At 36.0% G+C, this 72089-nt stretch overlaps 3 protein-coding genes and 1 non-coding gene across 5 annotated transcripts; 2 read left to right on the top strand and 2 right to left on the bottom strand.

The window, feature by feature from the left end:
* Positions 1-16815: 16815 nt before the first annotated feature.
* On the top strand, positions 16816-25197 carry LOC127084972 (microtubule-associated protein TORTIFOLIA1). The gene is made up of 6 exons (XM_051025514.1): positions 16816-17707; positions 19347-19538; positions 20201-20303; positions 20389-21101; positions 21183-22049; positions 24638-25197. The coding sequence occupies exons 1-6, from the start codon at positions 17009-17011 to the stop codon at positions 24827-24829; spliced, it is 2766 nt and encodes a 921-aa protein (XP_050881471.1). The 5' UTR covers positions 16816-17008; the 3' UTR covers positions 24830-25197.
* A 14638-nt stretch (positions 25198-39835) lies between these two features.
* On the top strand, positions 39836-39908 carry TRNAA-UGC (transfer RNA alanine (anticodon UGC)). The gene has a single exon. It is a non-coding gene; the product is annotated as a tRNA-Ala (tRNA).
* A 1328-nt stretch (positions 39909-41236) lies between these two features.
* On the bottom strand, positions 41237-46965 carry LOC127084971 (DNA polymerase I A, chloroplastic/mitochondrial). 2 transcript variants are annotated; one of them, XM_051025511.1, is made up of 12 exons: positions 46527-46965; positions 44820-45687; positions 44536-44727; positions 43664-44340; positions 43101-43521; positions 42906-43001; positions 42716-42808; positions 42439-42633; positions 42274-42366; positions 41975-42187; positions 41786-41875; positions 41237-41699 (listed from the first exon to the last, which is right to left on the bottom strand). In XM_051025511.1, exons 1-12 carry the CDS (start codon positions 46673-46675, stop codon positions 41538-41540), a joined length of 3249 nt encoding a protein of 1082 aa, XP_050881468.1. In that variant the 5' UTR covers positions 46676-46965; the 3' UTR covers positions 41237-41537. The 2 variants fall into 2 exon arrangements, with proteins under 2 accessions (XP_050881468.1, XP_050881469.1); XM_051025512.1 differs by having other exon boundaries at positions 44820-45684; positions 46527-46964.
* A 14779-nt stretch (positions 46966-61744) lies between these two features.
* LOC127080891 (uncharacterized) lies at positions 61745-63606 on the bottom strand. The gene is made up of 3 exons (XM_051021182.1): positions 63110-63606; positions 62275-62459; positions 61745-62064 (listed from the first exon to the last, which is right to left on the bottom strand). The coding sequence occupies exons 1-3, from the start codon at positions 63604-63606 to the stop codon at positions 61745-61747; spliced, it is 1002 nt and encodes a 333-aa protein (XP_050877139.1).
* Between the last annotated feature and the right edge of the window lie 8483 nt (positions 63607-72089).

The raw sequence follows: 72089 nt of genomic DNA, 5'->3' as shown, positions 1-72089 counted from the left end.
CATGTTGCTTTTGCAATTCTGAGTTCATGGTAGCTAGCATGAGACAAGCAGTTTCATTGGCATCATCGACATGCTTCTTATAAGCATCTATTTCTGCCTTAGGTGCAGAACTAGGAGGTTCCTCTTCAGGAACAGGTTTCTCCAAGACATACAGCTTTTTATCATGTTTGAGGACAATCCTCAGGTTTCGGTGCCAAACCAGAAAATTTGTCCCAGACAATTTTTCCTTGTCAAGGATTGATCGCAAAATGTTGTTAGAGGTGTTTGTTGTCATGGTAATCTACATAAGGATTAATGAAAATATAAGTATCATTGACATATTTAATTAGGCCTTTAATTAAATATGCTCCCACTATTTTATTCAAAACAAATGACCCTCATCATTTGATTCGGAAAATCCCGTTGGAAGATTTTCTAGTGGGTCGAGATCCTTATTTCACTTCATTCTAAGTCCGCGTAGGTGGATTACACAAAACTAGGTTATTTAGGTAGGAACTCCTTCCAATTGTTTCTCATACAACTCTCGAAAATTTCATTTGGGTGAATAACTCCTTATTCCAATCCATCATATGGATCATTCCCAACTCTTGCTTCTAAACATATATATAATCTTATTATAATTTGTTTAGTTAAGTTTGACCCATTGTTTTAACAGTTGGATATTACAATTATCCCATCGCACCTTACTAATATATAGATCATGCACCTCGCGTAGGCGAAACCTACATTATCCATTACTAGTCTTGATGAGTGTTAAAACTTGGAAAGCTTAAACTTAATATTTAATTTGAGGGAATTGCAATTGTTCTGATCTCACCGGCTTATTTATCATATAAATCGTCTTTCACGTGCATCAACATATATTCACATGCATCAACATACATACACATGCATCAACATATATAATGAAACAGTTATGGCCCTTAGCGCAATTGTTCTCCCAAGCCAATGAGAGAACCTAAGTTAACCTAATAACGATCTAAGATTCTCCAAGCAAGATCTTCAAGGTTGTCCTCCTTTAATATTGAATTCTTCTCTAAGCTTCTCCAAGCAAGATCTTCAAGGTTCTCCTCCTTTGATATTGAATTCTTCTCTTTCTTCATAACATTGTCTTCTTCTCTTTCTTCATAACATTACATTACAGAAGAAACTCGTTTTACATACGAGGGATTGAGATGAGAAAAGAAGTTACACTAAGAGATTAAAAGGAGAGGCACGACACGCAGATCGTATTTTAAAAACCCAAAACAAAATAAAGGAAGACTAAGGCCATAATTGATCACAACAAGACAATAATAACAAACACATTATTTTTTTTATTTTTTTTAATTCCTTTAATTAATTAAAAACAAATTAAATTTCGGCGACCGATCATACTACGCAGAGTTAGCCGGGGGTTCCGCTGCCCGGTCAGCGGACAGTGGTTTTAATGAACAATTCATTTGAAATTGACTTTGTTTTGCATCAACACAACCCTTTCGCAGTCACAAAACAGAAACCCCGAGAATTCTGACTCTGTGAGTGTGACGACCGTCACAAGCATGTTACAACCGTCACAGGCCCATGACGAGCGTCACACGGCCAAAAAACAGAAACGCCTAGAATTTTGGATCTGTGAATGTGACGACCGTCACAAAGCACGTGACGACCGTCACGTCCAGCTTGTTACGATCGTCACAAGCTCGTGACGAACGTCACGCGGCCAAAATAACAGAACTTTGAAACAGTCAACAGACGTGTTCCAAAAAGCCCTAAATTCACAACTCCTTGACAGCACAACCCTTGCGTCGTCACTAACCCTAATGCACCAATTTCAGACCGTTAAACACACCTCGATTATGGATTCAGTATGATTGATCAATAGGTCATTGCTTCACCATACTAATGTTGGATTCCGAAGCAAATGACCATTGATCGCTCAAAGGAAAACAACCACTTAGTGTTTGAATGAACGAAATAGAAACAGTATATCACATATACCGTACTTTGCATTAGGATTACTTATATCATATATAAGTTGATCGGTCTCAATTGCGTAACCTATGGACGATCGATGTATCGCTGCTTCACCATACTAATGTCGGTTTCGAAGCATAGTCAACATCAATCATCCAACTCGTACACTCATGATGCCAAATTTAATTACCCGTTTAATTAATTGATTCATTTTGTCTTTTAATCATATTAATACAGAAAATAAATAGCTATCCGAGTCATGGTTTCGTAAGTGGCTCTGATACCACTTAAGGAGAATTGCGATCCAAAACACCGCGGAAATTAAAATTTTCTCCTTTAGAGATCCTTACGAATGGTCATGATCAGTGATAGAATATTTACCTCTTGTGACGATTGAAACCTTTGGTGCAGATCTCTTGTGACGATCAAAACCTTTGATGTAGATCCACGGAGCGATCACGAACGTTGAACGATGACAACGTCTCTACTCAGTCCACACGAACGGATTCCTTCAATCACAGTGCTAGCTGGTACGAATGAAGGCTTTGAGTGTGTGTGTGTGTGTGTGTGTGTGTGTGTGTGAGAGAGAGAGAGAGAGAATGAAAATAATGCAACAACCATGAATGCTTCTGCACAAGGGTTCTATTTATAGAACCACTTGTGTGGGCTTCAAGCTAAAAAGCCCACTTAAGTGTATTTTGGCCCATATCTTATAATATGCCCAAAATCACTTAAGCCCATGGTACCTTACCATATTTCGTATTCTACTCAAGTACATCGTACCTTACGATGTTCTATAATTCACTTAAGGGCACCATACCTTACGGTATTCCTTAGTTACTCTATCTCTCATCAATCCGTCCTTTGTGTGTGACCCTGTAGGTTTTCGTGACGTTGGCAATTATATTAAATCACGCATTTAACATAATAAACAGTGAGCGGTATCTAGCAACACATCACTGCTACCTAAGACACGAAAATGTCATGTGATCTGACAAAACCTTCTGTGATAATACTTATGTGTATAATTACCCTTTTGCCCTTATGTTTATATTGAACACAAGGCATAGACCGTGTCATCCTTGTCCAGTTCAATATTGGGCCCATAGACATTTATCCTGTTATGCAGGATGGACAAATTCCATCTAGGTCACTCATGTCCCTCAGCATGCTTCGTGGAGTACCCATCAACTGTCTTTATGGTTATCCAGTTATGGACAACGTTGGATCAGCAATAAAGCACTCGACTCCACATCTAGGGTCCATAGTGGTTTCAGGTCGAAGAGTGGTATATACCATTATCACCATGAGAATAACTTATGACACTTTGCATAACTTTCTATATAGTATTCTCATAGCGGGTCAATCCGGTATGAATATTACTCCTAATATTCATACCTATGTTTAAGACTTGATAACTCTTTATCCATGATCCATGAGATGTGATCATCAGTCTACAAACATAATAGTCTTAATGCTTTAATGTTATCCTACTTCACACTAAAGCTCGACTACGGATACTTTAAGAATAATGTCCTTATGTTTAATGTGTTCTCAAGTCACACTTAATACATTAAACGGACTATCTATTCCAGGGACTTTATTAATCAACCATAATAAAGAAAATGCCTTTTATTATTAATAAATAATTCGATACAAGTACCAAAAGTATTGGCCTCTAGGGCTTACACCAACAGTTCGGACTGTGTAACGCTCCCACAACATTCTAAAGATGCATGATGTCAATTTTCGTTGATCTTATAGATGACATCATGGAAGTCTTCATGGACGATTTCTCTGTATGCGGACAAAGCTTCGAAGGATGTTTATCGAATCTTGAAATGGTACTTAAAAGATGCGTAAAAGTGAACCTGGTGCTAAACTAGGAAAAATGCCATTTCATGGTCCGACAAGGGATCGTACTCGGACACATAGTATCTAATAAGGGGATTGAAGTCGACAAGGCTAAAATAGAAGTTATAGAAAACCTTCAGCCTCCGAAAACCGTAAGATAAATATGAAGCTTCTTAGGACACGCCGATTTCTACCGGCGATTCATTAAAGATTTCTCAAAAGTCATCAAACCACTGTCTGGCTTATTGATGAAAGACGTCGAATTCATCTTTAATGAAAAATGCCTAGCGGCATTTGAACAACTGAAAACAGCTTTTATCACCGCACCTATCATGCAACCGCCCGATTGGAGATTACCCTTTAAAATCATGTGTGACACTAGTGACTATGCTATAGGCGCAGTCTTAGGACAAAGAAGGGATAAGAAACTTCATGCAATATACTACGCAAGTAGAACCCTAGACCCTGCATAGATGAACTACGCCACCACAGAAAAAAAAACTTTTAGCCGTAGTGTTCGCTCTAGATAAATTCCGTTCCTACCTAGTAGGAGAAAAGATAATTATCTATACCGACCATGCTGCAATTAGGTACCCGTTAAATAAAAAGGACGCCAAACCAAGACTCCTAAGGTGTATCTTACTATTACCAGAGTTTGACCTAGAAATCAAGCATAAGAGGGGCATTGGAAACGTCGTGGCAGACCACTTGTCAAGAATGGAAGGCATTGAACCTGAATGAGTGCCTATATATGACGATTTCCCTTACGAAAGACTCATAGCCCAACTTGAAAGCAATACAGCTAAATGTGCATTAACCTATTAGGATACCAAAACAAACGAGGTAGTGGAAGCAATTTACACTACAACCACACTACCATGGTACGCTGACTTCGTCAACTACTTAGCAGTTGGGATGCTTCCACCAGACTTGACTTACCAACAAAATAAAAAATTCTTCCATGATCATAAACATTACTATTGGGACGAACCTCTGCTTTTCAAGAGAGGCGCCAATGACATTTTCCGTCGATGTGTCCCCGAAGATGAGGTAGAAAACATAATCTCCCACTGTCATTCTGCTCCCTATGGAGGACATGCAAGCACCTCAAAGACTTGCGCTAAGATCTTGCAAGCCGATCTATTTTGGCCCACTCTGTGGAAAGATGTCCACATCATGATCATCAATTGCAACCGGTGTCAACGTACTGACAACATATCTAGACGCGACGAAATGCCGCTTAAAGGCATTTTGGAAGTAGAAGTCTTTGATGTTTGGGGAATCGATTTTATTGGACCATTCCCATCTTCTTTTGGTAACAAGTATATCCTTGTTGCGGTCGATTACGTATCAAAATGGATCGAGGCCATATCCTCTCCAACGAATGACACGCGAGTGGTAATTAGACTCTTTAAGCGCATAATCTTCCCTAGATTCGGCATGTCGAAACTTGTCATCAATGATGATGGCTCCCATTTCATTTCAAAGATTTTTGAAAAGCTATTACTAAAATATGGAGTCCAACACCGCGTAGCAACACCCTATCACCCATAAACGAGTGGGCAAGTAGAGGTATCGAGCCGAGAAATCAAACAAATCTTAGAAAAGACGGTTGCCACCTTTAGGAAAGATTGGTCCTCAAAATTACACAAAGCCTTGTGGGCATATAGGACAGCTTATAAGACCCCAATAGGAACCACACCTTTTAAACTAGTCTATGGAAAATCATGTCATTTGCCGATAGAATTAGAACATAAAGCATATTGGGCCATTAAGACCCTTTATCTCAATTATACTGCCGCATGCGAAAAAAGAATATTAGATATCCATGAACAAGAAGAACTTAGACTAGATGCGTATGAGAATTCCTGGATCTATAAAGAAAGAACTCAAAAATGGCACGACAATCGCATATCAAGGAAAGAGTTTAAGGAAGGTGACAAAGTACTTCTGTTTAAATCCTGCCTTAGACTCTTTCCCGAAAAACTTTGTTCTAGGTGGTCAGGTCCCTTCGAAATTACCAAGGTCTTTCCAAATGGAGCGATAGAGATAAAGGGAAAAGCGAGCGAACCATTTACTATAAACGGGCAGCGTTTGAAACATTACCACAACATTAATAATAGTGATTTTATCGCAAATCTAAAGCTTGCAGAGTCGCCCGCTCATTTACCAGATTAACATCTATTCTATTTCTGTCGAGCTTACGACAATAAACAAAGCGCTTGATGGGAGACAACCCACACTCTATTTTTAACTATTAATTTAATTATCTAGATTTCTGATTATTATTATTATTGCTTATTTTTCATTTTTCTTTCTTTCTCAAAGTCAATCAATATTTTTATTTATTATTGACCATTACTAACTTAAGGATGTTATCTACTTAATTTTATCTAGCTACTGACCATCACAATGCAACAAGTAGATTACATGGATATGGTCTTCAGAGGCAGAGGTCAAAAGAGACGTTTTGAGGCTCTAGCTCAGAGAGAAATGGCACTAACCTTATACCCAGATGGACATAATGTGACCAAATTAGGTATAAGAGACAGTGTTATGTTCCTAATTAACCAACTAGGCTGGAACACCTTTGCTATCAAAATAAAATTTAGTTCCTACAGTAGGTTGACTTTAGAATTCCTAAGCTCCTTAGTGTACCTTCCAAACCATGGTATGGGATTTAACAAAGGCCTCATCACCATTAGGTTGTTCGATAATGTGTACCGCTACACCCATAGAGAAATAGTTGAACTCCTAGGATGCCCTAATGGTCCTGATACATTTACCATTACCCAGGAAGACAAGCTTTTAGACCTTGAATTATATTACTTTTGGGGTAGCATCACAGGAAACAACAATCCCGACCCGGATCTTATGCATTCCGAGAACATCCACAACCCTGCCATTCGTTACTTTCATAAGATCCTAGCTCACACCTTATTTGGAAAGGAACAGAACATAACCTCCGTGTCCAAAGACGAATTTTTTATAATGTATTGTGCATCACAAGCCCGACCTGTTAATGCCGCTACATTCATGATAGCTAATTTGGACCGTATAACACAGGATAACCATGGACCAATCTTAGTGGGAGGCTAGTGACCATGATAGCAAATGCCATCGAACTGAAACACTCACTCATCAGGGTTATACGGCCTATGAACATCCGATTTTGTTTCAACACCGATATCATTAGGAATATAGGCCCAGATGTGTTTGAATTTCTAATTAACCGCCAACACCTGTTTACCCTGCCAGACCATATGACAAGTGTACATGATAGGAACAATTGGCTCTATGATTTGGAGGGACTACCAGATGCACCACCTTCTCCTCCAGAGACACCCCAAATCTATGAACATTATGACATTTTTCTCTCTAACGCTGAATCGCACGTCCCAGCTATACCTGCTGCACCTCATACCGATCATGTTGCTGCCATTGAAGTTGTCCAGACAGACATCGCCAACCCGAGAGGCGAGCTGAGAACTTTGTGTATGGAATTCCACGACTTTATGGATGTAGCGACTGAGAACTTGGATCACATTTACCAGCACTTCTACTCATTTGCTCCTCCTACCAACAGTCGCCGTAATGGCTAATTTATTTGAATATTATCGATTTACTGATATTTATTTTATTTTCTGTTTTGATTTTCATTATTGTTTTTACACATTGGGAATTTATTTACTTCATTTCTTTTTATTCTAGTAGACGAATTATATCATCTTTTCCTGTCTACCTCATTTTTTTATTTTTCAATTTTGTGTTTTAATGTCATTCTACCATATCTTATTTCTCATTCATACCTATATATTATGTTGGTTTTCTTCTACCTAATTATACAACCATTATTTAATGGAGGTCAATCAAAATTCAAATGGAAAAAATTATGGTCAAACCATAAAGAGGTTCACACATGGGAACAAACAACACTGCATGTGGCGCCTGCCACACACAGGCTGTGGCGCCTATGTGAAGACTGTGGCACCCGTCACAAGTCCCTAGTGGCGCTCGCCACACACATAAAAAGTGGCGCCAACCACTACATTACCGTTCACATGCACTATGTTGTACTAATGTCACATGATCCCTTTTCAATGTCATGTCCCTTGCATGCTGGACACTCCATTAAAACTCTTCAACCACTCTCACATCCTTTGACCATGACATTGAAGACCATAAATAAAATTTATTTCATTCATCACTTCCCAACCACAACCATCTCTATATAAACCACCAACATAATCTCACAAAACCACACCTTTCATAAGCATAATTCTCCCCTCTCTTTCTATATTCTCACTATATTACATAAGAAGTGTAAAATTCATCATGGCACAGATGAGGGAATACAAAATAGTGTTCAGAAACGGCAAACCAGGTGAATTGCAGGAAGAGACGTACACGACTCTAAGTGCAAGAAAAATCGAACTAACAAATGAGGGAATAAGAAATAGTGTTCAGAAGATGGTTGTAACATACAAGGATTGGCATGAAATGCTCCGATTTACTTTGCATGGATACCGTATATCCATCTGCACTTCAACAGGGGCAACCCCTTTCTCTCTCGTTTATGGCATGGAAGTTGTGCTCCCCATGGAGGTTGAGATTCCACCATTGCGTGTCTTGATGGAAGTCAAGTTGACAGAAGTTGAATGGTGTTAGACCAGATATGACCAGTTGAATTTGATTGAAGAGAAGAGATTAACTGCCATGTGTCATGGTCAGTTATATTAACAGATAATGAAGAAAGCTTTTGATAAAAAGGTCAAGCCTCGTGTGTTCAGAGAAGGTTACCCCATGCTCAAGAAGATTCTATCTTTCAAACCTGATGCTATGGGAAAATGGACTCCTAATTATGAAGGACCATATATTGTGAAGAGAGCCTTTTCAGGCGATGCTTCGATTCTTACAACTATGGATGGTGAAGAGTTCACTCGTCCTGTGAATGCCGATGCAGTCAATAAATACTTCGCCTAAAAAATAATAAAAGAACAGCTTGCTAAGTTGAAAACCCGAAAGGGAGACTTAGGCAAAAATGAGCATCTCGGTGGATTGAAAAACCGAAAGGGCGATCTGGGCAAAAGTTAGAGAAATAAAATAAAAAATTTATCCTAGTAGATTAAGTACCCCACCTTGGGTCAATCTAGGCAAAAATTAGGGATTATGGCAAGTAATTGCATTTAGATGGTCTTGATCTTTGAAGCAGTTTTGAATAGTCATTTGGTTCTGATTCGTCATTCTCAACCAAAGACAAGAGCACAACGAATTTCGAAGTTGATAGGGAGAGTAGTGATCATTGTATTTAATGTAGCCATTTTCTATGTAAATTACCATTTCTTAAACTTTGTAAAGATCCATGGAGTCCCGCCATTCACGGACTACCATTCTATTAAGTAAAGTTGAGCTTTTATCCAATTTTCTATTCTTATTTACTTCTGTTAAATAAAATTGAATTTTTATGATGATAATTTTGAAATAAATCAATGAATAATTATTTTTCTTAAAATAATAAAAACGTGCACTTTAAGAATAATCGGTTTCAGTAAGGAATATCAACAACAATCTGAGAACAAATAAGTCTTAAAGTGTGAAGCATTATTGGTCTTCCCCAAGCAGTTGGTTTGTTAACTTTTTCCTCCCCAATAGTTCATCGTTCGTTCCTAGCATGGTTAAAGAAGTTGCTCCCCAAGCGATCTATTATCCCCGGTTGAGCTGATGATTGGCCCCTTTTGCAAATTCATCTTCCCCAGTTGAGGTGTCCATGTTTTGCATCCCCCAGTTTGTGATTTGATGATTGGACTCTGGATATCCCAGAACCTTTATTTGGTCTCCAGATCCCCATTTGCATTTGTTTGTGTTGCATAACCGCGATAGTTTCTCCCCTGTGTGAGTCAAATTCAGTTATCTTTGCCTTGGAATTGGTTTATTTCCCAATTTCCAAGAAGAATTTGATGATTATTGAGGAATTTGATGGTCCTTGGTGTGTTCCAACAAGTCACAATATCCCTAGCAATTTGCTCGATTCCCCATTCAAAGTTTTATCTCTTGTATTCCCTGATGGAGATTGTCTTTTGATAGAAGTTCCCTCATTCCCGGTAGTGTTTGGTTCTGAGCAATCTTGATTTTGTCCCCTGCAAGGTTGTCTCCCATTTGACATGGTGTTGACTTAAAATTCTCCGTAGTGTTGACTTATTTGGATCCTTAACAGATCCTTCTCTATCCTCGACATGTTTGATTAATTATCCTTCAGCAGTGCTCTCTTCCCCCCGTGGAGTTTGCCATGATTGATTGGAAGCATGTTCTCCATGTCTTTCCCTAGTTAGAGTTGATTTATTCAGAGCAAGATGATTTATTTTCATCCATAATATATTCTTAAGTTGGTGTTTCCATCTTGTTGAGATTAGCTGAGTGTTTTGCAACGATGATTCAAATCTTCGTTATTTGTATCCTTTATGCTGTTTTGCCAGCATAATCATAATCATATACATACATATTCATGCATAAATCACAACATTAGATATTTCATTGTGCATTTTATCGCATTGATTTTTCTTTTGATCCCCTGCTTTGGTGATATTATTTCCCCATGCAGATTTGGTGTGTCTGTCCTCCTTCAATTGTAGAGTGTCATCCTCTTAAGCAGAAAAACTTTATCCTTTCTCATTCCCCACTGAGTTATTTCCTTTTGGATGATGATTATTTCAGTTTCCGCCCGTGTTTATTATCTGGATGGAACCACTTCCCTTGAGTTATATCCTCATTGGGTTGAGTCTTTGATTGATCGTTCTTTCTAGTTCTTGCCTAGATAGATCTTTTGGTATCCAAAAGTCTATTACCTAGTAACTGATAATATTCTTCTTGATGTTGAGTATATTACCTTTGCCTAATACCCGGTAATATGTAATCTACTTTCTTTGTGTTTCCCCAGCGGATTCGTTTTCACGGTAAGTCTATCCTTGATATGTTCATCATAACCGGTGACATATATTCTTCCTTTTTGGTTTTCTACCTAGTAAAAAGGTAGTTGTAATCCCTGCTTTTATTCCCCAGAGAGTTAATCCTTGATATGTTCACTTTAATCGATGACAGATTTGCTCCTCTTTGCGGTCTTCTTCCCAGTAACCGGTAGTTGTAAATCCCATTTCCCCTGCTAAGTCTATCCTTGATATGTCCATCCTAACCGATGACAGACATTCTCTATCTTTGGTCTTATGTCCAATAGTCGGTAGTTGTAATTCCTCGTTTCCCCCCAAGCAGTTTATCCTTGATATGTTCATCTTAACCAATGATGAATATTCTTTCTTTGAGTTTATCCTTGACATGTTCACTTTAATTAGTGACAAATACTCTCTTTGGTCTTCTGCCCAGTAGCAGGTATTTCTAAATCCTATTTGGTTCCTTTCCCAAGTAGGTCATTCTTACCCAGTAACCGATAATGAATACGCCTCTTTTTCCTCAGCGAGCCATCCTTAATATGTTTACCCTAACCGGTAACAGATGTCTCTCTGTTCGAGTGTACTGATCTTCTTACCCAATAAACGGTAGTAGATGATACATCTCTTTTACTCATGCATTGAAGTTTATTCTTCCCCCAATTGAGTTTGAGTGCGTATTTCCTTAGTGAAGTCGCCAATCCCCTGTTGCGTTCGGGTATTTCAGCTTTGCTCTGATTTACACATTTCCCCAACAGGTGTTTCTTGTTGTATTGGTGTTATCCCAATGCATACAACTTTCCCTTCTCCCCAACCGAGTCTTTCCATTGATTTATTTTCGTGGAAAATCCCCTCGCATCTCCAATAATTTTTAAGTCGTAGTCAGGCCTACACATAAATGTTATCCCTAGAGTCTCTGTCCTTCTAGTGAGTTTTCCTTATGGAATGCATTGTGCTCATGCGGACCTTCGATTTCTCTGGATTCTTTTTCTTTGTGGCAATATACTCCCCATAAAGATTACTTTAACATTCATATCATATGCATCATGAGGTCTCTTAGGGACCAAAATTTGTTTCTAGGTGTTTTTGTTTAAGTCCATTCTACTGAGTTGATACGAAGATTTTAACGTTCACATCCTCAGTTAGAATGTCCTTAAATAGGGGCAGCTGTAAGACCCCAATTTTGACCCTAAGATCCCTCATGTTATCTCATCAGTTGCATTGGCTTTGGGATCACACCTTGGCATCCTCCTTACCCCTCATTCATTGGGTTTACATTGGGAGAGATCACCAAACACATTTGATTATATCATACTTTATTTTTCTTTGTTCACTAACCAAAATACCAAAAATATGTCCATGTATAACTTTGTTTCTTTTGTAGGTAGTGTGTGCATCCACTTGTGCCCTATCAAGCTCATACCTAGGGTTTAAGACCACCATTGAAAGAGATCAAGCAAGAAAAGATTAACAATGGTTCTAAACATCATATATGGATCCTCATGATCTTTATTTATCATTTTGCTCAAGAATTCATCAAGAGTTTGAAGCTCGTTTGCCTTGGAAGCCCTAATTCATATGGGTATCTTGTGTGACTTTCTCAGCAAGTTTCTTCAACAATTGGTCAAATATATCAAGGTATACTTCATTATACATCATATTATGCATATATAATCCTCCATGAGTCCCAAAGATCAAGATAACTTCAAGTTTGCAAGTTGGTTCAAAGAGGTTGTACATAGAAAGTCAATTGGTCAAAACTGGGGTTCCCTAGACCCTATCTCCTATAATTTTTGTCATATGAAAATGATTACAAGAGAAACTTTACTCTTTATGACATTAAAAACAACTTTCATGTTTACATCGAGAGCTATTTTTTCTTGGAAAGTCATTTTTTATGGTGAAACATTATATGTCATTTTGTCTGTGCCCTAGTTAGGAGGTCAACTTCTAAGGACCATAACTTGCTCAATTTTTATGATATGAAGTCCATCCAAGTTTCATAATCAAATTCAAGATATCCTCTTAAACTTTTATTCTTTGATAAATGTCAAATTCTACTTGCAATGGCATGTTCAAAGAGGAAACATTATAGGTCATTTTGAGCCATCATCATTGAACAAGCAATTTTCCTCAACTTCTACAATGCATAACTTCCTCATGAAAAATCCAAATGATGTCAAATTTGTGACCAAATTTAATATGATTTAAATAGATACAAATTTCTCATAGCAAAAGTTATTCAAGGTGGAAAAAATGGTCATTTGACTTGGGACTTAGAAAATTTTCAACCATGTTTGATTTCTCAAACTTTCACCTCAAAATTCATCATGATCCAAGATTAAAATGGAAAAGTGTTCAATATAAAAGGTGTTCTCCTTGATTCCACCTTTCCAGAAAGTCCAAGATCACTTCATTTGGACAAGATTTGAGGGACTTGCGCATGGTTCCTTTCATAGGTTTGTTTTGGCAAGTTTTGAATTCAAACAATCATTTCCTATTGCATGCTTACATGTTATTGCTTCAGTACTCATTATGCACTAATTGTAGTTTAATTGCATCATGAATTGGGCCCAAATCATTTCCCATGCATCCATGTACCAATGTTACTAATTTTGGCAAATTTTCAAACGGTGCAAAAATGAACCAAAGTTGATCATCAAAATCCTTAGCCACTAAGCCACTAATATGATTTGAAAAGTAATAAGTGATGGAGATATTGACACTGTCCTTCCAAAGTAACGTTATCCCTCCACCTCTATCTCTACCACTCCCATTACACTCCACCGAATGATATATCTCAAAACCACTATTCAGTTTAATAACCTGCATTTCTTCACTCTTTAAACGCGTTTCCATTAGAAACACGATGGTGGGATTTTCCAGACGAAGGATCCTTAACAAGGCTCGAACTGCACGGGGGTTCCCTAACCCCCTATAGTTCCAACTTACAATTTTCATTGGTGTAGGTAGTCTTAGTCCCCTAACACTACCTTTGGTCCTTTAATTGTCACAATCTTCTCAACCAAACTTTATTTTCTTTTCTCCACAATCTTCAGGGGCTCCATTATTTATCATCACATCAATGTGTTGCCTCTTCCCAATCTCACCATCTTTGATATTATGTTGGCTTTAATCCCCATTCTTAACTATTTTCCTTCTTGTCCATTTCCTCTTTTTAACCACTTTCTACTGAGTTTCTCCTTTGTCTTTTCCAGATTTGGATATATCCACCGCCCCTAAGGATTCAACCACTAATTCAATCTCCAAAGCATTGGCTTGATTGGAAACTTCTATATCTCTTACAGGGTCCTCAACATGCTTCTCACTTGTTATCCTCTTCTCAACTTCGACCTCCTTTTCCTTTTCTTTTCCTTTTTGATCCACATTTACTTTGACTCGAAGAGATATTGAAAAGACTTCTGCTACAGGTTCTGAAGCTGGAGTCATTTCTCTGTTGTTCCTCTATGACTCTTGGCAAAGAAGAGGCTCTGAGCCATAGACCAAAAGACATATCTTGTTCTTTAATATCTTCAAAACTTTCTATACTCAAATCACCTAAAGCATCACAATCCTTCAACTGATGGCCTACTCTCCCACACAAAAAGCAGAAGGTTAGGAGTCACTCATATTTGAAGTGTACTCGCAACATTTTCTCTTTAAATATAACCACTTTACTCTATTAAACGGTTGTTTAAAATCCATAGTCACCTTAATACGGAGGAAACACCCATTTCTGTGAGCCTCCTTTTGATCCATCCCTTCAAAAACTTCAATGATACCCTCAATCTTCTTTTCCATGGCCTCAGATATGAGCATAAGAGGTAGCTCATATATCTGAACCCAAAACACACCATAATGCATGTTTAACATTGAGGGTTGCTCTCCACTTGAGATACGAGCTAAGATTAACAAGTTCTACTGTTTCTCAACACGAACTCCAAATCTCTCTTCGATGCGAAGCAAAAGAGAAACAAATTTTTGCTTAGTTTCTGAATTTCGCCGAGTCTTTTAGCTTCCATGCACCGATCATAGTTCTAGTGAGAGCCCTCATATTGAAGCTATTATTTGTCCAAAGTTTGTCCGCAAGCTTTCTTTGAAAGATCTCCTCACCGCTAACTTCATATCCCGCTGTTACGACCCATTCTTCTTCCTCCTTGGACAGAGGGATATTTCCCCATTCGCCCATCACCGAAGCGAAGACAACCCCAAACTGAAACAAAGAGCTCTAAAACTTCCCAAAAGAAGAGAAAAAACACGAAAGTGGAGGAAAGTCAGACAAGACTGGAAAAGGACGCCGCCTTCTATTTTGATACTTAAATTGTCCTGGTTTGCATAAATATTATCCTACAACTTCTAGGGAATTGACTCGTCTTGATTCAATCACTAAAGCTCTAGTGATTCATCACTTTTCAAAGACCCTTTCCAGTGTTATGACAAAACGTAGCTTGAGAAAATATAATGCATTTTCTCAGGAAAATATTGACAGGGTGAATGCAAGTCTAAGAATGGATTTCCATAATAATGATATATATTCAACAAGATCTTGTCCTCTTTCAAGAAACCGTTAGAACCAATATTGATCCTCTCGGATTGTATTCAGAAGATGAAATTCTGAAGGTATATATAAATATATTTCATGTATGAAGGAATTTTAGTTAATAATTTTATCTTCTCATAACTAATAACTTAATGTTTATTTTGTTGTCGTAGAGTCTTAAGTGGTGCCAATTAAAAGAAGTGGTAACTGCAAAACATGAGGAGCTCGAGGCTTTAGGTGATCATATACACTCATTTTTAAATAGTTTAATGGAATATGATAAGAAAATATGAGCTGAAATATGTTAATATTTTGTTAGTGGTTGATGGCAGAGACAAGTTGGACAAAGGCAACTTTTGTGTTTGGGAAGAATCATGCTAAAGTGCAACAAAATCTTGTTCGTGGATGAAGCAACATCATCGATTGACTCACAAACAAATGTTGTAATACAAAAGATCATTAGGCAGGATTTTGTATATCGTACAACAATTAGCATTGCGCACAGAATATCAACATAATCAACTAATTATGAAGAGTTATGTTCTTTTACACATAATGAATTGCAGAGTTTTTAGCCTCCAAAAACAAACCCCCTACAATTTAAATTTGATTTTTAATACATATATTGAGTCAACAATTTACCTTAAACCTTGTTGTAAAACCACGTTAGCAAACTTAACGATTTTTGACAAAATTTGATAGAAAAAACCAAATCGACTAACGAAAGTGTTTTTAAAAAGCTAAAGTGTGTAACGTTTTTTAATTAATGGACCGAAATTTAATATTAAATTAAATTAAATAATTTAATAACTAACTATATCTAATAAAAACTTAAAAAAGATGAGAGGTTTATACGCCATATTACACATATCAGAAAGAAATGAATCCAAATAAGTAACATATGTATTACTTTAAATCACACCCATCACGAAGAAATGAATCATAATAATCAAGTAACATATGTATTACTTTAAATCAGTAATTCAATTTTTTCATATTTTTCTTTAAAAAAAAGAAGAAAAAACTAAAATCTTGTTATTTTTTAATATTTAATTTAAGGAAAATTCTTAGATATCCTTTAGGTTATGTTTGGATATCATAAAATAAACAATGCAAAATGAAGTGGAGCGGAGTGAGACATAGATGAATGGAGCGGAACGGAACGAATGTTTCATTCCATTTGTAAATTTTAGAACAGAATAAAATAAGTTGTTCATTCTATCCCAATTGGAGGGGAATAAATATGGTGATAAGTGATGGAATGGAATGAAATCCATACCACTTCATTCCGCTCCGCTCCATCAAATTTTAAAAGATCCAAACAATGAAATATCATTTCATTCTATCTCATTCTGCTTCGTTTAATCCGATTCCATAAATCCAAAATTTTATTTTATTTTATTTTAAAATAAAATAATATTAAAAAATATATGATATTAAATATTGGAGTACTCATTTAATTTCAAAGGTAAGAGAGTCTTCAATTTAATTTAATACCATAAGAAAAGAAACCAATGTAATTTTCCTTGTATTTTTCATTTTTGAAAACTTGAATCTCCTAGAATTTAATTTCCCACACTCCCGCAGATCTAGCATTTCTTTTCATCCTCTCCAAACTCAAATCAGTTCACATTTTCCTTTCTGACCCCCCAAATCCACCAACCTCACCTCTCTCCCACTATCTCTTCCTCCATTCACCTTTTCCACCCACAATTCCAAAATGAAGAACACAAAACCTCAAAACCAACCAACACCTTCAAGATCTTCATCAGTATCAACCCATTTACAAATGGTAGAACTCAAACACAAGATCTTAACCTCCCTCTCTAAACTCTCCGACAGAGACACCCACCAAATAGCCGTTGAAGATCTCGAAAAGACCATACTAACCCTCTCCCCCGACGCCATTCCCATGATCCTTAACTGTCTATACGACGCCGTTTCAGACCCCAAACCCTCTATAAAAAACGAATCCCTCCGTTTACTGTCATTCGTTTGTTCATCTCACCACCACTCCGCCGCACCTCACCTCACCAAAATCATCTCCCATATAGTCCGGCGGCTTAAGGATACTGATTCCGCTTCCCGCGACGCGTGCCGAGACTCGATTGGAGGGATTGCGGCGCTTTATTTGAGAGGAGAGAATAATGGTAGTGGGAGTGGGGGTTCGCTTGTTGGGTTGTTTGTTAAGCCGTTGTTTGAGGCAATGGGGGAACAGAATAAAGGTGTTCAGGCTGGGGCGGCTGTTTGTATGGCAAAGATAGTTGAATCTACCGCTGCTGTGAGTGATGGTGGTGATGTGGGGGTTGTGCCGGTGGGGGCTTTTCAGAAGATGTGCCCTAGGATCTGCAAGCTGATTAATAACCCTAATTTCTTGGCTAAGGCTGCGATTTTGCCTGTGGTTGCTGCATTGTCTCAGGTTTGATGTTGTTTGATGACTTTGTTCTTGTTTAGGGTTTAGATGAAATTGAATGATTGTTGATATGAATGATGAAATGGTTTAGTAAGGAGCTTAATGTAAACGTATTGGCGGCAACTTTACCATGTTGTTGTCCATTCATATCTCATCATGTAGATATTTTTTTGAAATATTAGGAAATATAATGTAGGATTTAGTTTGTATGCATAGTTAGTAACTTAGTATGAAATTATTTTACACATCCAATAAAATCTCATCACGGGGATATTTTAGGAACCGACATAACATAATGGCATCATTTTATGATTTGTTTGGATACCGGCACTATTACCGCTATAGCGGAGCAGAGTGGAGGCCGACTGCTATGGGAAGAGCCGTAGCGGTGCAGGAACACTATAGTGGCTGCTATAAGGTAAATAGCGGGTTAGCAAAGCAGAGCGGTTTCTGGTCCCCTATCATTTTCCCTCTATAAAACCGAAATTACCCCTTACATCTACAACGTTTTTAAGGGTAATTTTGGGGTTTTCAAACAAATTACCCCTTAACTTTCCTTCATAGTCGTTTATGCACTTCCAAGAGTCATGCGTGCTTTGATTTATGAATATTTTATGAGTTGAGTTATTTATTTAATTTTACATTAAATATATGTTTATACTATATGTAATTATTCCAAAAATGATCAAGTAGAACGGTCATCCCGCCATACGCTATCCCACTTTTGGAGTCGACTGCTCCACACCGCTATCAGGGAATAACTAATCTGGTTTTACGCACTGTCAATCAATGCATAGTAATTAATCCCAGCCCAGTGATGTAACAAATTGATGCAACAATGCTAAACTATGATTTCATGACAGTGTAAGACTTTTTAACACTTTGGGTGTATATCATTTAAATTTAAATAAAGTTTGGTGAGTTAAAATTGCATCAGATATTTATCTATGGCCAGACAGTATTTGAAATTTAGGCAGCCTTTGGTGAATGAAGAGAACAAGTACCAAAATGAAGTGGCTCAATTTTCTTTGTTCCTTCTGTTTTAGTAGAACCACAATGTATCATTTATAATTCCTGTTCTTTTCAATTAAAAAAAACCCACCATATATATGGCGGAACTTGTGTTTTATTCTGGATGTCCTGAATTTTAACATGATTGATAAAATGCTACCTCAGACTGATATCAAAACTGTTAATTCATATGAAGGCTAAAAGTTGTGGTTGAGTGGATTGATTGCTGGCTGAAAATTTAGCTGCTATTTACTGTAGTTAATTTACTGGGATTTTTACAAAGATTTTGATAGACATGTTGACATTAGAGCCCTGGCATTAAGAAAGTTCAATATGACATGGCCATGACTCATGTGCACCAAGGATGATGTTGGGATTCGGAGAGTGGTTCTGGTAACTGCAAATAATTATTCTAATAGTGTAGGTTATTTCTGTTGAAGATCTGTCCGACTCTATTAATTTTCTTCTTGACTACATGGTGGTAAAGACAAGAGAGATCCATATTAATTTATTTCAGTTCTGTTAACCTCATAATGTGTTAGTAGTTATTGTCTTTCATAGATTACCAAATTATCATTTTGTGATAGAAGACAAATATTGAAAAAAGATTGAGTTAATTGAGTATCAATTGCAGGCTGGAGCAATTGCACCACAAAGCTTGGAAAATTTGCTATCTAGCATTCATGACTGCCTCTCCAGTAGTGATTGGGCAACGCGCAAAGCAGCAGCAGAGGCATTGAGTTCTTTGGCTTTGCATTCAAGCAGTTTGATTACTGATAAAACGGCATCTACAGTGGCACTGCTTGAGGCTTGTCGGTGTGACAAGGTAGTTTTTGCAATGAAATTTTCTTTTCATTTCTTGGCACACCATATTTGTTTGTCGAGTCGCTTGTTTTAAATGCCATATTATCTTTCAACTTCTTACTAATCTTACCCGTCTCTGAAAATGAATTAATTCAATAGTGCAAGGACATCATGTTCCCAAGACATTAGGAGGTGACCACATAATGTGTTTTATTCTTGGACTTCGTTGCGTGCATTATAGTGTATGATGTACCTCTTTTAAATAGCACTAAAAGAATTATGTTCCTGCAGAAATTTGATAGCATACTCTCGTGACTAGTCTAGTCGATATCTATGGACAAAAGTATCACATCGAGTCAGGGCTGAGAATTAGTTGTCCTAAAATGGTAGATTTGTAATTGTTGAAGCTTCATTACTCGAGAATTGTTTTTGTTTCCTTTTAGCAGTATTGATAAATGGCATCTAGAGCTGCACTATATCGATATAGCGTAGCAGAATTTGGACAAACTGCTATTGTTCAATGATTCGCTTTAGTACAAGATGTTGGCAAATAGCAGCTAAAGTGGCACTATATCACCATCGTGTAGTGAAATTTTAACTATCTGCTATTTTCTGCTATCCATGATTAACAACATTGCTTTTTAGTGATCTAATTATTTTCAGAAAAAAATTTATTGATTGCAGATAAGACCTGTGAGGGATAGCATGACAGAGGCATTGCAGTTGTGGACAAAAATTGCTGGGAAAGAAGATGGATCTTCTCATGATTCAAAGCCCTTGTCGTCTGGTAAGCACATTTAATTTGTCTGTGGTAATCCAATCACCAACCACTTTGTCCCGGTTTATCTTTGTAATGATTTTTTATGCTTTAGATGTCGGGAATCCTGAGCCAGCTGTTTCGTCAGAAACAAGTGACCTGAAAAAGGTAAATACTGATGAGAGGAGGTCTGATCCATCAGTAAAAGATTTACTAACCAGTTCTTCTAACACGGATTCAAATTCTAAAACCAAAGCGGCTAGTGTCTCTGAGAAGGCAGTTGTAATATTAAAAAAGAAACCACCTGTCTTAAATGACAAAGTACTAAACCCAGAATTTTTTCAAAACCTTGAGAAAAGGAGCTCTGATGATTTACCAGTGGAAGTGGTTGTTCCTCGCAGATGCCTCAATTCTTCATCCTCAAACAACGAGGAAGAGTCAGAGGCAAGTGCTAAAGATTTAAACGAAAGAACGAATCCTGTTGGAAATGTCCCTAATGATGGCTTTCATCGATCTGTTAATAATAAATATCTTGGTTTAGAAAGAGGAAATGATGGGAATTCAAGACAAAGAAATTATGACGACTTTGCCCACGACAGATACTCTGAGAGGAGAATGAATGCGAAAGAACTTAGGACAAAACCAAACGATACAAATGACAGGACTGAAAATGATCAGAGAGAGAGTTCCTCCAATATTGCAGGTTTTTCTAGAGCTGATGGTCAATCAGAAGTACCCTTCTCCAATAATAGAGGAAACTTGTTGGCCATCCAGAGACAGTTAACACAGCTTGAAAGACAACAGGTTCATCTGATGAACATGCTGCAGGTATGTTTTGTATGGCCCAAATCAGTTCTAGTATATATTCTTCATAAGTAATAAGTAATAGATATTTTAACAATTTTGCAGGATTTCATGGGTGGATCTCATGATAGCATGGTGACTCTAGAGAACAGAGTACGAGGTCTTGAGAGAATTGTTGAAGATATGTTACAAGATTTATCTATATCATCAGGCCGGAGATTCGAGGGATCATCCACTCGGCCTTCTAGCAAATATAATGGTTTTAACGATTACTCCAATGGTAAGTTTGGAAGAGGTGGTGATGGACGCATCCCATATAATGAAAGGTATACCCAAACTGATGGGAATGCTTTGGGGATGAGGGGAAGAGGCCCATCTTGGAGATCTGACATGCCCGAGGGTTGGGATTTTCCTGGGTATGGTGCTTCTAGAAATGGCCAGATTTCCTCAAGGAGGGCTTTTGGTGGTAGTTCTGTTGATGGAAGATCACCTAACTCATTGCATGAGAGTGATCAAGGGGGCAGCAGGAGAGCTTGGGATAAAGCAGCAATGCCCATCCGGCTTGGTGAGGGGCCCTCTGCAAGAAGTGTTTGGCAAGCTTCTAAAGATGAAGCTACCTTGGAAGCAATTCGGGTTGCTGGTGAAGACAATGGACCATCTAGAGCAACAAGAGTAGCAATCCCCGAAATGACTGCAGAAGCTCTGGCTGATGACAGTGTTGGACAAGAGAGGGATGCAATCTGGACTTCCTGGAGTAATGCAAACGACGCCCTTCAAGCAGGTGACATAGATTCAGCATTTGCAGAGGTGTTGACTACTGGAGATGATCGTTTGCTTGTAAAACTAATGGATAGAACAGGCCCTGTAATTAATGAACTTTCAAATGACATTGCATGTGAGATCTTGTATGCCATCGGACAATTCTTACTGGAGCAGGACCTCTTTAACATCTGTTTGTCTTGGATTCAACAGGTATGGCTTCTCTTCTATTTAAATTTTGTTTTTATTAGTCATAATATAGAATCTAATCATATGAATTTTCTCATTCAAAATAAACCCCCCCCCCCCCCCCCCCCCCCCATTTACCAAATATAGATAAATGGATGATATTTCTATTTGTTTGGATATTTTATAAAAGTCAAAACTAGTTTGAATTTGCCGGAATAAATCATCTATAAAATTGACAAAACATTATTGATGGGTTTCAACGACTAATTAATTTCAAAACTAGGCATTCCTATGTCTCAAGATTTGATGTCTAAATCTCCTGACTGTGTATGCAAACTCGCGAGTTTACTCGTAGAGTCAGACGATCTTATGATTCAAACGCAGCCTTCTGTGCTCTGATGCCAGTGAAATCGGATGGAATGGGATTGGGTAAACTCGGTATAATAGTTGGGGTGAATCCTTAAGTTATTTGATGAATTGGGGCAGATTTTTTGGACCCTATTTTAAAAAAAATGAATCTGGGTCGGGTTATTATGATAATACATATGGGCAGCATCAGATTGTGCATCGGTGAGGCGGCGCCATACAGCCACAAGTGTGTCGTTTTATAAGGTGTGACTGAAACAGAGGATGTCACTGCTCAGTTTTGCGGTGGACTTTGCATACGTAAAGCAGCATCAATGAAGCGGCATAGACACAATAGAAATTGAAGATGAAGTCGGGGAGGCATTATTAATTAGAGAAATATTTAACCAATAAATAATGAGAGAAATAGAGGGTTGAAAAGTCAAACAATTTGAAAAATATGAAAAGTATAAAATCCTATACATTGGGAAGTGAAGAAGTGATTAGGGAAAGGCATTTTGCAAAACCCAGTGTCAGAGCTGTATAACATACCACCTGTGGCTATTGAAAATATAATATGATTTTTTGATAAAAAACAAATAATAACAACAATAAAAATAATAATAATAATAATAATAATAATAATAATAATAATAATAATAATAATAATAATAATAAATCCTCTAAAGAAATAGAAAATAATACATAATATTACTAGAAAATAACTGGGCATTTTAGGCCCTCCACATAAAAAAATACATAGAAAGGCAATAAATTAAGCTTTTTACCCCTAAATTTGTCATTAACTAATAGTTTTGTAGTTAGTTTAATTTTATGATTTAAATGTTATTTTCCTTATCTATGATGATTTTTGTGTATATGTAATAGGCTCTAGATTGGTAGTATAAAATGGTACATTTTATCGACCCCGTTTCAATGATAGTGAATAGGAATATAATGGCTGGAGCAACAACTCCTTGCAGTAATGACAATTACAAGAAAGGTGTCAACTATTTTTCCATAATGAGCATCATTACTGGTGTGAGAAAGGTTCCCACTCCCAGTCCCTGAATTTACTCCAATCCCAAGATGCCCCTCCGTCATGTGTGACCTCCCCCTTTAAACATCACTCCTTCCCTCACTTCCACCCTTCCCTCCACTCCTTGACTGCCTCGTGTGAAGTTAGTTAGTCCCTTTGTCCCCACCAGCTCCTAATTCCTTCATCATTAATTCTTTCCAACATTCCCACTGGTTTCATGTGGACCCCTCTGCCCTCTTCCTTATTCCCTTTTTTACCCATCCTCCTCCCCCCATACACTCCATAGGCTTATCAATATGTATATATAAGTATATACTTTTTATATTAGTTGGATCTTCCGATTTGGCTTACGATCCTCAAGTTACGATCTCTCAATCCTCTCTCGAACCTATGAAGACTCTCGTTTGTTACAACATTGCTCCTGATGATTTTAAATGATAGATCTCAGGCTGTTCAATCTATTAATAATTAATGTTTCGTTGGAGGACTGGGATGCATTTTGTTTCTTCTGCATGGTCACCAGCTAGACAAAATGATTACTTAGTAAAATGACATGGATCCCCCCTTCAATGAAGATCACCCTGTTACTCAAGGCCGTAATTTATTGTCCTATTTAAGCAGTCATTGTGTTATAAATTATGATTACAAGACCTTTTTTTGAAAATTTACTTTTGGGGATTTTCGTATCCTTGTCTGGATTAGCAATTTAGCATATGATACAACATAGTTGTGGTCAATCTGTTAGTAACTTGCAGGTTCTTCTTATTTATTTTTGTTTATGGACGTGGTTTTAAAGCAATCTTTTTCTGTTGGAATAAATTTCCTCTGAAGTGATTTTATCTCTAAAGTTAGCTGGAATAATCATTGACCATTATTTAATTTAAATTACACATGTATTCTTAACCCATTAAAATTCAAAGAACAATATGACCTTATTGCTTTAATTTAGAACCATGTTATTTGGAATGGCTTCTCAAGATTAATAGAATCTTACCTTTTCATCTTCAAGATACATTTGAACAATGAGGGTCAGAAAATGATTGATTATAGTCTAAGATAACACATTAAAAAACATGTTCATTTCTTGGACTTTTAACAATTCTTCACCTGTTTAGCATTTGGTGATTCCACTGCACTGTACACAATGCTGCATTTGTTTTCCTTTTTTGCAAGCTTTATATTTTTCATATGAGGCTTACGTTACTAAATTTGTGACCATAATACTCAGTTGGTGGAGGTATTATTCGAAAACGGCCCAGATACTTTTGGCGTTCCCATGGAAGTGAAGGAAGAGCTCTTGCGGAATTTACACGATGCTTCAACAGATACCGCCGAGGGCTGGGAAGGTGTTCCTCCAGATCAACTTTTATTGCAGTTGGCATCAGGCTGGGAAATTGATCTACAACAACCTGACAAATAAGCTCATAAAGAACAAACTACGCCGATACATAGATTCTGTCCCATTTTAACTTTTGAGTTGGGGACGATAACCTTGATGGTTTCTTTGAGTGTACAATTTGAAATATATGTTATTCAGGTTTTAGGCCTGCAAGTAAAAATTACAATGGCACAAATTCATGCTTTTTTTTCTGCATCTTGGTGACTGGTCAGAGCAATGTTTGATGCTTGAATATCATTCATTTACTAAGTTAGTGCATGTCTTGTTATCAGTGCCTAATTGTGGTGCTTAAAATTAAAATCATTGTGTAAATTGAGACAAATGAACAAATCTTCCATGTAATTACATTTGCTGAAGTATGAAATGTTGAAGATGATCATGCACTGCCAGATACTGGGTATGGAAACACTATTATTGATATTCAGAAGCATACTCTAATATTTATTCCAATTCCTAGTTTGAATTTGAAATACGTAGAATACTTTAAGACTTGTTTGATTTGAAGAAAATGTTTTTATTGGTAATATAATAATATCAATGTTATCATTTTGATGCCTGTTTCAGAGATTTTAATAAGTGGCTATATATTTGTATATCTAATCTTTCATGATTATCTTTTATCAATAAAAATCTAATTTCGAAATTGGAATTGGAATAAAAAGAGGTGCTGTAATATAAGAATTAACGAATTGTAATGTAAAATTTAAGTTTTATTCTAGAAAATAGATTAGTCATTACCTAAATAATCCCCATTTTAAAATGGGTTAAATAAATTTTTGGTTATCGTAAATATTGTCATTTTTATTGAGTTTAATTGATATACACTGACAGTGTAAAGTCACAACCATTGATTTATTTAATTTAAATTTTTTTACCCTGACAGTGGATAATAATTAATCTCTTTTATTTTTAGTTTTTAAAAAAAAAATCTTTAAGAAATATCTTCGTAATATTTTTTTATCTCTCATATCAAAATCTGTCAACAGAAACTGATATGACAAGATGCTGACGTGACATATCATAGGATTAAAGTCAACATTAATCATAAACTTAAAAAAACTCATAGCTAATCGGTAGCTAAAATCGTAATTAATCTGTAACAAATACATTATAAAAAGAATTTTGATTCCTAAAAAAATATAGTCTGTTGTTGTTGATAGAGAAAAATGTTCCTTAAAAAATGGTTGGTAGAATGAGTTTTGAACTTGATTCATGATGGGTTAAAGTTGCATTACACTTTCAACTCTCATCATCTTATAAAATGCTTACTATATCTATTGCTTACTACGATCACCCACATCCAAACCTCATATCAAATGTAACTATTGTAATTGTTTGGGACAAACTATTTTTCTGTGCTGGAAACTAGATGATCTTTCTCCACCTTCTAGAATTGATTCAGCTGACACTATTTCAGACCATGGATCCTCCTAAGGCCTCTCTGGCTACTTATGAAGATTTTCCCTCGGTGGATAAGGTTTTGCCAGAAATCAGGATTTGTTGTTTCGGTTGCACACCCCGGGAAAGTTATGCTATTGTAGACACGAAATTATACTAAAAGTATTTCAACAGCTTCTCCCTACTTGTTAAGTATAAAATGATATTATCGAGAACTTTCTTTTTTTCCTACTTCCTACCCCAAACCTTGTAGTAATTTCAATACATATTAACCAAGATATATTTGAATATTTTTCTCATCCAATAAAGAATATATGAAAATACACTTACAAAAACCTGCAAATGCTAAAATTCATATAAACATATAAATATACACAACATACCTCAGCATCATCATCAAAACTCAATTTATATATTCCTTCATCATTCAACCACAAGTTATATATTAAAATCCATATAGACCTCGTAACGGTAAGGAACTGTCAATTTATTTCTTATTGTAAAATGAAAAGAAAAGAAAGGGAGCAAAGTTTAGACATTGTGACTAATAATAGATTACTCATGTGAGACTTCTCAGACCTAAGTTCTTCTCTAGCGGCAAATAGCTAGTAGAAATATTGCCAAAACTGATAATATATGTCCCCAAAATTGATTTACATTATTTTGAAAAGTTAACCTTCCATGGGTATTTTTATTTGGTGAAAAGGTTCTGTGGATAAACAATAGAATGCAAAAAACCTGAAGCATGAGCTCATCCTTCGATGTGAAAGGAGACGAATCAAGAATTGTTTTCAAGTTTGATGACCAGTGATAGCTACGATTTTTTAACTACAGAATAGTTATGATTTTAGCTATCAATTAGTCATGATTTTTTTTTTTTGGATTCAGAAACGAAGTCATGCGGCAATGCCACGCCAACTTCTATTAACGAAGACGCAAAATATCATGAGAACCATTTTTGGAACGAAATTTTTTGAGAGACTAAAAATAAAAATAATAATATTTATGAGGAACAAAAACTTATTTAACCTTTTTAAAATTAACTTATCAAATAATTCATATTTCAAAAAAATTCTTAAAATACCTCACTTTCAAATGAGAATGAAATGCTGTTTCCAGATGAATTGACGACAACCTTATATTTTTAAGAGGAGACACCAATTGAATTGGTGACTCTATATGGAGTTGACAATTCAATTGGCGTCAGTGTACAAGTGCACAAATGAGGTGCTAATTGGCCTCATATCATTTGTTATAATTCACACCTCATTTCAAATTCTTCTTTCATTTCCATCACCACTAGCTCTATCGTGATTGTTAAAAGATATGAACAAGTTTGTTATTTCGCATAGAAACCTCCGATGAAAATGTTTTTCTAGAACATCCAAAACTTTAAACATCTTGAGAGAAATTTGAAAAGTTGGTTAGAATGGAGAACAAATTAGAAGTATCGAGAGGCTTGTCTCATAATTCTCAATTGCAGATGACAATAATGTTACGCATTGGATGTGGGTGCGAGTTAAAGATGACAATGATGTTAGGGATATGATATCTCTAATAGATGACAATGTTTTGATTGTTGTAATCTTTTAAATATGTTGTGGTGTTAAGTTTTTTTTATCAGTTGTTTGTGTTGTTGTGTTAAATTTTTTATCTGTTGATGTAATCTCTTACTATGTCTTATATGAAATCCAAAAATTGATATATTATAAATAACAAGGTTACAAAATCTTACCATATTATAAATAACTTAAAGAAAACAAATACGTGTCCATGTAGAGCTTGCTCCAACATTGCGACATCGGGTTGACGATATAAACCACATAATCTTACCACAACAATCATTTTAATCTTTCTCCAACGAATCATTCACACCAATGTCCCCTTTCGATCGTCCAGACCGCACACCATTACCCCTTTAACACATCCCAATTACTCTGGTATGAATCGCGGACTCGGTTACGATAGTGTGTCACTCCGTACATAAGACTTCTTAGAAATGGAAAAACTTCTTAGGGATTCTGCTGATGTTCCTGAGACCTAAACATCCAGAGTGAATCAACAATGAGGACAACAAGTAAGGGTACGTAAGGAGTGTGAAACTGGTGGCCGGTATTAACCAACATGGTCGTCATCATTAATTTATGTAAAAGTATTTTTCATTAAATATTAATGTTTATTATTTATACTAATTTTTTTTACTTGTACACTGGTGCGAGATCAATTTGCACCTCATTTATGCATTTGTACAGTGACATCAATTGAATTGACAACAACATATGAAGTCGGGGATTCAATTGACGCATCTTCTTAAAAATATAACATTGTCACCAATTCATCTTGCAACAACACTTTATCCTCATCATGAATTATTTTAAAAAATAATTTTTAAAAAAATGAATTATTCGAATAAAAAAATTCGTAAAATTTAAGTATTGTTCTAAAAAATTTGATTAGTTAATAGTTTAAATAGTAAAATAAACAATATTTATTTAAAATTTTGATAAAAATAATAAATCATGGAATTCAAGTATACAAATTTCAACGTAAAGTCATTATCATAGTTCCATATTTTAAAATGATTTCGTAATTTTATATTATAGAAGGTTAATAATTAAGTTTTGAAAAATAAACTGAAATTTAAGAACTAAAATTGAAGTAAAAAATAAATTAATCAAATTTTGTATTTGATAACTATCGTTTAGGCGGTAGGTTGTAGATTTTTTTTTACTGGTTTATGGTATTTTCTTAAAGCTATTTGAATTATTTTTTAATTTAGTAGTTTTTACCTTAATTTTTTTTTTCATTTCTACATTTACTATTTTAATAAAAACTCATTCTCATCCTTTTATATATATATATATATATATATATATATATATATATATATATATATATATATATATTTAATGGATTTATTAATATATTTATTTATTTTAAATAAAAATAATTTATAATATTATATAAAAAATAATGGGATCATTAATTTTTTAATTAAGAATTTCTTTTTATGTCATTTTATATTTTTCAGTCAGTGTAACACATTCAAATTAACTTATAAACTATCATTCATCAGTTATAAGTTATCAGTCATCAACTATAAGCTATCGATTATCCGTCATTAGATATAAGTTATGCCTCATCAATTATAAGTTATAAGTTATCAATCATTAACTATTAGTTATTTTTACCTAACAAAATCAAAGAGTGTTAAGATGCACATCATGTAGGCAGTGGCGGAGCCAGATAAAAAAATTTGGGATGACCGCTAACGTAAAATAAAGATTATAAATAAAATATAAATAATATTTTAAATAAAACATTAAAGTTAAAATAAATACAAAGTTAATTACTAAAAATTTAAATTACATGACTTGAAACTATCTTAAAGTAATGCTTTACGCGTTCCGAGTGACTTGAAATCGTCAATAATTGACTCCGAACTAATGCTTGCACTAATCTCCCTTTCAATATATACTGTCATGCTATCTCCAAGAAACCCATCATCCATCTTGTTTCTCAACTTAGTCTTAATAATTTTCATTGCTGAAAAAGACCTCTCAGTTGTGGCCGTAGAAACGGGAAGAGTCATGATAAGACGAAGTAGTTTATCAATCAAGAAGTAAGTTTCAACTTGTCCAGATGCAACCAAACATGAATATAGTTCTTGAATAGTTGATAAATGTTAAGGTAAATCAAAGATATTATTAGCTAAATTAAGTATGAATATATTTGTGCTGTAAATAATTGATTTGTACAGCTATGTGATTATTGTGTGCAGTTGTCATTCCTTTAATAGAAGAGGAATTATAGGGGCTCTTTTGTGTATATATAGTACCTTGATCAATGAATAATATATCAGAATTATCACTTTGAAATCTGTTATATGGTATCAGAACCAACACCGTCTCTCTTTCAATATAAGAAACGGTGGTTTTTATTTCTTAGTAATTTCTGATGGCTTCTGATAAAAACAAATCGGAGAATTCTGGAACTTCCGCTGCTGTCCAATTCAACGATGCACTCACCCCAGAACGGCTTGACGGCACTAACTACGTCGAATGGTCGTTGAATGCACAAAACAAAATCAGAGGCAGAAAACGATGGGGTTACGTTACCGGAACAAAGACTGCACCGGCAAAAAAAGATAAACCCGATGAATATGAAGCATGGGAAGATGAAAATTGCTTGGTCAAGTCTTGGCTTCTTGACTCCATGACCAAAGAAATCAGATCTCTTTTTATTCGCTTAGCTACGGCGAAGGAAATTTGGGAAACTGCGAAACAAACGTACTCCGCCGACCAAGATGCATCAAGAGCTTACCAATTGCATCGTGAGGTAATCTCTACTCAACAAAATGGTGGATCTGTTATTACATACTTTGGAAAATTGCAGAGGCTATGGCAATAGTACGATAGTATTAATAATTGTACCTTGGAATGCACTAAAGACATTGAGAAATACAATAAGATGGTTAAATCTCAACGAGTTTATGTTTTTTTGGCTGGTTTGGATTCACATTTGGATGGAGTTCGTGGTCGTGTTTTGGCTACCACTCCGCTTCCTAATGTTCAATCAGTTTATGCAATTATATGTGCAGAGGCAAATCGCCAAGAAGCTATGCTAAGCAGTGAGTCTTCGAATGGTTCCGCCTTGGCTGTCAAGAAGTATCCGAATAAAGAAATCCGCAAGTGTAATCACTGTAATGGAGATAATCATGTCATGGAGACATGTTTTAAGCTCTATGGCTACCCGGAGTGGCATCCAAAGGGAAAAACTACTTCGAATAATAAGACAGAAAACAACAAGACTCATCTTTCTACTGCTGTCGGCTTTGTAACCAAGTCAGGTATGTCTAACTCTGCTCATAATCTTTCTGTTATTATTAGAAATAGCGATTGGATAATCGATACAGGTGCTACTGATCATATGACTTGTGATCAACACATGTTTACTAATTTCTCTCCTAACTGTCATAAAACTGTTATTATTACTGCCAATGGAGTGGAATCTCCCATTGAAGGTGTTGGTACAATGACTCTATCACCCTCCCTATCAATACCTAATGTCTTATTTGTTCCTACCTTGAATTGCAATCTTATCTCTGTCAGTAAATTAACCAAATCACATTCATGTGTCGCTGTGTTTTATCCAACCCACTGTGTTTTTCAGGATATACATACCAAGTAGAAGATTGGCAGTGGTAGATATAGTGAAGGGTTGTATTATCTTGAAAAAGTTTCACAAATCCATAAAGGAGCATTGGTTCATCTTGCAAGTGATCACATACAAGATCAAAATAAAAAAATATTTGGCTATGGCATAGACGATTGGGGCATCCCTCTTTTAGTTATCTAAAAAAATTGTTTCCATCATTATTTCATAAATGCAATATTTCATATTTTCTTTGTGAAACTTGTGTTATGGCAAAAAGTCATCGTGCTATTTTTCCCTTAAGTAATAAGAAAGTTGACTTTCCTTTCTCTTTAGTACACACTGATGTTCGGGGTCCTGCTCCACAATCTACACATAATGGAAAAAAATGGTTTATTAGTTTTGTTGATGATTGTACACGGGTAACCTGGGTATATTTGCTACAACATAAAAGTGATGTGTATGATGTGTTTCGCTCCTTTCATCAAATGATTGTAACACAATTTGACACATGTATTAAGGTAATTAGATCAGACAATGGAGGGGAATATTTTAAGAAAGAATTAAAAGATTTTTTGAACTCTAAGGGCATTTTGCATCAAACAACATGTCCTTATTCCCCCCAACAAAATGGAGTGGCCGAGAGGAAAAATAGACACATATTAGAAGTTACAAGAACACTCCTAATTGATGGTAATGTTCCATCTCATTTGTGGGGCGAGGCTGTGAATTCTGCAGTTTACTTAATTAACCGAACCCCCTCTAGTGTGCATAACTTTAGAAGACCTCTAGATGTTTTATCTGATCATCACGTTCTCCCTTCCATCGTTCATTTACTACCTCATGTTTTTGGATGTGTTATATATGTTCACTTACACCCACATCAACGTACAAAACTTGAAAAACGAGCTCTTAAATGTGTCTTTGTTGGGTATGGATCAACTCAAAAAGGTTATCGTGCTTATCATCCATCATCTAAATTTTTTTATATTTCTATGGATGTAAATTTTCATGAAGATAACTTTTTCTATGTTGATTCTACACTTCAAGGGGGGAATGAAAGTGAAGTGCAACACCATGATGTTAGCATGTTTGACTTATTTTGTGAAGATAAATTATCTTGTGAGGATCATTCTGCAGGTAATGAATCAATCTCAAATATGGACACATCACCTTTAGATAATACAGTTTCCCCTAACCATAATCAACTAGTTCAATCTTCTCCACAAGATCAAATTGACTCTCCAGAGGTATTTCCTAATTCTATTCCTGATAATACAATTATAAATGAAGTAGGTACTAATTTTCATTCTGAAGTTGATTCCTTTTCTCATGAAATTGATCATGAAATTGATCATGAAATTGACCCTAGTTTCCATGAGACCACCAACACACCTTACACTGAATCCACTATTGTCCAATATAATCTTCCACCTCGTTATAACCGTGGTCAACCTCCCATTAGATATGAACCAGACCTTCAATCCAAAGTTAAATATCCCATTGGTAATTATGTGTCATCTCACAAGTTATCTAAGTCATATGCATCATTTGTATCTCAATTATCCTCAATTTCTATTCCTAGTAATGTGCAGGAAGCTTTAGCAGATCCTAGATGGACTGAAGCAATGGTTGTGGAGATGGCAGCTTTAGAAAAAAACAACACTTGGGATCTTGTGACGTTACCAAAAGGGAAGAAAACTGTGGGGTGCAGATGGGTTTATACAATTAAACACAAAGTTTATGGAACTATTGAGAGGTATAAAGCACGACTAGTGGCTAAAGGTTACACTCAATCTTACGGTGTAGATTATCAAGAGACATTTGCTCCGGTAGCCAAGCTCAACACTGTGAGAATACTTTTGTCACTAGCAGCAAACCAAGATTGGCCTCTTCTACAATTTGATGTGAAAAATGCTTTCCTACATGGAGAAATTTTAGAAGAAATTTATATGGATTTACCACCAGGTATGATAGATTCAAATGAGATGAAGGTTTGCAAGTTAAGAAAGGCTCTATATGGATTAAAACAATCTCCAAGAGCATGGTTTGGTAGGTTTACTAAGTCTATGAAGGCTTTTGGTTATAAAGCAAGTAACTCTGATCACACCTTATTTTTGAAGAAAGGAGGAGGTAAAATTACAGCTTTGATCATTTATGTAGATGATATGATTGTTACAGGGAATGACCAAGATGAGATGTCTAGTTTGCAAAAATACCTCGCTTCTGAATTTGAGATGAAGCAACTTGGAAACCTCAAATATTTCTTGGGTATTGAAGTAGCTAGATCTAAACATGGTATTTTTTATGCTAGAGAAAGTATACTCTTGATTTACTATCTGAAACGGGACTGCTTGGGTGTAAACCTGTTGATACCCCAATTGAACAAAATCATATGTTATTTCAATGCCAAAATTCAGCCAGCATAGACAAAGGGAAATACCAGAGGTTGGTGGGCAAACTAATTTACTTGTCTCATACACGGTCAGATATTACATATGCAGTAAATGTCGTTAGTCAATTTATGCATGATCCACGGAAAGCTCATATGGATGTTGTTGAAAGGATCTTGAGATATTTGAAGTCCACTCCTAGAAAAAGAATTTTATTCTCAAATCATGGAAACTTGAAGGTAGAAGGGTATACCGACGCTGATTGGGCAGATTCAAGAAATGATAGAAGGTCTACCTCTGGTTACTTTACATTTGTAGGGGGGAATCTTGTGACTTGGAGGAGTAAAAAACAACCGGTAGTAGCAAGGTCTAGTGCTGAAGCTGAGTTTAGAGGCATGGCACTGGGAGTTTGTGAACTTTTATGGATACGAAATGTTCTATCAGATTTGGGTTTTGAACCAAGGGAGACTATGACTTTGTATTGTGACAATACATCAGCAATTGCAATTGCTCACAATCCTGTGCAACATGATAGAACGAAGCATGTAGAAATCGATAGACATTTTATCAAAGAGAAACTTGAAGCCGGAATAATTTCTTTTCCTTTTGTAAGATCTGAATTTCAGTTAGCAGATGTTCTCACTAAAGGAGTGGCAAGTAAGGTGTTTGATGAGTCTATATTCAAGTTAGGAATGTGTGATATCCATGCACCAACTTGAGTGGGGATGTTAAGATAAATCAAATATATTATTAGCTAAATTAAGTATGAATATATTTGTGCTGTAAATAATTGATTTGTACAGCTATGTGATTATTGTGTGCAGATGTCATTCCCTTAATAGAAGAGGAATTATAGGGACTCTTTTGTGTATATATAGTACCTTGATCAATGAATAATATATCAGAATTATTACTTTGAAATCTGTTATAATAAATTATTCAAGTTTGATGCTTGACGAGCAACAAATAGAAAATGTTGGAGTTGAAATTGCAAATTATTCTTCTTTTGATCACTAAAATCCATAGGATAATATTTTTCAACTAAAGAACAAATAGTATCAATGCTAAAAACTTTATATCCATCCTTAGGAGATAAAGAACAAGAAAGAGTTAACAAATCCATTATCTGCTCACTGAATCTGCTATTCAACTCTTGTAATTGTTTGTCAATGATAGTGAAAAAGATTTCAACTTTAAAGTAATGTTGAATTGTGACTTGATTCTCTTCAAGACGGGAGCATCCAAATCTTGTTGTTGAATGAACATCATTAAGATCAGGAATCTCAATACCATGCTTTTCACAAAAAGATACCACTTTAGTAAACAATATATCCCAACCACTTTCTCTCAAACCTTGAATAAGATGTTTTGTTGAACGAACCAAGTTCATAGCATTAACTACATCTTGATTTTTTTTTGTAAGGCTTGACAAAGCATATCTATTATTCCCATGTTTTCTTTCATCAAGTGCAAAATAAATATAAAATCAAATGCCTTCAAGTAATTGTAACAACTATCTACATCCCCACGTGTAGCATAACTCCCTCTATCTTTTGCAAAAAAAAAATTAAAACTAAACAAGTTGCTGCTAGAAATTGAATCGTAATGTGATCCCCAACGAGCATCTCCAGCTCGTTTCAATGTACCAACTTGATTTGCACCTTTACCAGTTACAATCTCATCAATCTCTAACAAATAAGCAATTTCTTCTAATTGGGCAGCTTGTAACTCATCATGACGCTTTGTAGAAGAACAAATAACATTCACAACAAAGATCGGCTTCTCAAAAAAATTATGAACAGGTTTGACTTCTCTTGATGATGTAACTAATACAAGTTGCAATCGATGAGCAAAACAATGAACATAGTATGCATAAGGACAATCCTTCATAAAGAGGGCTTGTAAACCATTTCATTCTCCTCTCATATTACTAGCATCATCATACCCTTGGCCACGAATGTTAGAAACATCAAGGTTATGTCGAGAAAGTATATCACATATTGCTTCCTTAAGAGTTAAAGACGTGGTGTCTTTAACATCTGCCACATCAAAAAATCTCTCTTGTATTAAACTAACTTTATCAACAAATCTTAATACAAGAGCCATTTATTCCTTTTTTGACTCATCACGAGCTTCATCAACAACGATACAAAATTTGAAATCACCAATTTCCTCACGAATACTCTTTTTCACCCTACTAGAAAGAATTTGCAAGAGCTCTTTTTGAATTTGATGTGAAGTATACTTGCAATTTTGTGGAGCATTTTCCAACACAAATTTTGCAACTTCATCATTGTAGGATGCTAAAAGTTTCAATAACTCAAGAAAGTTACCTTGATTTCTTGATTTGCTACTTTCGTCGTGACCCCTAAAAGCACAAGCTTGTAGTGTTAACCAACGAACAATGTCATTTGAAGTCTTGAGTCGTAACCGATTATTCATTCTTTGACTTGAACTTTGCACTTGAATAACATTTCTAATATGACCATCTTGATTCAACAAGTCTTGACAAGCTTTCATTGCATTGTTGTGTGGTGAGCAAGGATCCTTACCTATGTGTTTAAGAAAGGAACAATATTTTCCATTCCTAACTTTCTTCCAATTTCTAAAACCCATATAAATAAAGACAAGTGATACGGGACGTCCACTTAGTTTTTTGCTAAAAAGGTAACATGGTAAGCAGTATGCGACATCTTCAGATGGTGAATATTCTAACCATGATGGAAATATGCTAAACCAAGTATGTTGAAACCTTCTCGGATGATCCTCGTTACTGGACAAAGGATAGTTTTCTAAATGAATTTGATATGGACCCCATTTTAGATAAGCTCTTCGTATTGCATCCACTTGATTTGGTGGATATTGCCAAATCGGAGGACGCTTTCTTGGATCGCGTTCCAAAGAATTTTCAAAACCATGATGCTCTTCAATTGTTGGATTCTCAAGAACTGTTTCAGATTCGGATGTCGGGATTATAATTTCTTCATCTCTCTTTTCTCTTTCAATTTCACATGCTTTCCTTTTGAAAAAAGAATCAATTATCCTATTATTCATCTTTACTCTTCCTATAATATCATATCAAATCCAAAAATCAATTTAGAGAACATAAAAATTAAAAGAGAAAAAAATTAATAAACTTAATTAGTCAACTTTAATCCGTTTTCAAATACCGGTAACTTCACTATTAGAAATTAGCAGCAACAATGATTAAATAAACCTTATTACAGTGTATAACTATATTTGTAAATTACAGTATTATGAATTGGCTTAATAAACCTCAAATAGATTATTTTAACACATCAAGAAAGAAGAACCCTAAAAATATCAAAAACACAAATCAAGCAATCACTTTAATTTGTTACTTTTTATAAAAGAAGAATGAATAAATTTTTTTACCTGTTAGATGCCGATCACTTTAATCTGTTCCAATTCCGGTGCCGATAGCAAACTCATATGAGAAAGAAAGGAAAGGTATGAGCTTTTTACCTTATCTGTATTTTAACCTAACTTTGAATGAAAAAGAAAAAATAAAAATTAATTTTAATTTAAAATAAGGATGTTTTAGTAATTTAATATATATGAATAAAAAATAAATAAAAAGTTGAGGGGTGGTCGTGGTCTTCCCACGTCCCCCCTCAGTTCCGCCACTGCATGTAGGGGGGATGTTCTTTCCATCCTTAGTGGTGGACAACCACCCTTATGAAACCCCAAAATGTCTTTCATTTGTCCGGATTCTGAAATCAGGACGCACCTATTATACACAACACCATCATCATCAGTGAACCACCCATATTTGCCCAAAAATAGACCATAGTTCAATCTTCGAATACAATTCAGATACCAATATCCGGAAACACCAAGCGCTAAATTGAATATAACACCACTTGCATTTACTTTTCATTTTATGATCATACCATCATACTTGTGAAACCCTACAAAAAATCTCATTCTATTCTCCATCAAGTTTTGTATTTCAAAACCATATTCTTCTATTTTTTTCACATAAAAAAGAACAAAAGAAGTTGAAATTTAAGATAACTTACATGTATTTCCTTCTTTAATACTTGTAAGAATTTGATTATTTTTTTTGAAAAACGAATGCTACATTCGGATTTTTAAATCCAGATTATGTTGCCTGTTATTCTAGAGAGAAAAATGCAGAACATTTTCATGTTGAATTTTAATTTAATTTTGTTATGACTGGTTGTAGCAATGGTGCACATTGACGATTCTACAAAAGTTATTGTGTCTATGGATGTTAAATTGAGTGATGTTCAGGTACCAGGTGTTTTTCATGTAGATGTTGTAATTTTTTTTACAATTGAACACAAGTTTGCTATTCAGGACTATATGCTCCAATGGAATGACATGGAGGCTTTCAAATTAAGGTTCGACATTGTAATCGGGAGGTCAGATTTTAGTTTTGATATAAGTTCGACATTTGTGACAATGACATGTGAAATAAGTGGCAAGTACTAAAATCCTATCCGGAAGTTGAAACGGGATGACATCGGAACGAGGAAATGTGAGTGTCCTTTTAAGTTGCAGGGGCACCTTAAGACGAATGATACATGGATATTTAATGAGGTTTATGGTATATGTAACCAAAAGAAGCTAAAACTTAGTCGAATAAATTTTTGGATCGGATGGAAGAGTTCATCAAGTTGAACAAGATTGAAAGAGAATAAAATAAGCAAAAGTTAAAGGTGGAACCACCCATAAATATATAAATATAGATTTAGGTGGTCACATATCTTCTGATGCATTTTAGTTTATATCTTATAGTATATTTAGGCGGTGACTTATTTTTTTGTATATAATGAAGGTAGTTTATGAAAGACGAGATAATTTACCGGAAACAACTATCTATTTAGGGTAAGTATTTTGCACCCTTATTGATATTACTTTCACAATAATTGTGCTAAATCGTTACTAATATTTCATCTGAACTATTTTCAGGCATGAATCCATCAACATTTGTCACGCCTCTCTAACTGGATATATGTAAAAAAAATATTGTGAGGTTTTGCCATGTGCGTGAGCTATCATACCGCTTAGAGGGAATCATGTGACTGAGTCGTTTCGAGATGCTCTTTACTATATTGTGTCAGATGATATTTGCTTTATGTCGTACATTAATCATCGTGACACAATCCTTGTAATTGATATCCTTGTACTCTAGATGGATGGTTTGTGGGTCTCGACTTATGCACCCACATATATCTGAGTGAGTCTTCTGGATTGATGTGCTTATAAGTATGAAGCTCTCCTTCTTGATGTTTTGATGACCACAACACCAAAGACTACTAAAGTCGATGGTAATGACTTTCCAACTATATGATGATGGTGATCAAAACTGGAGACATCTTAAGCCTCATATAGTAGGAGACTCAAGATTCTATTGAAGTTCTTGTATGATCGATGTATCTAGTAAAGGATCTTAAAATTTCAGAAAGGAGAGTTTTGTGAAAGTATGGAAGTAACTCCTAATTTATATCTTACATTGATAGTAATGACGTGTCATTGTCATATTGACCCAATTTAATTCCACATTTTTTTTAATTTTTAATTGTTATTTATTTTTTTAAAAAAATCAATAATATAAATTAATATTGTCCAATAAAATTATTCTAAATTATTTTTTATATAAATTTTAAAAATTTAATAAATAATAATGTACAAAAACAAAATTTTGTAGATAGTGGGATTTGTTTGTCCCACACCCTCCAAGCTATTGAGTGGTCAATTTGACAACTGAACTGAAGAGCACTTCTCCTTGGTTAATTTCTTCCATATTCTTTATTTACCAAACATAACTTTCCTGCTTAATCCACAACATTGTTGTTTATCTCATGAGATCTCTTAGATTTCTCTTTCAACCACTCCATGCATCTCTTTATCTTCTCCTTCTTTTTCATTTATTAATCTTGTTATTTGTTTATTTAGGATTTTTATAAAATGTTGACAAATTTTATAACCAACATCAGCATCCTAATTCAAATATAGTATTACCAAAAGTTCACATACAATGCTCCATCTAAATTAACCATCAACATAACATTGTTTTTAGATAAATCAAAATGGGGATGTAGCTCAAATGGTAGAGCGCCCGCTTTGCATGCGGGAGGTACAGGGTTCGATCCCCTGCATCTCCATATTTTGCTTTTTTTTCTGTTCTAAAGTGAATTTTTAGAATGACAGTAGCTGCCAAGTTTACTGCTCGAAAGAGACAGCAGTTACTCAAATATTTTGTGTTGGGTTTCAACATCATTAAGCCACTAATTTTGAGGGAGAAAAACCAGACAAAGGTAAAAAGATGATGTCTGAATTGTTTAAGTAACTATGCACTGCATATAGAGATAGCCATTGATATTGTCTTATTTGGATCTTGTGTCTTTTGAAAGTAATTAGATAGTGTTCTTATGGAAAATGGAAGATGGAAAAATGGTATCTTTTTCATCTCTTGCAACATTAGTACCAAAAAGATACAGTGTTGGTAAATAAATAATCTAGCCTAAGCGCAACTCTGTTGGTAAAATAGCTACTCCATAGCTTTGAAGGTGCAGTGATTTATTAGACAATCGAAAACATAGGATTTTGAGAACTGTTCGAAGCCTACTTGTTTTGAAGCAAATAAAGAGATTCCACAGTGATTTGTCATATTTATTTATATATTTACGATAAGTACAATTTTTTTTTGTTTTTTTCGGATTCTGAAAGGAGAAAGATGATTGACATGCCAACAGGGTTTATTAACTTTGTTTTGTATATTATTATTTATTAATTTCTCAAATTTTATATAATTAATTTACTCTATAAAATTTATATAAAAAATAATTATTTAATTTTTTTATATAAAAAATAATTATTTAATTTTTTTATATAAAAAATAATTATTTGATTTTTTTATATAAAAAATAATTATTTGATTTTTTTATATAAAAAATAATTATTTGATTTTTTTATATAAAAAATAATTATTTGATTTTTTTATATAAAAAATAATTATTTGATTTTTTTATATAAAAAATAATTTAAAATAATTTAATTGAACAATATTAAATTGTGTTATTCTTAATAATAATAGTAATAAGTTATTAATATTATTGAGTGTACTTTTGAAAAATAAATAACTTAATTATAAATTAGAAAAAATAATATCAAATTAAATTTAATTAATGTAATGACATACTATCATCAATATCAATGTCATCTCATTAAAATTTGGTATCGGAACTAAAATAATGAATTATTTTTTAAAAAGATTAAAAACTAAAATTTGATTCAAACTTTAAGAAGGAAAAGGTAGAGGGGATCAAAATCCCTTATATATCACTTTTGGCTTCACCTTTTTAGTTTTCGAACTCTAATAAATACTTACGTATTCTAAATTATTTATACGTGTGTGTTAATTTAATATTAAATAGACTCACGAGTTTTCGAATTGAATTTACAAGTTGATCCTCGAGTTTGACAAATGAGATAGAAATTGGCAAATTTCAACTTATATACAACAAATTCAACAGTACAAAAGTTACATGGTTGCACAAAGCCTAGAGCCACATTGGTAAATGACTCGAAACAAAACACAAAACGAGCTTGTAATTTAAAAACCGTGAAAGTAGAGCCTGATAAATGTTAACACTATTGATTTTATACACAATTCACAATAAAACCATTCCTATGACCTCTCTAGAAATGAAAGAGGATAAAACATTTTCAGCCTCTTTTGATTAATTACCAACAGAAACCAAAGGGCGTAGCAACAGCTTTAGTTTGATGTTTCACTTTGCCGCGTACCAGTTTTGTGCGCACTTGGCATCCACGGAGAGGCCGACTTTGAGAATATTCTTGCCATTAAAGGGGTTTGACATGCAATCAATAACTATAGCTTTTGCAACCTCGGCTGACTCGGTTGGTCCTTCCAATATGACTTCATCGTGAACCTAATTCGTCGCATGCAAATATAAGGATTTTAATAGGATCAAAAGAATCATATCTGAAATAGCATCAATATGAATATAGAGTTAACCTGAAGAAGTAACTTCCATCCAAGATCCTTCAACTGTTTATTATTCGATATTTCTAACATGGCAAGCATGGCAACATCAGCTGCACTTCCCTGTTGCATTTGAAAGGAATATAAATTGATTTCTAAATGCTGTGAATTTCTATGGGTATTATAATGTTAGCATTAATATATTTGAAAAAAATTGAGGACCTGCACTGGGGTATTAATAGCAGCGCGTTCAATGTGACCTTTATAGTAGTTTTGACCTTGGAATATCTCAGGGAACCGTCGTGCTCTCCCTAGCAATGTGTAAACACATCCGAATTCAAAAGCTTCTTTTTTACGTTGCTTTTGCCATTTCAAAACTTCTTTTCTATCGTTGTACCAGAGGTCAACCGTCTTCTTAGCTTCTTTCACAGAAACCTGACAGAAAAACATTTCAACAATCCAATAGAAATTCACAAACTTTAACGGAGGCACCTTATAATAAGTGATAGAATTCACGGTACCTTCCAATCCTTAGAAAGACCCTGTGGAGTCTTTCCATATGCAATTGAGAAATTAAGCATTTTGGCTTTTCTTCTTTCAGAAGCAAACGCGTCCTAAGAAAGGAAAAAGTTAATAATCGATATGAAATACCGAGTAAAATTTAAGTAGATCAGAAGGAAATTTACCTTGAGGAGAGGAACAGGGGGTTTGTCTTCACCAGGCTGAGGATACCATTCAAGAAGCACTTCGTTGTTATCAACTGCTTCACGAATATATGGATACATATTCATTGCGGTTCTGGAATGGAAATCTCCACCGGCTTCAAAGGCTTCCAACATGCTCTTACAATTAGTAAGATGTGCAAGTATCCTAAGTTCCAACTGTAACAATACGTAATAAATCCATCAAGAGAATGAAATACCAAGCAACTACCTCAATTAGACAGATAAGTAAACTACAGACCTGTCCGTAATCGGCAACTATAAGAGAATTTCCAGGAGCAGCTATGAATGCTTGACGGATTTTATATCGGTCCTTTTCCAAAGCTGGTTGATTCTAACGTAAATTATACAAGTTATATTAAATCTTCGTCTTTTTGAAATCCAATGATTAATCAGTCCATATATACATCTGATGAGAAAGTAGGAAAAACCTGTAGACTTGGTCTTCTTGCAGACAAGCGTCCCGTCTCTGTGTTGATATTTATGGAACAATGAACACGTTGATCCTTTCCAGATATATTATCTCCCTGTCATTGAATTGAAACATATTAAGCTAGCATACAGCATGAAAATCCATAAACACAACCAGACTGGTGAAAAAGTCGAAAATAAACTTATTAAATTACCTGCAAGGGAAGGATGAAGTTAGAGATCAAAGAATCAATTGAACAGACTTCACATAAAGCAGCAATTGCATGACAAGCTTCTCTCCCTTCTTCCTCTGTTGGAAAAGCAGAAAAGGCCGTTCCATAAGCAGAATTGTCTGTTTCTAAAGGTTCATCTTCAATTTGAGAAGGATTCCCATCTTCATCCTCGAGATCGAAATCATATTCAGCAGAAACTTTTCCGGCCAGCGCCTTTAAAGCGTCACCACTACATGAGGGCCAGCCGCTAGCTGTGTACATGTCAACGTTTAGGCTATATCCGATGCTATTCAACTTAATATCACGTAATTTTGAGGGAGTCTTTTTTCCTTTTTCAATCACTTTATCAACATTGGGAACCTTGAATATCCGCTCGGTCGGAATTGCCTCGTTGTGGTTTTTTCTGTATAATAGGGCAGGAAAAAACAAAAGCTTTTACTTTCATGACATAACGTGAACCATTTCACTAAAAACAACTGAGAACAAGACGTGAGACAAATTAAGATAGAAACAAATGCTCCACAAAAGATTTAAATAATGTGCACCTGTTCACAGTGCCACCGAAAAGCAGTACGCGCAACTGTGCATCGCTACCGACATTCATATACTTAACATCAGGACAATACTTAGATCCCCATTTTCGGAATCTATTAACAGCTGCCTGTTGCTCTGCTTTGGCCACCTTCTCTATCTCTTGAAGATATAACCGATCCACTAGCATACCCACCGATTCCATTTTAACAAGAAGCTCACCAAACGGCTGCAAAAATTTCTCGTAAAAATCGAACATGTTTTCTCGTAAGAGTTCTCCATCAAGTTTCCACGGCAAATCTGAAAGATGATTCTTTAGGCTCTCATAAAGCTTCAGAGTGCTTCTAGCATCTAAGGCGGAGTAACATATCCAAGGTATTCGCTCTTCTCTTTGCAGTACTTCAACAGGATCAATGGTAACCGTCTTACCCAAAGATCCATCTTTCTTCGCCTTTCTCAGACCAAATATAGTCGTCATTGAGACCTTACCGATCAAATCCTTTTCATAGTTCAGATTAGCCCTAGACATAACGCCTTTGTCACCACTAAGTGCTTCAAGAGAATAACCACCAACCCAACGTCTTGATGAATCCCATAATCGTGCCATGTGCATTGTATCAGCATGAAATCCAGAAACCTTAAATCCATAGTTTTCTATAACATGACAGTCGAAGCTATAGTTATGCCAGACCTACAAAAGTGCACCGGTGACTTTGTTATTTAAATATCATTTTCAAATCTACGTTACGTAAACCCAGGAATACAACAACACTAAAATCTTTTTAATTAAGCACTACTACAATAGTTTATGAAGCTAGAAATATGCAAATGAATAATCTTTTTAATTAAGCACTACTACAATAGTTTTAAGAGATAGAGAAGCTACCTTTTTAATGGATGGGTCTTGAAAAAAATCTGCAAACATATTTAAAATCTTTTTGCCTCCACCATCAAGAACATCTACCCAGATACATGACTTCCCACCTCCAAAATCAGCTTCCGGACCCGAATAAATACTAAAGCATATTATCTCCCCATGATCTACAGGTGTTTCCTTTTTCACATCTATCTTCGATACCTTTCAAGACATTAAAAGTTGACACATCACATACTTAACATTTGTGAAATTCAATTTAAATTGAAAAAAGTTAGCAGAGTCGGTAATTATACCTCAGTATCACATGCATGAATAAGATGCCTGTAATTTACTGTGAGCATCTTAGCTACTTTCTTTGCAAGAGAAAGATTATTAACAACCAATATGTTATCGTAGATACTACAGAGCCTTTCCCGAAGTTTTGATTGTTCAGCACTGCGTGTCATTGTAACCGTCAACTTTGCATTAGTCGCTTTTTTTGGAGTTGTAGTCAACCTGTGATTGTCATTAACCTCGTCAATTTTCTCTTCACCGATCTCCAATGACAATATATTTGACTCAGTCCCAACTCTTTCGGTGTCTATCAACACCTTTGAGTTTTCTATTATAGATTGTTGAAGAGAAGATAAGGCAGGTTCGCATAGATCCTGCAGCATAAGATTGCAACCTTCATTTTTAGAAATAATCGATTCCTGACCGATAGAAGAACAAGCAATTGTATTTGTATTAAACGGATACGGACTACTCTTGGCAGGATCATGCATTTCATTTTTTTTCTGAGTCAATTTACAACTAGCCTCGACCCAGCCAGTTTTATCACCATATAATTTTCTACGATGTGGGTTGGATAATCTGTAATCCCGAGGACCCAAACACGGCATCATCCTAGCTTGTAGTTTGTAGGAACTCAAAGAATTCAGCTCTTCTTTCCGTTTTGTGTGATTTGTTACCTCCAACATGCTAACCGACGCAGTTGAAAATTTCATAACTGAAGTATGTATGGGAGAATTACGATTATGCAACATGTCATTGCATTTATTCAACCCAAAAGATATTGGCTTTAGGCGGTATGAACCTTCTCTAAATTGAAGCGAGTTACTCGACAAATTGCTATTTAAGAGGACATTGTTGGCAGTCTGGATTGATTGGATTTTTCTTCTGCTGTGCAATATCATGCAAAAAAAAATATAAAGGTACCGATCAATAGATTATAATACAAGGCTATGTGTGTGCGGACCTGCCAAAGAAAACCCTAATCTATGCCTTGCTTAATAGTTTCTAGTAACTAGATATTCAATTTCAATGTTGAATTGTCATTTTTTTTCAAATACAAGTTAAAAGCTAAACATCTAACAAATTTGAAATCAAACTTATCGCCATAAATATAAAACTACTAGCAATCATTAAGCCATGTAAAGTTTCCACGGTTACACCCCTTTTTTCGCAAGCAGGATAACAAATTATATAAACCATCTTTTACTATTATGCATTTACAAAGACAATCTTACGAGAAAACCCAGACTATTTGTATTTTTTATAATTTGATAGAACGGAACATAACAAATTAGTTCATTCCAGTGCATACACCCCAAATTGGGGGAATGAAAATGGAAAGATTGGATGAAATAGCCATCCCATCCCATCCCATCCCATCCCATCAATCAAACTCTTTGTACACCATTACTCAATAACTCTCTCACCCCACCTTCCCACTTCAGAAACATAAAAACAAAGCACAAATTTCACAAAATGCCAGAAAGAATAACCAAAACAAAACTTCAACTACAAATTTCATCTCTAGAAATTCAACTACTATTGAGCATACCAAAAGTTCAAGTAAAGTCAAAAACATAACGTGAACACATTACAAACAAATAATCCAAAACAAGTAAAAATACACGCAAGTCAAAACACAACACAAATCAAATTCCTCAGGTTATTCAACAATATTAAGACCCAATGAACAAAAAATAAGAACTTTGGATACAGAATGAACAAACCTGTGTTGAGGCGATCCATAGGAAGCAAAAAACGACAGAGAAGAAAGAGGAAAACGAAAGGGTCGAGAAGAAGAGTGAGAAGAAAAAGATAAACAAGAGGAACAATAGTAAGGTGACCTAAAAGAGGTAGTCTGAGAAGAAACCCACATGGCTGAAAACAAACCGAAGAACCTCCCCAGCTTTGTAGTGCAATAAAGGGAACGTCTTTGGTTGAAGCAGTGGCAAAAAGGGTAAATAGGAGAAGGGGTTTGTTAGGGGAAGTTGTTATAGAAGTTGGTGTGGTAGTGAAGCATTGGAGAAAGAGGTTATCGCCATGAGAGCATGAAGAGAGAGTTTGAAAAGCATAAACCCTGCTGCTGCAACTTTGAATTGAGTATTGTTGCAAAGTACAAAGGTGAGAATGAAACTGCGGTAAAACGGAGTGAACGATAGAAAGGGCAAAGTTTTTATGTTTTTTGACACACAAAAAAAAATATTACTTATTAATTACAATGATATTATTATATATTAATTGTAAAAATATATATTAGTAATAATTTCTACATTACAAGACAAAATAAATTATTATTAATGTAAGTTAATAACCATTTATTATTAATTATATTATTAATGGGTCATGATATTACTAAAAAATAATTATAAATAAATGAGAAAAAATAACTATTGTCGTTTGAATAATGTACTTAAAATTGTTATCTAACATTCTATTAGTCATCAAGAAGACTAAACATGTCAAAGTTTGCATCGAGTATGTTAGCAAGACGACCATACAGTTGACGACGGTTATGCCATCAAATCCACAAGAAGGGAAGGTTTTTTTCCCTTCGATAACGTAGAGTCACCCAATGACTCCTAGATCGATTATGACAACGGATTTTAGACCTTTTGTCACCAATTTCACAATGCCCATGTCGGAGCGTGAACAATCTTATGATATGTGTCATACCCTAAAATTTACCCAGAGTTTTCACTCACATCAGCATAGCATAAATAGATCCATTTTGTCATGCATTCATCAGGGTTTAGAGGAAATGTCAGGAGTTTTGCTATTTTATTTGATCTTGATAGCATTCATTCAAATCGTCTAATGATTAAGAAGTCAAAGACTTGATTTCTCAATCTTAAGTGCATCATTTATTTCCATTTCATCGTGTTTTCAGAGGTTCAGAGGGTGATATTCAAAAGTATTATCGTCATCTGAAACTTTATAGGGTTAACTGTGACTGAGAATCAGAAGTGAATGGTCCAGGAGCAATTTATTTGCATCTAATTGTTTATTCATGATTATTCAGTCAACAATTAAGTGCATTCACCAGATGTTTGCATTTTATACTTGTCATAGCATCCATTTTGTTCCGTATAAGAACTTAAAATATCACTCAGAATAATTTTTCGGATCTATAGACAGACCGGTCAAATCGTTTCTCAACTGCATGTCGAATTAGCGGGTGAAAAAAAATTAAAATTGAGCTTTTAGACATCTATTTTATTAATCTACGGTTCACGTAGTTTAACATGACATGCTCGTTTTAATTTTTCGATTACTTTTTCGGTCGCATTTTAATCGGTCTAAGCCTTTTAATCGGTCATTTTTATTTCAAAATTTAATCAAAACATGCATGTTTTCGAGAAGCTTATTTCGCGCTGATAATTTTGGTGCAGCCGGTTTAAGTTTTTGAGCTTTTTTTCCCAATTTTTATTTTTTTTATTTGATTATTTTTGTTTTTTTATACCAAAATAATCGTTGGAATTAAATAGAATTTTCTACGTTTTATTTTGATTTTATTCTATGTAGTTGTTTTTATTTTTAATTATCAAATTGTTGGTTTTTAAGCTTTTTTAAAATTAAGAAAGAAAATCAAGAAAAATATCTTACCCTCCCCTCCATTCATAAAGGGCCACGTGGCCAACTCATGGTTTGAAGAAAAAATATGTTTTTCTACAAAACCATTAGATCCAAACACAATCTTAGAACAAAATATCTATTTTTTCCTCCATCCATAGAAGGTAGCGTGGCCAATTAAAAAGGGAGATGTAGATGATTTTTTTTCTTCTTTCACGTACAAACTCATATATCCTGTTTTTTCCAACATGATGAAAGGAAAAAAAATCTCAACTTTTCTCTCTCAGTTTTTTTTTTCTCTTCTTCATTTCCAAAATTTTCATTTTCTTTCTCACTCCCTCCGCCTCCACCGCCTTCATCATTGTCATCATCACACACACCATCGAACTCCCCCTCATTTTTTCCATAACAAATCTTCATCCATTTCCATCAACTCATAACCACCACATTAACTCCCCACCACCTCAATCGACATAACTCACGTCACAAAACAGATATCCCTCCATTTTTTGTTTCGCTGACGGCAAACCTCTACCTCTATCTCACTTTCATTTTCACCACACCACCGTAACCTCTCACTTCGCGTCCTTCTTCTATGACCTTCACCATCAAACCTCCAAACTCAACTCACCTCTCACTTTATGCTACTACCTCCCTCTGTCAGAACAACTTTATCGATCAACAGTAAAGCTTTATCGGATCTTCCACATTCCCTCAAGACCTCACTACCGGCGAAAAACATTCAGCTCTACCGTGACGCCACTAGTCGCCACCCACTTAACAACATACAAGTCATCTGCTTGTCATCTCCGCAACAGTAACCCCTGCGTATTTTCCTCCTCTCAACATTTTCTAATGTCGTCTCTTGCCAATAGCTCTTAATATATTTTGTTTATCTTGATTTCGTTTGAGTTTTATTTTTGTTGATTGTTTTAATATGGTTGCAAATTTGAGAGAGACAAGAGTGTATATGATCTTTATTTTGTTGATGTTACCATATGAGAAAATTTGAGTTTCTTGGCTTTGATGTGCTTAAGTCATGAGAGAGAGGAAGAGTTTTTATTTGACTTGAAAGTTTTGTTGTTGTTCATGGTGCAGTGTACACGTGAGAGATATGGGGAAGAATTTGTTTTTTTGAAATGTGTGTTTGTTGTTACAGTGGGGGAGAGTAGAACAAGCGTGAGGAGGGAGAAGAGAAAATAATTTTGCTTTTAAAACAAAAAGAAACTCCCAACCACATGTCGAAAGTAGTGTGAAAGAGAGATTAAAAGAAAATCAAAACTTCCTCTCCCTTTGGCAATTTCTTTTTTTTTCTTTTTTAATTATTATTTATTTTATTTTATTTTCCTTTTTATTTTATTTATGTTTAAGTTGATATATTATTATTATGATTTTTTTTATTATTATTAGTATATTTATTATTATTATTATTACTACTATTATCACTTATTATTATTATTATTATTATTTATTACCATTATCATTATCATATTTTGTTAACATTATTATTTTTATTATTATTATTATTATTATTATTATTATTATTGATGATTTTATTATTGGTTATTATTTATTCTTTTATTTGTTATTATTAGTTCACTAATGTCATTATAATTATTATTTTATTTAATAATTATTATTATTAATTATTATTGTTCTTGACTATTATTATTAATTATCATTGTTTTTATTTATTATTACTAATTATTGTTATTTTTATTGATTATTTTTGTCATTAAGATTATTTTTATTATTATTGATAAATATTATTATTGTTATTATTACTTATTTTTCTTTTACAATTATTGTTATTATTATTATTATTATTATTATTATTATTGTCATATTTAGTTATTAATTAAACTGTTTATTTTTATTTAAAAAAATATTTGTCAAAGAAAAAATTAGATATAATTCTCCGATCAACTTTTCACATATGCGTAGTAATTTCGTAGTAAAAATTCAATTTAACTTTAGAAATTGCTTACACGCATAGAGCCTTGTTGACCGACCTCAGATAGGGTGACTCCTACATTAATCGCTTTAGGATTGCTTAACATAATACTAAATTCTTTTAGTTTAATTTTTGCTTCTTTTTGTCGCTTAAAATCGGTTTTTCACGTATGCTTAGAAATTTCGAAGTTAAAAATTCAATTTAATGTTAGAAATTTCTTACACGCATAAATTCTTGTTGATCGGGCCCAAATATGGTCATTCTTACCTTAATCACTTTACTATTGCTTAACATAATGCTAAATTTCTTTTAGGTTAATTTCTGATTTTTATTTTGAGTCCCTTGACTTTCTCTTGGGCCTTCCTACAACGAGATTCTTTTATTTCTTCAAATGTCTTTCAAACTTGTATCGTTTAATTGTTGTGTTGTATCCTCATTCGATAAATTGTACCCCCATTCCCAAAAATATGTAATAAATTTATTGTTTTCATTTACTTTGCTGTATCAGCTGATTGTTAACAAAAGATTAAAATCAACAATTTTTCAGAAAAAGAACAACAAAACAAACACTTGATCCAACGTCGAGTCTTTTTCCCAAATCAAATCCAAATTGATTGCAAAGTCGAGTAGTACCCCCGCCACATCCAAACTATTTTCATAAGTAAATTTTTGACACTTGATCCAACGTCAAGTCGTCCCCCTGTTTTTAAAAGCTTTTCACAATAAAAATGGAAGAACTAATTATGTTTAAACTTTATCTTTTTTCAGTGTTAAGATACTACTGTAGAGCTCCATGTTCGAACGTTCGTCTTTCATATTAAAATACAATAATTACCATAATTAGGTCAGATTTCATATAGAAGAAAAAGATTGATTGGATATCGATCTTCTCTTTCTCGATTATTTGGACACTGTAGTAGAGCTCCTTGTCTGAATAATTGTCATTCGTTAATGAACTTTGACCTAATTTTCCACACATTTTCATAACAAACTTTTGGATGAAAACAAAGTGATTGGGCTTAGGCCTCGTACTTTTCGAGCATTTGAGTACTCCATTAGAGATCCCTACTTGGATGCCTGTCTCCGCTTATAATCAACTTAACCTCATCAAACTTGTTTAACGCCCTTGTGTGACCGCGAAAACATTTTCAGAAAAGAGTATGCTACATCCATTTCAACGCGAAACAAACAAATACTCCAGCCTCCAAGAGTGAGCAGTAAGTAAAGGTTTAATCTCTCAAATATGATCCAAACATCACTCTCTTTAAAAGCAATCCATCCAGTAGTTTTCTTTTGGTAGAACTACGTATACTTTGAGTTCTTCATAACTCCTGAAGATACGTAGGAGCAGGATTGTAAGATCTTGTCAGGCACATTAATGTTAAAAAATCCTAAGTCTTTCCTTTCTTTCTTTCTTGTTTCTCACTCGATAAGTAGAATATCGCAAACTAACGTCATGCTAACACTCTATACAAACTAACATCACGCTAACAACGGGTGTGAGGGGTGTTAATACCTTCCTCTTGCATAACCGACTCCCGAACCCAATTTGGTTGTGACGACCATTTCTTTTTGTTTTTTGTGGGTTTTACCGATATTTTCCCTTTACCTCTTTAGGAATAAATAAAGTTCGGTGGCGACTCTGTTTTGTTTATATTTCGAGTGTTCCTTATGCTCGGGTATTTTTCACGCCGCGACTGTTGGCGACTCTGCTGGAGATATTTCTCCTAAGTGAGTTCACCCTAGTTTAGTTTGTTTTGTGTTTAGGTGTTTTCTTTTTTCTTTGTTTGCTTCTTGTCTATTGTATCTTTATATGCCTTTATTATCGGTATTTCCAATTACTATATTATTGTCATACGGTGTAATCAGAGCTTTCTGGACTATTGGCATTTGTGTGAGGAAAAGCTTTATACTCGAGCTATAAGAAAAACTTAAGTTATGGTGGTGGTTGCATATCATTGACCTGCGAGAAATCAGACTTGTTAGGTTGATGCGAGAATCCCACTCAGATGAGATCCCTTGAAAGTATTATTCTCTTACAATTAGTCATTCTGACAGTGATATTTTCAACCTCGATCTATGATTCTAAGGACCTTTTGTAGAACCTTAAACCTATGGCTTTTAGCACTGATGGTTGTGTAGTGTTGACCTATGAGACTTAGGACTCGTTGGATTGATGCGAAAACCTCACTCATAATAGATCCTTTTGGGGATATTATTATCTTTCGATAAGTCGTTTTGACGATAATATCGTCATATGGGGTCCATGACTCTAGGAACCATATCTAGAACCGTGGAGTTAAAGGTTGTATAGTATTAACCTGTGAGACTTAGGACTCGTTGGGTTAATACAAAGACCTCACCTAGAATAGATCCTCTTTAAGATATTATTGTCTGGCGATTAATCATTCTGATGATAATATTCTTGAATAAGGTCCATGACTCTAGGAACCTTTTTAAACCCTAGATCCCACATGTGGTTGGGTTTCCTTTCCTGGAACTTTTCCTCCATGAAACAATTAATCAGAATGTTCCAATGATCGCTTACTTAACTATACATACATAAACATAAAATATTTCATGATCATAACACATTTAAGCGTGTGCACATTTTCAAGGAACCTAAAGATTTTGTTGATTGAAGGAATTCATAAGACATGGGTAGCAATTAGAAAAGTACTTATTCATTTGAGTTCAGGAATCTAAAGCTAGGATTGATCAAGGGGTTGATCTCAGGTGCGGAAAAAATCATAAGGAATAACTTTTGTGTTGAGTATGGTGACCTTTTGACTATCATGAACACTGAGGTGGATGCTTGGGCCATTTTCAATTTGGCACAATTCTATGATCCTCCCTTGAGGTGTTTCACTTTCCAGGACTTCCAGTTGGCGCCAACACTAGAAGAGTTTTCACACATAACAAGCATCATCATTAAGGATGAAGTTCCTTACACCGGTCTATGAGAATTCCCTAAACATCAACAAATAGCTTCAACTCTACATTTGGATAAGGCAGAAGTGAATGTTAATCTTGGACCAAAAGAAGACACTTTGGGCTCCACTCTAAAGTTCTTAGTGGGAAAAGTTTTAACCCCTTCAAAAGTAAAGGAGATTGGGTCACATTCAATGTTGTGTTAGCCTTGATACTCTATAGGATTGTTTTGTTCCCGAGCATCGATGACTTCGTGGACATGACTTCTATATGAATCTTCTTACTCAGAAATCTCATTCCCACCTTGCTTACAGATGTTTATAACTCCATCCATTAGAGAAATGAAAAGAAGGGGATGGTCAAATGTTGCGCTCATTTGCTATATGAGTGGTTCTTATCTCACTTACCGAGCGAAATGCCTTTTGTTTAGAACAAGGATAACCGTAAGTGATCTCGAAGAATCATGTCTCTCAGTACTGCTGACATTACTGGCACTCATGTGTTTATGATGATGTGGATATAATCGTCAAGTTTGACAACTTCCATAATATGACATTCATAGGAACCCGAGGTTGCATCAATTACAATCTTAAGCTTCCTATGCGGTGACTTGGGTTTCCTATGGATGACAAACCAGAAGATAAGTTGTTAGAAGGTTTCATTTTGGGCGAAGGAGTGAGGGACTTTGATCTTGCGAAGAGGATAGGTCGTGTTTGGACCAAGGTTCATAGAGAAGGAAGAAAGGAACAAGGAAAGAAGAACTGTATAGCTAGAGAAACGTATATGAATTAGGTCTAAGCTAAAAATGTTCAAGAAAGACTACCATACCCTTATGAGCGTCCCATGCATACAAGTCTTCCATAGCCTACTCATGTCACTATGTAGTAATCTAAAGAGCTCAAGGTTGTCATCCAAAGGTTGGAAAAAGAGAATGAGGAGCTATGGTTGAACCTTCTCCGGATTACTGAAGAAAAAGATAATCAGAAATGGGAGCTTGGGCGGAAGAAAACACAGTTTCAAGCAAATGTGGAAAGGAATGATAAAGAAGAATATAAGAGAAAAAGAGTCAAGTATGGGTTGGATCAAGCTTACAGTTTCTTGGATACCATAAAAGGTCAACTGAAGAAGGTTGGGAGAAATTATCGAGAAAAAGAGAAGTGGTGGAATTTTTCCACGTAAAAAAAGAAATAGATAATAGAAACTCTTGAGGCTAAGATAGATAAGCTCAATATTTCTCTACAAGACTCCATAGCAAGAGAAGAACAAGAGCTCATTCGCAAAGGAGGTGTTTTGGTTGTTGCTCGGATATCACCTAAGGCATGGAAAGAGAAATGCCAAGAATTAGATATAACTCATAAGTGGGAACAACACTTGAGAGGTAAATAGGACTCTTTGCTATAACAAAGTGCATATTGGCTAAGTGAAAGGGAAGATGTGAACCATATCTTGGTAGCCTGCAAAGAAACTATCCAGTTTTTGCATGAACAAAGAGATTAGTATTGAGACAAGTTCGCCAGTTTGATAGACTTCTGCAATTGCATGGCCAATGGTGTGCCTTTGATGCTAAGATGTGTTATATAAGAGATAGACAATGTCAATATCCCTCCTTCAGTGATCAACTTTGTTTCACTCTATGAAGACATGATGAAGAGGTTCAAAGAAGAGTTGGAAGAGCTCGACAGACAGAAGCCTGCAGTTTGACCCCTTTGTGTTGTACTTTCCTTTATGTTTAAAAGATATTTTATACTCAACCCTTGTGCTCTGCTCTAAATTGAGTGAATGAAGGATTTTGGGTTCTTTTGTACCAAAAGTTTGGTTCCATTTTTGTTTTGTTCCCTGTGATCACTATGAATGTTTGCTAAATAACAAGGAATCTAACATGGTTCCCTGAAAATAAAGTTGAACATAAGCATGACAATTTTTTTACATCCACATGCATTAAAGTATGCGTCATGCATTTCATTGCTCAAAATAAAAATCCATTTCATTTTTCTCATCTCTAGTAGTTCAAGTTGATTCTCAATGTGCATACGTTACTCGCTCCAATACAAGAAGAGTCATGGATGTGGTTCGGGAAGAACAAGTTTCCTTTAGAGAGGAGATGGACTCCATACAAAGAAAAATCAAGCATATCTTTGAGGCTATACAAGCTCCGGCTAGAAGAGAAGAAGAGGCTCATGTTGTCGTTGCTGCAAAGAATGATGTTATTGTTCAAGGGGTTACCCTCCAATCAGGACCTTCAGTTCATATTCCAAATCTCGATATCTACGGTCTTCCTATAGGTTTTGTTCCACCTAATGAAAGAACTCATGTACCTCCACCTGCAATACTTCTGGAGTAGTTGATGGAGTTGTTGTGCAAGGACCATCGATGGTCAATCAAGTGGTCGTTCCTCCCACTGATGAGGAGCTCTAGGACGAGTTTGAGATGTAAATTTACAATGGAGCTACTCTAGTGGTCATCCCTACTGATGCCTAGCATTCTGAGGCTATCTTGATGTGTGGTGCTCTGGCCGAAAAGCTATGAATCTTGGAAGGACATAACTCAACCCAATTGAGTGCCTTGGATATGTGTCTAGTCCCATACATGGTGATTCCTCCAAAGTTCAAAGCGTCGAAATTTGAAAAATACAAAATGCCTCACATGTCCTATGATCGGGAAAATAGCAAGTGTACTATTTTTCCGATGTAGTAATAATAGGGATGTTCCCAAAGATCGATCTCGAGGATTGTGCAGTATTATACGTGTAAATTTCTACTCAATTGAACAAAACTAATAGTTGGGGTTTTGTAAAAAGTCACTGTAAGAGAAAGTAAAACATAAATCTTTTTATAGTTTATAATAATATGCCAAGGATGGTGTACGAAAATATCCTATAATGACCCTTGAGTGTATATCTCCTTAATAATGAAAATTGTTTTAATTACCGGATCTTAAAATTGTTTACCCCTAAGACCTCAGAGGGAAACCTTTGGTCATTCAATCTAACTTCTAAGTCCTTAGGCGATTATGATGAAACCAAGCAATTACAATTTAACAAGAATAAACCAGTAACCATAGGGTATCCCCAGTCCTAGGTGATATCTACTATGACTTCACTGTATAAAAACCTTAACAATTGCAATCCTGCTAATTGTTAACCATACAACAATCTTAATTTTTCTGATAAAGAAAGCATTACGCACATTGCACAGTAAAATTAACAACAAACATCATATATTAAGGAAATTATAAATTCAGAGTCATTACACGATCAATTCAGGGACACCCCCTGGCATTGGGGGGTTTAGCCTCTCATATTATTCAAATAAGATACAAAATAAAAATGAGACATTACAAAAGTATGGGAATTTCGTTGATCTTCAATCACATCCGCTCTTGAAGGATCTCCGTTCTTCGCCACTTTTGACCACTTCAATCTTTATCGTCTCTAATCTGTAATCGTGAAAAAGTCCTTTTCTCCATATTCAAAAATCCCCTAAATAGTTCTTGATCACTAATTTGATGTAGTAAAAGTCCAAAATGCCCTCCGAGATCAGTCGTGCCAAAATACAGCAAAAACTGGAAAATGAGGTGTCCAAGCCAACACTAGCAGTGTCAGGCAACACGACAGGCCGTGTTGGCTGTCCGGTATCAGTGGCATTGATACTCCCCTCCAGGGAGGCCGACACGGGCACCCGTGTCAGGTCCCTATTTTCTTCTCTTGGCTTTCATCTCCTGACACGGGTTATGTTGGGCAACACGGGTGGTCGTGTTAGGACTACTGTGTTGTCCAATTTCTTCTTCTGACGGGCCCGGAACGTCTGATTCCCTTGGCGATCCCTCAGGTATTCTTGCTTACACCTGAAACCAGTAAAACTACCATAAAGAGACATAAAATGGAGTATAATAATGCAAACCAAATATAATCAACAACTTGAAATAACCATGTAAAATATCTAATTTACTAAATAGAACGATAAAACAAGTAGACTAATGGGTTACCGACTTCGTGAAAAGGTGTCAAATGAGTATCAGAAAACAAGCAGAATTGGAGACTGATCACAACCCCAAACTTATCTCATTTCTTATCCTCAAGTGATGCTCGAGACATCAGGACGGTCACCCCCAAATTTTGCATCCACAATGCTACTGTGATCTTTCGCGATTCCCTATTCACTTTTCATTCACTGTTTTACTTTTTCCCGACTTCCGACTTCCGTTACATTTTAATGTTGATGCATCTTTTGGCCTGTAGCTTTTCACACTCTCATCAAATCTCTCGGGATCAAATTATTTGCATTCAAGAAAAATAGAGCATGCAAAGTCAACTCTTAGGTTCAAAACACATATACCTTCAAAACAAAAACACATAACACACATTATTCGAGGGCTTTTTGGGTTGTAGCGGGGCTAAGGTGTAAGGTGGGGAATCAAAACAAAAAGGGAGAATACTAGGGGTTCAGGCTCAGAGTCTCTGTTGTTACCCTCGTAATTGTGTTCAATCTTTTAATCAGGAGGTATTTCTTTTGGGCACTGTTCTTGTTGGGATTCATTGGCTCTTAGTTTTTTTTATTGCTCTTTTGAGCACGCTTCTTGCCAGCCTCAATTCTTCTAGATAAGTTCTTAATGATACTTCTCATAATTTTTTTTCATTTCTCTTTTTTTTTCTTTGAAGTTTCGTACTTTTCTCATTTTTCTACACTTATCTACTTTTCATCGGTGTCCCAAGATTTTGATGAAACCTCGAACTTAGGATTTTTCACAGATCCGGGGTAAACAACACTTATCTAAGCAAGATGTGGTAGTGTTTAGGCTTACGGTTATTTACAGTGGTTAAATAACAAGCCAAAGGAAATATGGCTCAAATTTGGTGAACGAAGGGTAATAATGGCGGGTTGGTTGGAAAGGCTCAGGGTTTAAATAAAAAAAGGCTTAGGGTTGGTTGGATATGGCTCAATCACTTCAAGCCTCATTATTCATTCGACACGAATGTCCTCTATATGTAACACACAGAATACCACACAAATAATTATTTTAAACACACAAAATAATATTTCTGAAAATACTAAGAACAAAAATAACAAATAATACCCCCCCTCCCCACACACACTTGAACCAAACATTGTCCGCAATGTTTAATCCAAGATAGAGAGGGACTCACACAAGTTCACTGCGGTGACGGAAATTGCAACATCAGTTGTTGCATCATCGTGTGCATCTCCCCCATAAGAGTCCCTTGATGGGCTTGCTGATATTCGATTTTTGTCTGCATCCATGACCATTGGTCCGGTGTCACATATGACGATCCGACACCTGGGTGTGTGGTGTCCTCTGGCGGAGCAACAAACTGGTCATGTTCCTGCACTTCTTCCTCTTGTGGGTCACCTGCAACAAATGGGTCAGCATTGTGCTCGTCCATATCATCTTGGACGGTACTCTCATATAGCCAATTGGCCGTGTTGGAAATGCTAATTCGTGCAAGGTCAGGAAGAGCCATAATAAACTGACCATAACTCATTAAAGCATAATAATTAGAAATTTGTGATATCATACCTTGCTGAACCAATGCGTTCATGTCCAATTTATGCTTACCTGCCACTAGTGTCTCATTTAGTGCAACAAGGTCATATCCGAAATGGTGGGCAATCTGTGTGATTATGCCCCCTATGGAAATTCCCCCTTGGGCTGCTCTCCCCACTCGACCTAGGTAATCCGCTGCAAATGCTACAACGCTCACAACAACTCAGTTTACCATGGAAAACAGAAAGAATAGCTCCCTCTAGGTAGCCACACTTGTGTTATCACCCCTACCAAAAAGCGTGAAAGCCATCACCTTTTGGGCATACCTGAAACAAGGGTTCTGAATGCCAAATGCTTTTGCCTCTTTAGTAACATAATCTTATCGTACCGTGATGGCCAACTAGAAAGTATTAGCATCAAAACTATCTGGTACGGCTCCGGGGCCATATAGGGGTAGGCGGAGAATTTCACCCAGCTGCTCCCCTGTCAACTCGTGGTCGACATTGTATAACCTGAAAGTCATCGTTTCTCCAAAGTACATCGTTGTACCTGTCCAACCTTTTTTTAACTTGAACTCAAAGGTGCTCAAGAATTCTAAAGTGATGCGCTTATAGGTAGGTGCTTCACAATGCACAAACTCAAGCATGCCGAGGACATAGAACATCCTATCTAATTCTTCCGACAGACCCAATTGAAATAAAGTATCAGATTATAGGTACCTTGTCAGTGTTATCTTCCATTTAATGTGAGAAGAGTACCTTCGTTCGTGCTCCGAGTTATCGAAGATTATATCGTGCGAATTCGGATGACGGATGGTCTGTTTCCGAGGCCTGGATGATTCAACTTCAGTTTGCTTCCCTTTAGAAATTCGCTTCGGCGACATGATTAATTCCTGCAACAAAAATTTACGACTAAAAAATAAAGTATGGAAAAATAAAAACGATTACTGTAGCCTTGTAGAGTATGAAGAGAAGAGCAACTTTTGTGAAAGGTGTCAGTGATTTAGACGGAGTAAAGAGGCAAAGTTGTGAGCTTTTTGGTGGCAAGGTTATGGAGAAAGTTGAAGAACAATGGAGGAAGGAGAAAGATTTGGTAAAAATGGGAGAGAGAGAGAGAGAGAGAGAGAGAGAGAAGGTGAGAAAATCAGATTTAATGGGTTAATTTAGGGTATAATGAGTTTAAGTGGTGGGAAATCCGGGTGGGGCCCACAAGATCCAAAAATCCAAAATTTGAAAAAATATGGTCGTTGGGCCTGACACGGGCGGCCGTGTCAGGCCACTGTTTTTAGGTTTCCCTTCCATTAGAGCTGACACGGGAGACCGTGTCAACCTACTAGAAAACTCCTCTTCCTCAGCACCTTGCCTGACACGGGCACCCGTGTCAGGGCCCTGTTTTTTTTAAAAAAACTGGTTTTTTTCTCTGTTTTCCTGTGCTCTGTTATCCAACTGTCTTTTATGGGTTTAGCTCAAACCTTTCCATCTGCACTATGTGATTTACCTGCGAACCTACAAATAAAATTGGAAATACACCAAACACCGAAATAATTAGAATAAAACCGCATGGGTTGCCTCCCACGAAGCGCTACATTTAACGTCGCATGGCTCGACAGTCGTCTCTCTTATCCTCTGAGACGAACATTATCGATCATACCACTTTTCTGCCCCTTGTAGTAGTGTTTCAATCTTTGTCCATTCACCTTAAATGTATCCCCGTTACTTGGATTTTTAAGTTCTATTGCTCCATGGGGAAAGACTCTATGAACCAAAAACGGACCCGACCACCTGGATTTTAACTTTCTTGGAAAGAGCTTTAATCTGTAGTTGAACAAGAGCGCCAGTTGTCCCTCGACAAACTCCTTTCTCTGCAGCTTCTGATTGTACCATTTCTTTGTTTTCTCCTTTTAGAGTTTGGCATTCTCATATGCTTGATTCCGAAACTCCTCTAACTCCTGGAGCTGAAGGATTCGGGATTCACCCGCTTTGGCCAAATCATAATTTAAGAATTTGGATGCCCAAAACGCTTTGTGCTCCAACTCTAGTGGCAAGTGACAAGCTTTACCATAAACTAACTGATAAAGAGACATACCTATGGGCGTTTTGAAAGTCGTTATGTACGCCCATAGTGCATCTTCTAACTTTACTGCCCAGTCTTTCCTAGATGTGCATACCCATCTTTTCTAGTATTTGCTTTATCTGCCTGTTGGACACTTCGACCTGGCCACTCGTTTGAGGGTGATATGGAGTTGTGATCTTGTGTTTAATATTATATTTCTTCAGCAGATTCTCCATCAGTTTGTTCAAAAAGTGAGTACCTTCATCGCTAATAAGTGCTCTCGGCACCCCAAATCTCGAAAAGATATTGTTCTTCAGAAATGTCACAACCACTTTAGAGTCATTGGTGGGCAATGCCACCGCTTCCACCCACTTTGATACATAGTCTACTGCTATCAAGATGTAATTCTTCTCAAAGGACGGTAGAAATGGCCCCATGAAGTCTATTCCCCATACATCAAACAATTCAACCTCCAACATAGCGTTTTGCGGCATTTGATTTCTCTTAGAAATATTCCTCGTTCTTTGACATTTGTCGCATTCTTTGACGATGTCTTGGGCATCTTTGAACAATGTGGGCCAATATAGACCTGACTGGAGAACTTTGGTCATTGTTCTGTCACCACTAAAGTGTCCTCCATAATTCGAGTCATTACAAGCTCTAAGTACATCCCTTTGTTCCTCCTCCGGGACACATCTTCTGACCAGCCCATCCATTCCTCTCTTGTATAGGAATGGGTCATCCCACAAGTAGAACCTGCAATCATGAACAAACTTTTTCTTTTTTGTTAGAGTCAAAATCATTATGGATTACACCCACCACCAAATAATTCGTGTAGTTTGTGAACCAAGGGATATCGATAACAACAAGGATGTGTTCATCAGCGAACTCATCCTTTATCGGTCTTTTTTCTTCCGTTTCTTCAATTGGTTACATTCAGGATAAATGATCTGCCATTGTGTTTTCACACCCCCTTTTGTCCCTAATCTCTACATCAAATTCTTGGAGGAGTAAGATCCACCTAAGAAGCCTCGGCTTAGACTCTTGTTTAGCAAACAAATATTTCAATGCGGCATGGTCAGTATAAACGACAACCTTCGATCCTAACAAGTATTGCTTGAATTTGTCAAATGCATAAACCACGGCCAATAACTCTTTCTCAGTAGTTGCATAGTTCATCTGTGCAGGGTTCAACACATGACTAGCATAGTAAATGACATGTAATAACTTCTCTCTTTGTTGCCCTAGGACTGCCCCTACAGCAATATCACTAGCATCACACATGATCTCAAATGGAAGAGACCAATCTGGGGCAATAACAATGGGTTCTGAAATCATTTTGCTCTTCAATGTCTCGAAGGCCATGGTGCATTCTTTTTCGAAGATAAACGCCTTATCCTTAACCAATAGAGTGGTTAGCAGTTTTGCGATTTTTGAGAAATCTCTTATGAACCTGCGATAAAAACCTGTGTGTCCTAAGAAACTCCTGATACCCTTCTCATTAACAAGAGGTGGGAGTTTAAATATCACTTCCACTTTTGCTTGGTTAACTTCAGTTCCCTTGTAGGAAAATTTGTGACCCAATACTATCCCTTCTCGCACCATGAAGTGACATTTCTCCCAGTTCATAATTAAATTTGTTTTCTGGCACCTGTCTAAAACAAGAGAGAGATTAGTTAAGCAATTATCAAATGAGGATCCAAAGACCGAAAAGTCATCCATGAAGACTTCCATATGCTTTTCGAGCATGTTGGCGAAGATGGAAGTCATGCACCGTTGGAAGGGGGTTGGAGCATTACACAACCCGAATGGCATTCTTCGGTATTGTAATACCCCAAAGTTTACCCTTCACTTTTTCATGGAAAGCATGGGATTATTGTTTCACATTGCATTAGCATCATACTAGGTCATACTCATTACATACTGCATCAGTGACTTAGGAAATCAGGGTTTGATTGATAACTCCTTAACAAAAGGAGCCCACACAAGGCAAGACTAAGAATTGAACTTCATTCTCCAATTATACAAGTCTCAAGGGTTTCCATATGTCTTATTATGGTCCTCAGTTCATCAGTGGAAGATTCAGAGCTCTCAGAGTGTGCATATGGATTTAATCAGAAATCGGGGTTTCATGGCTATCTGCAACAGGCAAGGTTGGTTGGAAGTGAAGGGGGCTCATTCATGTCATGATTAGAGAGGCATCTTGGCCTAGAAATATCCACAATCATCTCACAAAGATCCATCGGCGATCAGTGCAACCAGTGTGGTCGAGATCCTTTCCACGAAGGTTGTGTGTCTAACCAGGCTAGCACTTTAGATTCCCCGTTGTCCATTTCTTTATTACTATCGAAAGTGGACAGACTCAACACTATTTCCAAAGGTGATTGTGGTGCATTCAAAGGACTATCATATGTCATCACCTGATCCAGAACCTCTATAGTATGACTGGTACAAATATTATCCTTGTACCTCATGGTGTTTCGAACATCGATCTTCAATTCCTCATCATAAACCTTCAAAGCCATGGTCCCTTCTTTTATGTTGATCAAGCACCTTCCCGTTTCTAGAAAGGGTCTCCAAAGAATGAGAGGGTTCTCTTCATCTTCCGGCATTTCTAGAATTATAAAATCCACCAAAAATACAAACTTGTCAATTTTCACTAGAACATCTTCAACAATACCATACAGTTTCTTGACCGAATGATCAGAGAATTGGAGTGTCATCCTGGTAACTTGCACAACCCCTATACCAAGCTTCTTGTAAATGGATAACGACATGAGACTCACACTAGCTCCCATATTAATGAGAGCTTTGTTGAATGACATATCTCCAATAGTACAAGGGATGGTGACAGCTCCTCAATCTTTCTTCTTTATCGAAATCTTCATACCCTACAAAATAGCACTATAAGTTTCGGTTAGAATAATCAGATTGGTGTCGGTGGTACTCCTCTTTAAAATGATGTCCTTCGTGAACTTGGCATAAGTAGGCATTTGTTCAAGTGCCTCCAACAGTGGAATGTTAATCTCAAGGTTCTTGAACAACTCTAAGAGTTTTTCAAAGTTTTTCTCATGTTGTCCATTTTTCTTGTTTCTGGTGGGAAAGGGAAGCTTAACAACCGGCTTAGGCACAATGACTATTTCTTTCACAACTGGTTTTGGTGCTATCACTTCTTCTCTCACAACTTCATTTTCTTTGATCTCAAGATCCACTTCAATCAATTGATCTTCCTCTTCATCCACCTCCTCGACTACTTCATCAGATTTACCATTTCTTGTTGTCACAATGCTCATATTATTATGCTATCTAGGATTTGTCACAATCTCACTAGGAAGAGCATATTGTGCTTGAGAACTCGAGGCCAATTGCTGAGCAATTTGACCCATTTGGACTTCAAGATTCTTTATGGATGATGTGGTGTTTTTCTGGTTGTTCCGGGTTTCTTCTTGAAATTGAACATTATGAGTTGTCATTCTTTCAATGGCAATTTCCCAATCAGCTTTCTTAGGGGCTTGTTGTTGCTGTTGTTGTTGATATTGAGTCTTGTATTGACTGTGTTGAGAAGCGGTTCCTTTTTTGTCTTTCCATGAGAAGTTGTGATGATTCTTCCAACCCGGATTGTACATGTTAGAATAAGGATTATTCTGCTTCAAAAAATTGATTTCCTCCACTTGTTGAGGAGTTGCAAAACAATATACAGTTTGGTGTGGATCATTACAAATTTCACACAGACAGTAGGAGTCGGTTGGACCTGGGTACCTATATTCATCGCCTTCAGCTTCTTCTCAACTTCTACAACTATAGTATCTTTGTTATAGATTTTATTAGTTTCTAGCTTTAAATATATAATCCCTTCTAGTTTACTTTGACATCTATCGTACAACTCCAAGTGCTTATTAGCAGCAATAGCTTCAATGATCTTCTTGATACCGGTGGCTGTTGAAAAATTGGTGGAGCCACTGGCTGCTGTATCAATCAACTGTTTGGTCTTTATTTTGAGACCATTCACAAACATCTGCATCTATTCGGTTGGATCCATATTATGAGTTGGGCAGGCGACCGAGACTCTCTTGAATCTCTTGTAAGCGTCTCCCAAAGTTTCCCCGTCCTTCTGCTTAAAATTCATAATTTCATACCTCTTCCGCAGAAATAACGATGCTGGAATATACTCATTCAGGAAGGCTTTTTCCATTTCTTCCCAAGTTGTGATGCTACCGACAGGTAGAGAATAAAACCATTCTTCGGCTTCTTCTGCTAAGGTGAACGAGAACATTCTCAATTTTTTAGCTTCTTCGGTGTGACCATTAATTTTTAGAGTGTTGCTCATGGTCAGAAACCTCTGTAAATGCTTGTTTGCATCTTCATTTACTTTTCTAGTAAAATGCTTCCTTTTAAGCTGATTAATAGTACTCGGATGCAACTGGAAATTAGCCACGTTCACTAGTTGGTTGACAATAGTTAATCTGTCGGTTGGTGCATTTGCACCTATGTAGTCACCCAACAGTCTTTCTGGTGGCGGTGGAACATCAACCATTGTTTCGATCTCTCTTCGGAACCTGAATCTAAACCTGAGTGAATGGAAGGTTGTTCTTCGTCTGATTCCAATCTAGCCAACCGAGCTTGTCTGAGTCTTGCCCGCAAGGTTCTCTCAATTTCTGCATCAAAAGGAAAATCAGCTGAGGCCTTACCTCGCATACAAATATCAGACACAGATTAGTTGATATAATCGAAATAAATTATTAAAATAACGGAAGATAAATTTTAGTTGGAGAGAAACAAAATTTCAATTGAGATAATTTATACTTTATATTTGGCAATTCCCAATAACGGTGCCAAAAACTTGATCGGGAAAATAGCAAGTGTACTATTTTGCCGATGTAGTAATAATATGGATGTTCCCAAAGATCGATCTTGAGGATTGCGCAACACTATACGTATAAATTTCTACTCAATTGAACAAAACTAATAGTTGGGGGTTTTGTAAAAAGTCACTGTAAGAGAAAGTAAAACAGAATAAATCTTTTCACAGTTTATAATAATATGTCAAGGATGGTGTATGAAAGTCTCATGTAATGACCCTTGAGTGTATATCTCCTTAATAATGAAAATTGTTTCAATTACCGGATCTTAAGATTGTTTTCCTCTAAGACCTCAGAGGGAAACCTTTGGTCATTCAATTTAACCTCTAAGTCCTTAGGCGATTATGATGAAACCAAGTAATTACAATTTAACAAGAATAAACCGGTAACCATAGGGTATCCCTAGTCCTAGGTGATATCTACTATGGTTTCACTGTATCAAAACCTTAACAATTTCAATCCTACTAATTGTTAATCATACAACAATCTTAATTTTTATGATAAAGAAATCATTGCGCACATTGCACAATGAAATTAACAACAAACATCATATATTAAGGAAATTATAAATTCATAGTCATTACACGATCAATTCAGGGACACCCCCCTAGCATTGGGGGGTTTAGCCTCTCATATTATTCAAATAAGATACAAAATAAAAATGAGACATTACAAAAGTATGAGAATTTTGTTGATCTTCAATCACATCCGCTTTTGAAGGATCTCCGTTCTTCGCCGCTTTTGACCGCTTCAATCTTTATCGTCTCTAATCTATAATCGTGAAAAAGTCCTTTTCTCCATATTCAAAAATCCCCTAAATAGTTCATGATCACTAATTTGATGTAGCAAAAGTCCAAAATACCCTCCGGGATCAGTCGTGTCAAAATACAACAAAAACTGGAAAATGAGGTGTCCAAGTCAACACTGGTCGTGTCAGGCAACACGACAAGCCGTGTTGGTTGTCTGGTATCAGTGGCCTTGACACGCCCTTTTAGGGAGGCTGACACGAGCCGTGTCAGCTGACATGGGCACCAATGTCAGCTCCCTATTTTCTTCTCCTGGCTTTCCTCTCCTGACATGGGTCGTGTTAGGCAACACGGGTGTCTGTGTCAGGACTACTGTGTTGTCCAATTTCCTCTTCCGACGGGCCCGAAACGTCCGATTCCCTTGGCGATCCCTCAGGTATTCTTGCTTACACCTGAAACTAGTAAAACTAACACAAAGAGACATAAAATGGAGTATAATGATGCAAACCAAATGTAATCAACAACTTGAAATAACCATCCAAAACATCTAATTTACTAAACAAAACGATAAAACAAGTAGACTAATGTGTTACCGACTTCGTGAAAAGGTATCGACTGAGTGTCAGAAAACAAGTAGAATTGGAGACTGATCATCCTAACATACAATTGAAAATGTATTAGAAAAATCGATGCTTATGCCAGAGACGATAAGCTCATGATTTGTTGCTTTCAGGACAGTCTACCTGGGGCATCTTTGGATTGGTACATGCAGTTGGAGTGTGGCAGTATTCACACTTGAGATGAGTTGGCTGAGGTATTTTCAAAGAAATATAAATATAATACTGACATGGCACCAAACCGCACTCAACTTCAGAGTATGACCTAGAAGGACAGTGAATCTTTTAAAGAATAATCGTGAATTGATTGACATCTTTATGGGGACCTTGTAGGACCAATATTATGAAAGGTTGATTAGTAGTATGTCCATAGGATTTTCTGACATGGTGATCGTGGGTAAAGGAGTAAAAGAAGGATTGAAAAGTGGTAAAATTCAGGGAGGTTCCACTAGTCAACCAATCTTGAAGAAACCTTTCAATGGATTCAAAAGAAAGGAATGTGAGACCAGTTCCATTTCTTCTCAAAGGGGGGGGGGCATGTGTGCCTTTCATGCTAATTCAGAGGGTCATACAACAGAGAATTGTTAAGTGTTCAAGCTCCGTGTCCAGGAGTTGATAGACCATAAATGTTTTTCTTTTGTTGATGTTTAGAATGTGGGGAATAATCATTTGCCTAAACATGGTGGTTTAGGTGTCAATGTTATAGAAAGTTCAACTGATGAGGGATTGCTAAAGGATGTGTTCAAGTTGAAGACTCCCTTAATATTGGTCCATGCTAAATTAATGGAAGCATAGTTGATGAAGAGAATGCATGATAAATGTGTGGTGCATTTATCTAACCCTGATCAGTGTGTTGAATTCAAAATTTGTCTTCGGTGTTTGATGGATCAGCAGGTTATTCAGTTCACCAGAGTGAAGATTGATGAAGTTGCTGTTATGAGTGTGCTTGTGTTTAATCAGAAGACACTTCCCAAGCCTTTTGTGGTTCCTGATCAGAGAAGTGTTGACCCAACGCTAGTGAAGAAGATTGAGCCAATTGTTATCTATGTTCCCGCTCCATTCTCATTTAATAGTACAAAAGCAGTGCCATGGAGCTATGAGCCCTTAGTTTATGTGGGTAATAAACCTGTGATCTTGAAATAACCGGACATGACTAACATTGTTGGAGCTAGTAGTGTGACTCGAAGTAGAAGGTTTTCGCTCATGAAGTGATCCCAAGCAAAGCAAGTGTGCCAGGAGTTGAACCAACAAAAGGGGAAGAAGGTGAATCCTCTAGAAATAAGAGAAGGATCATCTAAGAAGGCAGTGATTGAAGAAAAGGATAGAGTGTTCCTTAAAATTATCAAGAAGAGTGACTACAAGGTCGTAGATCAGCTCAATAGACTCCTTCAAAAATCTCCATTCTTTATCTAATTATGATTTTGAGGCTCATATGACTGCTTTGTTGAAGTTCTTGAACGAGGCTTATATGTTGGAAAACATAAGTGTTAATCAGTTTGATGATGTGGTTGCTAACCTCAATACTAGTAGTTGTCTGATGTGCACTGATGATGATCTACCCTCCAATGGACGAGAATATAATATGTTGTTTCACTTCTCCATTCAGTGTACAGATGTTACTCTGGACCGAGTACTGGTTGATATAAGTTCATCCTTGAACATATTGCCAAAGACAACCCTGGCAGAACTAAATATTGAAGGGCTGCAGATTAGACCCATTGCTTTGGTAATGAAAGATTTTGATGGGTCTAAGCAAACTGTTATTGGGGAGATTGACCTCCCATTTCTGATTGGCTCTCAAACTTTCCGTATTACCTTATAAGTAATGGATATCAGACATGCCTATAGTTATTTGTTACGTAGACTATGCATCCATGTCATTGGAGTTGTCACCTCGACACACCACCAGAAGCTGAAGTTTGTCACTTCTGGTAAGTTGGTTTCAATATCCGGAGAGGAAGATATTTTCGTCAGCCATCTAACTTCATTCAGAAACATTGAAGTAGATGAAGAAATTGTTGAAACTCTGCTCCAGGCCCTTAAAGTAGTGAATGTTCAGACAAAGCTGAAGCTTGTTGAATAACCCAAGGGGGTCATGTCCTCGTGGAAAAGTGTGAAAGCTGCAATTAAATCTGGTTATCCTAGTAGTTGGGGCACAATGATTGAATTACCAGAGAAGAAAGACAAATATGGATTGGGATATCAGTCGTCTATTGAACAATTTAGATATTAGAAGAAACATTAGAGGAAGGTTCCTAGAATCTAAGAAATATTCTCCAAAGTTGGTTTCCGAAGTGATGATCAAGTGAATGCTCTTGAAGATGAAGATCCAGATTTGTCCAAGATGGTATTTTGTGGACCTCTGGATGTTGCTCTCATTAACTAGAAGTTAATAGATGTTCCATAAATAGTTTCTTGTTCAAAGTAATTTCCAATTTTCTAAAAAAATCTCATGCCCTTCCCAAGGCATATGGATAGCTTTGTAGGGTCCATTTTGTTTTAATATTTTAAGCCTTATCATCAATACAAAGCATATTTTTTTAGATATTTATCTTTCATCTTTTTTAATTTTTTGTAAGCAAATAAAGAACAACAAAAATGGTAAATTTTTATTCCACGTCACTTTCATTCTTCAAAATTAGTACCTCTAAAAAGAAAAATCATTTCCATGCAAATCATTAATAATTGAATCCATTGAACACGACAATGCTATAATTCCTTATGACTTCGACCTTCCAATTAACAATGCTGAAGAGGATGGTGAGGAAGATTGTGAACTCCTAGAAGAGTTAGCCATACTTTTGAAGCAAGAAGAAAAGATGATTCAGCCTCATCAGCAACCAATGGGTGTGATTAATCTAGGGACCGAGGATGATCGAAAGGAAGCCAAGGTCGGGGCTGCCTTAGAGCAAAGTCTGAAAAAGGAAATGGTCAAGCTACTACATGAATATATGGATGTGTTTGCTTGGTCGTATTAGGATATGCCAGGACTTAACACCAACATAGTTGTGCACAAGCTACCGTTGAAGCCGAAATACCCCCCCCCCCCCCCCATCAAGCAGAAGTTGAGAAAAACTCAACCAGACATGCATGTCAAGATCAGAGAAGAGGTCAAGAAATAGTTTGATGCGGGTTTTCTAGCTGTTGCAACATACCCGCAATGGATTGCTAATATTGTGTCAGTTCCGAAGAATGATGGCAAAATTTGAATGTGTGTAGACTACAAAGATCTGAATAGAGCTAGTCCCAAAGATGATTTTCATTGACCTCACATTGATGTATTGGTTGATAACACAACCCAATTCTCTGTATTCTCCTTCATGGACGGATTCTCAGGTTATAATCAGATTAAAATGTCTCTCGAGGATATGGAGAAAACAATTTTTATTACACCACGGGGCACTTTGTGTTACAAGGTGATGCCTTTCAACTTGAAAAATGTTGGGGCAACCTATCAAAGGGCCATGGTAACTCTTTTCCATAATATGATGCATAAGGAGATTGAAGTCTACATGGATGACATGATTGCCAAGTCTCATACTAAAGAGGAGCATGTTATTCATTTGAATAAGTTGTTCGCAAGATTGAGAATGTATAAATTACGCCTGAATCCTGCTAAGTGCACTTTTGGCGTCAGGTCTGGAAAGCTGCTAGGGTTCATTATGAGCCAGAAAGGCATAGAGGTTGATCCCGACAAATTCAAAGATATACAAGAAATGTCAACACCTTGTACATAGAAGCAAGTTTGTGGTTTCTTGGGCAAATTGAACTATATCGCCAGATTGATCTAGCAATTGACGGCCACTTGCGAGCCAATGTTCAAGCTATTAAGAAAAGATCAAGTTGTTAAGTGGAATGTTTATTTCCATAGTGCATTTGATAAAATCAAATTGTATCTATAAGAACCATCAATCTTGGTGCCACTAGTGCCAGAAAGGCATATCATTATGTATATGATAGTACTTGATGAATCCATGGGATGTGTATTGGGGCAACATGATGAGACAGGTAGAAAAAAGCATGATATCTACTACCTAAGCAAGAAGTTTACAGAATGTGAAATCAGGTACTATGTACTAGAAAAAACTTATTATGCACTAGCATGGGTCGCTCGTCGCCTGACGCAGAACATGATTTTCCATACAACAATGTTAATATCCAAGATGGATCCCATAAAATACATCTTCGAGAAACCTGGTTTAACTGGAAGAATCGCTCGCTAGCAGATGTTGTTATCTGAATGTGACATTCAATATGTAACTCAGAATGCCATTAAGGGTAGTGTGTTGTTAGAGTACCTTGTACACCAGCCAGTGGAGGACTGTCATTCATTGAGACTTGACTTTCCAGACGAAGATGTCATATACATAAAATACTATGAGATTCCAGACCCAAAAGAAGGACTTGAACCATGATCGCGATGGACGCTCGTGTTCGATGGTGCCTCAAATGCATTGGGTAATGGAATTGGCGTTGTCATAACTTCTCCAACAGATTTTCATCTTCCCTTCACAATAAGGTCATGTTTCAAATGAACCAACAACATGATGGAGTATTAATCATGTATCTTGGGAATCAAAGCAGTTATTGATCTACGAATCAAGATTCTGGAAGTGGGTGGAGACTCGACACTTATCATCTATCAAATTAAAGGAGATTGGGAGATCCGTCATCCCAATTTGATTCCATACCGAGATCATGTCATGAAACTAATCCCCTACTTTGAAGAGATTATGTTTCATCATATTCCTAGGGGGATTAGTTAGCCAATGCCTTGGCTACTTTGTCATAAATGTTGAAGGTCAAATGGGCTAACAAAGCACTTGCTATTAATATTCAACATCTAGACGAGCCAACATACTCTTTAGCAGTTGAAGTAGAAACTGATGGCAAACCATGGTTTTATGACATCAAGCGATATCCTGAGAAGCATGAATATCCAGAAGACGTCTACATCACAAACAAGAAGACCTTGAGGAAGTTATCAACCAATTTCTTTCTAAATGGTGGTGTGCTATACAAAAGAAACTTTGACTTAGTTTTGCTCAGATGCGTGAAT

The sequence above is a fragment of the Lathyrus oleraceus genome, chromosome 5, assembly GCF_024323335.1.
Source record: "Lathyrus oleraceus cultivar Zhongwan6 chromosome 5, CAAS_Psat_ZW6_1.0, whole genome shotgun sequence".
NCBI lineage: Eukaryota > Viridiplantae > Streptophyta > Magnoliopsida > Fabales > Fabaceae > Lathyrus > Lathyrus oleraceus.
This window is presented reverse-complemented; position numbering and strand designations above follow the sequence as displayed.

Coding starts and splice junctions, on each gene's coding strand:
- LOC127084972 (XM_051025514.1), top strand. CDS start 17,009: ATGAAGAACACAAAACCTCAAAACCAACCAACACCTTCAAGATCTTCA. Junction 17,708..19,346: donor TGGTTGCTGCATTGTCTCAG/GTTTGATGTTGT, acceptor TATCAATTGCAG/GCTGGAGCAATTGCACCACA. Junction 19,539..20,200: donor AGGCTTGTCGGTGTGACAAG/GTAGTTTTTGCA, acceptor TATTGATTGCAG/ATAAGACCTGTGAGGGATAG.
- LOC127084971 (XM_051025511.1), bottom strand. CDS start 46,675: ATGTGGGTTTCTTCTCAGACTACCTCTTTTAGGTCACCTTACTATTGT. Junction 43,522..43,663: donor TTCGGTGGCACTGTGAACAG/GTGCACATTATT, acceptor CCTATTATACAG/AAAAAACCACAACGAGGCAA. Junction 42,188..42,273: donor GTCTTTCTAAGGATTGGAAG/GTACCGTGAATT, acceptor TTTTTCTGTCAG/GTTTCTGTGAAAGAAGCTAA.
- LOC127080891 (XM_051021182.1), bottom strand. CDS start 63,606: ATGGGAGCTAGTGTGAGTCTCATGTCGTTATCCATTTACAAGAAGCTT. Junction 62,460..63,109: donor GAATCTAAAGTGCTAGCCTG/GTTAGACACACA, acceptor TGTTTTAGACAG/GTGCCAGAAAACAAATTTAA. Junction 62,065..62,274: donor GAGTTTCTTAGGACACACAG/GTTTTTATCGCA, acceptor ATATTGCTGTAG/GGGCAGTCCTAGGGCAACAA.